Source organism: Azolla caroliniana, unplaced genomic scaffold, assembly GCF_043228905.1.
Source record: "Azolla caroliniana isolate FFs.n. ecotype wild unplaced genomic scaffold, voAzoCaro1.0.p SCAF_122, whole genome shotgun sequence".
Lineage (NCBI taxonomy): Eukaryota > Viridiplantae > Streptophyta > Polypodiopsida > Salviniales > Salviniaceae > Azolla > Azolla caroliniana.
In genome coordinates, this window is record NW_028230557.1 from 490 (window position 1) to 72,578 (window position 72,089).

Here is a 72,089-nt window from a genome sequence, read left to right on the forward strand (position 1 = left end):
GGGACATGTATAATGGCTATAAGTATACGCCTGAAATATCAAAATTAGTATGAAGCATATTTCTACTAAACTTGGTAATTTGTATTGATGGTAGTTTTTTGACATTGATTTTTTACCCGATAACAATCAGAGTGCATAAAGTGCCCACAAGAGAGAGCCTTCACAGGAGTATGTGATGTGAAAAGAAAATCATGACAAATAGGGCAATTTGATTCTAGACCCTTTTCCCGGCATTTATGACTCCTTAAAGAAGTAGACATGCATGCGTTGCAAGTCATACAATGGAAGAAATCAATCCCAAGACCTTTACCAACCCTGCACAAATTGCAAGATGGGCAATGGTAGATCTCCCTGCAAAGATTTGAGGTATTTCAACAATAAAATTACTGCAAAAAACAGAATTAAGTCAAAAATAAACTGAAATGTTTTATATGATATGAATCACCTTGAATCATCAAAGAGTTTGCATATACTGCAGTAGTACTTCCCCATGCAAAATCCGTCACACGATGGAGTAGAACAGTACTGCGCAATGGGTTGTATCTTCATGCATTTCATGCACATCATCTCCTTTGTTGCTTGTCTGGTATTAAGGGATTAGGAATAATAAGCCACTCTGTAGTAACAAGATCTTAAAACACTTTTTTTCCATTGAAATCACCTGTCCATAGTATGGTCGCTAACTTTATCGTGGCAAAGTTGGCAAGCAAAAAGGAGTCCACAGCAGGATGCACGTACTTTGCAATTGCGCTTGTAATGCTCACATCCAAAGACCTGGTTGCTTTCATCCGTATAAGAAGGACACTGATCCTCCTCAACATCCAAGGATCTTTGAATACCTTGAGAAGCCTGTTGCTGGGCCACAATCCAGCGACTGGAACACTATTGATGTTAGAAATCCAGCAATGAAAATCGGAAAGTAAAATTACAGCAACTGTAAACATTAGATGTTAGAAAGTATAGCTCTTGGAAAAAACATCAAAATACCAATAAACTTTTTTGGTATTTACCTGAATATTAAATTATCAAAAAATACCAGTATACTTAATTTACCACCACATAGGCCCATTTCGCTTATGTTTAACAACTTAGGATCCTCCAGCACATAGAGAAGAATTCAGGGCATATTTAGATGTTTTTTACCTGATGATAATTGGGAAAAAAATAAAAATAATTATAGAATTATACCTAGTCAATAAATTTTGCATGAGATAGTCTTTACGCCTTGGATCAAGAGATGTGTCCCTTGAGACCCTTCGGACAGCAGCTTCAAGCTCCTTCTCATTCATTCTGAAGATATCCTGCCAGCCTGGTTTGAACTCTGTAGAACCTGACTCAATTTTCCCTTGATCACAAACAGAACTCTCCAAATCTCTAATAGCAGAAGTCTGACAAGAAACATTTGTGTCGTCATGATGCTTAACTCGGGTATCCTGACGTGGTAGATCACAACCCTTAGTTTCCATACGACCATTTGTTCCAGATGACTGTGCTATGCATTCCTCACTATTATGTGTGCCTTTTGAGAGGTAATCTGCAACCAGCTGTAAGCTTTCAGGAGTCCCCGATTCAGGTACTTCATTATCTAAAAGAGGAGAACCAGGTGAGCCTGCAGGTGTTCCTTTCCACCATGCGCGTAACCATTTATCAAACATGGTGTTCCTAGTCACCTGTAGCCAAGTATCCATCATACTACTTTGTTCTTCCTCAGACAGGGCTGTGGTCACCCAAGGAAGCATAGCTTGCAATACTTCAGCACCTGTGGTTCCTATGATCTGGCCGACGATCTTCTCCTGTTCTTCAACAGTGAAATGTAAGGAAAACAAAGGCCATAACTCGATTTCTTCTCTTGACACGTGCTGATCTAGAGTGACATGCACAGATTTGCACATGCCCTGCAACTTTGCTGCAAGACCTTGCCTGTAAAGGATGTCCTCTTCATACAGTTTTATAATGTTTTCTTCACATCCATGGACACTGCTAGAGCCTTCTGATTTTTCTTGAATATGGGATAGCTCAGAGAGCAAGCTGTAGATTTCTTTAAACAGCTCTTCTTCATGTTTGTGATCTATGGTATAGGAGTGACTTACATTGTGAAGGGCCTCTCTTGCTTCTAGAGCAGGAAAGACAATGTCATCTTCTGCATTGCTGTGAGCAAGATACAAACCCCATAAAAGTCTGAACCTGCCATTGAACTGTCTTAAAAATTCAGCATTACAGCCAACTAGCTTCGCTGATTCATCATCGAGGTATTCAAGATCTTTCCGGATTGCTTTATGGAACTGAAAGATTGTATCAATAGGTTTCGACATTGATCCTTCTTCGGGATTTCTAAGATTGTTTCCCAAACCAAATAATCCTGAATCAAGGTAACCTCTGTGAAGGGATTTCGACCATGACGTCTTCATGGATCTTCTTCTAGATCCTGACGCAAAGACAGAACCACTAGTGCCTACTCCCAAAGCAGGTACACAACAACGAGCAGGTTGACTAGTTTCTTTTGGTTGATTACTCTTTAAAGTTGATAAGATTGCTTCAGGCATTACCTCAGTGCTACTGTACACTAGAAATTTTGTCACTACAGATTCTGGATTAGCATTGGCATTTTTTCCTTGGTTATTGGATGGTTGGGAGGACTTTTGTTCTTCCTGAGATAATTCCCCAGAAAAATAGTGTTTATTAAAGGAGAAACAACTCACACCACCAGAAACTATGGAACTATGATATCGCCCCTTACAAGCCCATCCCAAGAGCAATGTTACCAAAGCTGCATCGCTTTCCGGTGCTGCAAACCCCATTACCAACAAAAGAGATTAACAATCGTAAAAGTTCAGAAAATGCTAAAGAGAAAACAAGCACAGTTGATAGGTCATTTTACTCTTCAATCAGCAACATCCACGCTAGTTCCTACCAGCATCTTCTTTTAGAAAAAACAGTGACAGACACTAAGGACATCAATATGAGGCACTGTTGAACCTTCACACTTCTAATGTTGTTTCCTGAACCGGCCATGCATATGAACCAAGGGGATAGATTCTGACTTGATGAATGTTTTGCCATAAAAGGATTTGAGAAATGTCTCCTCAAATCATAGTTCAGTCAAGATCCTTCTCTAAAAATGAATTCCATGTGCATATGACAGATTAAACAAATAAATTCCTCCTTCCCATTTTCTATGTTGATTGCCAAGTATGCAACTTTATACTGTGATTATTGATCAATGAAATAGAGAGAAAGAGGCAGAGAAAGAACCTGCTAAACATATATTTTGAATCAGATTGTCAACTTCATCCTTATTAAGTGCATTTATAAGCCAGGGAAGGACCTTCTCCAGTTGTTTCAAAGGCATAACACGGAGACATTGATACACCAAACCTTGTTGCTCTTTGATACTTAAGTTGTTTTTTGCAAGAAGCAACACCTAACACAAATGACAATACTGTCAATGCCTGCCACTGAGAGGTCTTATTTCAGGTCAAAAAACAGCTTGCATCATAAAAAAAGAGAGGATGACAACACTATCTATCCAAAAAACAGTTTGGTCAGACCATTACTACTTTCTAGCATTTTTACAATTGATTAGAAAGTGAGAGCTCAGGGCTTTCCACACGCTTCAGTAAAAAAGCCATAGTGGTTACACTTAAGTTACAAGCCACACAGCCTTACCTCTTCTGATTCATCTATTAAACTCTGGCTGATATTCTTGCAAACCAGTTTTGTATGTTCATGGAGAGTGTTGAGCATCTCAACTGTCAGGGATACTTTTCTCATTTGCAAACTCTCAAGTAAATGGCGTATATCATCAAAATGCCGCTCTTCTTCAGCATGTTTAGAGGTGAAACACATATGATATTTTGTTTTTTGTCGTATTGTTGGGAGTAAAACCTTTTCAACAGCAACACTGTGAAAACATTCAAAATCATTAACGCATGCTTTGCTGTTGCAGGATTTGTTCTTTAAATAGGTAAATATTAAAAGGTATTAACAAGATGCATATGCTATCTTGATTATGAAATACAGCTTAACAATTATTCTCAATGGACACATCAATACTTGGACTACATACACCTCTGTAACAGCAATGAAATAATATTGAGCCACAAAGAGCAATGAATAGCTGATATCACCAAAAACCAACTAAGATTAGAGGAATAGATGTGAAAATAAATTTAGCGCATTTACCTGCGGAAAGTGCAAGCTTCCACCAAGATATGGAAGCAATCACAGAATCCCGAAAAATCTGTACCCATCGTTGATCGTAGTTTTTTGGCTTCATCTATTAGACGGGTGAGTTCTTTCTTGATAGCAGTGTGCCAATATAAAACTGTATCAACAGGAAAGTAGCTCTTCATTTGTACTTCTACTTCACCATGACTGTCGAAACCAAGGCAGTCCACTTTCCGCTTAGAAGGTAAGATATTATTCCCTTCCACAATACCAGGCTTACAATGAAAGTTGCCTTCATTTGCCTTTCTTATAACGATAGGTTTAGCAACATTTCTACATGTGTCCACGTTCATGACAGAATCTTCAGGAGCAATGTCTTGTAACATTGCATGCGGTCCTCTGAGCCATGCAAATATAACCTGGACAAACACAAACTAACATCCATAAGCTCAACAAAATAACAGCTTTCATTGCCTAAATTTTTCTAAAAGGTAAGAAAACCCGTACCTTTTGAAGTAGTTCTTCCTTTGGGATGATTTTCTGCATGCAAGCAATCATTTCTTGGTGTTCCTCCTGTGAAAGGTACGATACCAGCCAAGGAAGAAAGATCTCCATGAGATTCACAGGAATGCTGCACATAAATTGCCATACAAGTCCTGCTTGCTCCTCAAAACTGAAATGCTGTATCAACAATGGATACACCTACAACCATGAAATTCAAGAAACGCTGACATAAATCCAGAAATACTTCAACTAAAACTTGAGCAGCGACAAACACTAAATAAGCTCAAAATCCATAATAGCATAGCTGGAAACTTGAAAGAAAATCTACTTTAGTGGAGTTTCATTATAACATAAATGCTTGCATAAACACAAATAATATATATGTATATGGAAAGAACAATATATTAACATCTATTAGAAAGAAGATAAGATATAATAATGTATTTTAATAAGCTCAAATGGCCTATAGAACCAACAAAATTGCATCCAAATGAAATCGGATATCATATCTGGTAACAATGGAAAATAAAAGGAAAAAGGAAACTCTATCTACGGTAAACGGAATGCAGTTAATCAAACAGGGGTAATATGAATTGAGTGACATGTCAATAGTACGAAAACTACCCATACACAGGAAGGGAACGCATTTCACAAGATTTCGCATGGATCTCACTAGATTGACATGAATATCCTTCATAGATTATAGTGTTCAGATCTGTGCAATAGAGATCTTTGAGAACAATCAAGCCAGATGACTAGCCAACGACATTCCTCACAAGATCTCCCATGGGTCTCTCTAGATCGACATCAATATCCTACATACTTTACAGTGTGAAGATCCACGCATTAGAGGTCGTCGAGAACAATCAAGCCAGATGACTGGCCAACTAGGTTCCCTTAGAGGGATGCTTTAGAGATGCCGCCAAGGTATGGTGTTGAAAATGCCCTTGCATCTACGAAGACAGTGAAAATGCCCTTGACTCTCATAGAAGGCTGATCAGCTACAATAGATTAATGTGCATAGTGTGGTGTGAAAGACATGTGCTTGCACACTATACATTAAAGAACTTGTAGACAGAGTCATCCTGTAAACCATGTCTCTGTAGCAACAACCATCAAACTAATATCAATCCCCATCCTCCATGAAATGCCAAAGGCAATCTCTCAGAAAAATCAATCCTCTTTAATGGGATGTCTAATTATGCCTTGCCTCTACAAACGAAATGCTCCTCATTCTCTGCCTCTCCAATGAAAATCAAACATATCCTCATGTACAGGCCATAGCAGCAAGGTTGCCGAATGAACCAATCTGCTTGAATTTCATAAATTGGTCTAGATTAGGTTCTAGAGAGTATTGGTAGAAGAGAGAAACAATTTTAGAAATATTGCAGAAGCTTTTCATACATTTGAAGAACTGTGTGATATCGTTTTTTGTATGTGTTTGGCTATTTGATGTAACTTGACATATACTTGAAATCAAAGCCATCACTTGCAGAATAGACCTCAGACTTTCGAAGTAAATTATCTGTACTTAGAAATGGTAACTAAAAAAGGCGATGGATAAATGTTCATAGGCATATACATGAAAACAGATCCTGTCGACTATTTATCACCCTGTCTAAAGTAGGCACTGTGTATGCCATTAGAAAATAAATAATATTAGATACCTGGAAGCAGAAGATCTGATGCTAGAAAGACAACTTAATAAATGTCCAGACAAAGGTCTTATTTGTTTAAGTGCAATGAATCCCTGTTCTAGATGTATACGTTCAGAATATACAAAACCTTATGAGGTTATGATGGGAACTTCATTCTAGTCTATATTCTGAAATATACTGATATTGATAATATATTAAGAAACTGGTAAAATATACATTAAGAAGGGCATGGTTTACCTGCTGCTCTTCCTTTGAGAGATGTTGACAGAGAGTAGTTTGAATAGCCTCTGTGCAGCAAATAAGTTGTCGCCGCAATTTGGTTGTTATATTTGATTTCTCCTTCAGTGCAAGATTAAGTAACTCTAGCATCTGATCAAAAAGATCACTCTCCTCCTTGTGCTCTAGTGAATAAGTCTTTGCTACATTTTTCACTCGACTGTCAAGAGCTGGAAATATAACCTGTTTAACAGCACTCCATTCAATCCATGCAAAATATTAGAACATAAAAACTACACTAGTCATTTCAGTCCCATTCTGTAATTTTCTGGTAGCTTACATTATAGCAGCAGAATAGTAAATTTGAGAGAAATTGGATTAATATTAGCTCAAAAAATGCTCCAATGACTTTCTACCTGAACTCAATGGGTGTTACCATCTTTAATATCCTCTCTCATTCTCAAATTTCTCTCTTACAATCAGGGTTTGTGCTTCTTCCACATCTTAACAGTTTCAGGGTGTGCTTATTTGAAGTTTAACTTTTTTACTATTGATATTTAAAATACATTACAGACAACTTTATGTATATTGTCCTTTCTTATGCAGATACGCAAATAAGTGATCAAATCAGCATTGTCCAATATCCACAACCCACACACAACAAAAGGAGCATCAGATCCGAGGGCACAAGATACGTCTCTTACAACACTAATCAACAACAAGGTAAAAATAATACATGAGATTTTACTCAGTCTATATGGGATGGTAAGGATAGAAGATAAAGAGCTAGAGATGCAAGAGCTTAAAAATCAAGAATTACAACATTTAATGTAAATATAACACATCCAACTACCAAGCTCAAGATGTTATAATCTCCAAATTTCTTGAAACGAGACTTGCCTATAGTCTTATCTTTTTTTTTCTTGATGAGTATGAACACCCAGAAGATAATATGAATGAAACATTAATGTATGCAAAAGGTAAGTCTATAATGCATACTGCTATTAGAATGAGAATATATAGGATTGTTTGCATATAGAGAAAATGGCACCAGAGAATGAGAAGCTTGAATTTCTCTAATCTAAAATAAGACATTCTCAAAGGCTTCAAAATTTTATTCATAGGAAGCCACTGCAAGAAACAAGCGAAGCTTGCAATCCACAAGTTCATTACATATGATTTTTCAAGTTTGTGAGAGCATCCAAATTATCATGGATGGAAGAAAAAAGACAAATCAGATATGCTTGTCTCTAATTGCAACATTGGAAAAGATGAATGGTTCATGTACAACTATACATTAGACATCTTGTTTTTGGTTGCAAATGCTAACATATCAAAGCCACAAAACAATCAAAGTGTTTGCAAGAGGCTAAGATCATTCCATTGTTCCATTCTGTGACCCATGCATGATAATAACATATCCTAACAAAGGAATGATAGATAATCAACATGCGAATTTGTAGTATAATAATAGGGAAGACTTGAAATAAAGAATCTCTTGATACAAAAGAAACCGTCTATGGGAAAGATGCTCATGATTGATATGATAAAAATATCGGTTCACAACATCAGAAAACTACACATGACATACCCAAATTATACAGGGCTCACAGATCCTAAAGTAGACAAAGAATACTTGCAAACTGTGCATCTCTCAGATCTAGCAATGGCTAGCATTGAATATGGTGTCATTAGAAATTCAAAGCTTCCTTAAACTCTGAACAACCTTAAGGTCAGAGCTACCATGGTCTAAACACAGAAGATTGTATGATCTGGTTATACAAGACGCAAAATAACAATAGATGAACACCCCAACGAGTTCAGTAGAATGCATTGTAAAATATGATAGAGGAGAAGTTGCATAGATAGTGTTTGAATATTACCAACACTTCAAGCTGTTGATAGCATCAATACATGGAATCAAATGCGAGAAAAATGTGTGTTAAAAGGCTTACTTCATGTTAGCAATGAAAAAAGCATTAAAAGAGCATAAAATATATTAGAAACTCGACTGTTTTTTCCAGAATTATGAAATTCCTACACTCACCATATGAGCAATTTACATATGGCTAATTTACATATGTTGGACTAATATATAACTATTATATCTCAAAGCATAATCTAATACCAATCTCTAACCATATTATAATGCAAAGTCTAATCTGAGAACAATCTCAAATAACATTTAAAAGAAAACGACCAACATACCTCATCCTCAGCATTACTGTGTTGTGTGTACACAAACCGCAAGAATTCGTATCGATCATGAAGGACTAGGAACTCTTCTTCTCCTCCATTTTCCACAGCAAGCGCATCAGCATAGAGTCTCTCTAACTCTGCTTTGATTGCCTTGTGGAAGAAAAGGAACTCTAGGATCGGAAAATTCCTTGCAGCTTTAGATGAAGTTGATGTAGTAGTAGTCATAGATGTAGATGTTGCTTCTTGAACGAACAATGTACCCAGACGAGGATAATCCACTTCTACTGAACCTTCCATAGTGCTCGATTTCAACACAACGACCAAACCCTCTAGAGAGAGAGAAAGTTGAGAGTTTTCCTGATATATCTACAATGATGTTTGTGCATAAAAGAGATGTGGTTATCCTCTTTCACTGGTGTTTCTGATGCACATAACTGATCATATTTGCGCATAAAATACATGAAACATATCCGATTGACTAATGTTTCTGATCCTTTCGATGCTATTTGCACCTAAAAGAGAAGTAATTTCTTCCTCTATTTTACTAACGTGAATTCTTTTTCTCTTTTGGTCCCTGGCAGTGGATATGACTTTCTTTCTTTCACTATATCAACAAAGCAGCTTCGACATAGAGATCAAAACCATAGAAAAAAATAAGAGCTTTCTCCGCTGATATCTGCACATGGAAGAGAGAAAGTCAATCATGTTTTACTAATATATAATTCTCTCTCCTTTACTCTGTTTTACTCACAAGAACAAGAAGACCTTTTTCTTCTTCTTCTTCGAATGCTGCTACTTCTTCAGGTGTTGTAATATACGCTGTTCAATCCGACTGTACCTCTTTCTCTTTCTCTTTCTCCTGCGTGTGCCTATAAGCTTTTGTAATCTATCCGACTGTATTACTCTCTCTCTCTCTCTCTCTCTGTGTGTCTGTGTATGTGCGTGTGTCCGTGCGTGCGATAGAATCTGTGTCTGTATGTATAAGAAAGGGGGGGGGATGGAAAAAGCCTGTGTGTGTGTGTGTTATGTTGGGCTCACACATCTGGGCACGAGGCGACCTCAGTCTGTCGCATGGCCTGGGACAGCCTCTCTCTCTCCTCCCCTGCTCTCTCTGTCTCTGTCTCTCTCTCTCTCTCCTCCCCTGCTCTCTCTGTCTCTCTCTTTCTCTCACCTCCCCTGTTCTCTCTCTCTCTCTTCCTTTTCCTTTCTTGTTTTCGTCGTTCTTTATCCATCCCCTCGGTGCTCACTCATCCTTTCCTTTCCCCCATCTCACCCCAGCCTTCACGAATTATGAATCAAAGGAGGAGGAGGATTATCATGATCATGATGAATGGTAATGACTGATGATGATCATGATGAACGATGATGATGATGATGATGATGATGATGAATGATGATGATGATAAATGATGATAAATGATGATAAATGATCATCATCATCATGAGCTTGATGTACTTGACCATTGCGCGTTAGTGTTACCACCTGCCCAACCGTCCGTCAATTTCTAGCTCCTCACCTACATGCCAGATGCATCACTTCGCCCCGTTTCATCGTGATTCCCGCTCGAAATATGTGCACAACCTTGTTGCTTTGCTTGACATCAGGGGGGGGCACGTAATCTTCTTGACCACATATGCAGATATTGTCGCTTCGACATTGGGGCTGCATTAACCCACGTCGCCTCGCAAACCCTCACACCCACCCACATAATTTGCTCGAGATGGGTTTGACCCGAGGGTGGGAAATACACATGTGCCCCCCCCTACATTATTTTCTCGAGTACCAGAAATGTTACCCCGCTTGTTAGGGGTAATTTTGTGTACTTCTATGCAATCAATAATTGCATCAAGACCGATGTGTTGCTTGAAAGGTTGATCGATACTCCCTAATCATTTGCAAATTACACTATTCACCATTTATAATAAGTATAGTGTTAATAAATGTATTCAACTTCGTCACTAGTGTTTTTGTAATAATTACGAATTGTAATTTGTGTTCCTTAAAATTATTAAGCATTGGTGGCATTAGTGTTACTCGTGATCATTGACATCATCATTAATAATAATAATATTATTATTATGACAAGTAGCATGGGGGTAGTGTTAATCATAATATGTAACGTTGCGGTTAGTGTGCTAATTAACATTTACCTTGGTATTAATTACAAAGATAAATTTTCCTTGATCACCTATATTTCCCTTTCCCCTTATGTAATTAAGTGCAGCCTAGTAAATTTTAATTAATTAACCCCCAATTAAAGATGCATCCTACAAAAAGCGTCCTACTAATGCTTATTGCTCCTTGTGCACATCAATTGGTTGAAAATCAAGCATCATGTTATGTTCCAAGTCAAATTCACTCATGCTATTTGATTACAAGCACGATCACATTGTCAAAAAATGCATACGATGATGTGCTCTATGGTGTTAAAGTTGTTTGATAGTACACAATGGCTTGAAACATATGAACACATCGAAATTCATGTATTTACAATGTGTGTTGGGTCGACATCACTTGAGTAACATGTTAGACAACAAACATATTTATAAGATTAGAGAACTTCATCACTAATTATGTAGAACAATAAATATGACATTTCGTGACTCTATGTCAAATCACATGTTGCCTACACTTCCTATCGAATTAAAGAATATGTTGTAGAACACTGTTTGTTGTTGTTGTGTGGAAACAAGTGATCTTCATAATAGTCGCGGCGATTATGATCAAGATACTCTAATGCAAACATTCATGACCCAATATATGTGTTAGATAGTAGACCCCTCTATGCATATATGGGAGTTGAACAACTATAGTCCAACCATTTTGTTGGTTATTCAAGACAATCCTAACACCTACTAGCTTGACATTGTGATGGGTTTGTGCTTAATGCTTGCCCATTTTAACACAACTTCCACCCAATTAATGCATAAACAAGCTTGAATTGTATTTCTTCCACTGATTTCATAAGCATCATTGATCATTTTAAATTGTATTATTTTTATTACAACCTTCACTAGACAAATGTTTTTGTACAAATGATTGTTTTATGAGACATATGTATTCGTTCATATATTACTTACATTACAATGCATGCATTCGGAAGTTTTTGAAATGATACCCATGTACCCTTTTGTAAAACTATATCACAATAATGCATGCAACATTTATGTGGTGCATTGTATGCCACCTAACAAAGAAATCTATGAACATAAAGACGACAATCATTCTTCTCGTTAACAATTCCAAACTCCTTAAGAAACAAAGAGAAAGCTAGTGCTTAATAATGGAAAATGTGAGTAGATGGTGTCTCCATATATTTCAATGTATTTAAGTTATGATTCTTATAAGTACAAATTGGATCAAAGGGGAACGATTATTCCAAACCGTCGTCTAAATAGAAATAGGAAAATCGCAATAATACTTCTACAAACCTTGGTTGCTAATATGTTATCACAAGCTTTAATGGTGTGGTAATCCATAAAAGAATGTTTTTTGTTTCTTGATAATATTAAAAGAAGTTGAGGCTAATAACAAATCACTAATGTTATGCTAAATGACTATTGTCCTTACATGGAAACCACAAAAGACAAATATATTTATCAATATCAAGTGGATGAATATTGTCGCAACACAATATAATTTAATTGAACAAAACGTGGAAAGGAAGTCCAAGTAACTACATGGTCTACTTATCTGACAACATCGACAAGAGATATTGATTAGACAAATATTCTGGAATAATGGCGAGGACAAAACCAGAATTGTTGTTAACCTTCCTTGTATATGATAACTCTAAACTCTACAAAGATTAACAAGGTAGTTGTGTGTTTCTCAAATAAATAAGATCTTATTTGGCTATAACCCCAAACTCAAGTTCATAAGGTTGCAAAAAAGGTAACGCGAATACTAAATGTGAAGGAGATGTAAATAATTTGTGAATATTTGAGATTTGGGTTGTATAAATAACTTATCCATTTCACATTACTCCAAGCTACAACTATTTCTTGCTCAACAATTTTAATAGAATTACAAGACCACCACTCTTAAAAAGAAAGGAACAATCTTATACTAAAAGTTTGTAAATCTCTCTCATCTCCTAGTGCACTCGCATTTCAACGACAATTAATATATACATACATTAAATATACTTCATTGATCATTCAGTTAAAAATAAAACAATATGTTAACTCTCATTCTTGGATCCTTATTTAAAGTAAGTTTGATGATTTGTCATGAAATTTGTAGGTGATGCACTTGGAAGATAGAATAATAGGATAAAGTCATCCTTGATGGAATCAATGGCAAATCAAGATGGAAAGTATACGTTTTTCTATTCAGCTAAGATTATATAGAATTGCAAGTTCATATCTACAAGGAAGTATGAGGTGATATGTCATTATAAAAAATAGTAGACTTACGAAAATTACATATAACTCTAGAGTCCAAGTCAATGTCGACATTCGCCATGAAATCAAGAAGTTTGATAATATTACTTGTGAAGAATCATAATTTTGCAAACCAATATAGCAACAAAGCTCTGATCGTGATAACATTTGTTATTGTGCAATCTGCTAGTGACGAGAAAGTTCCACGCCATAGTACTATATTTGAGGAATTATCTATGATTGCATGAACGTCGATGTCCATCCTTACACGTGATGCGCCCACAAAACCGGAAAATATGGATCTAAGATTCATAAGTGTTTTCTCGTGACAATTCATTTATTGTATTTTCTCGTACATAGTTTCTTTGGCTTTGAATGGTATTGTTTCAAATTATTAGAGACAATGTTCAATTTCCTTATTATTTTCTTTAAATTTATTGAATTCCTTCTTCATTTTGACTATTCTACTAGTAGTTGCTCCACTACATCACTCTCTATCTCAAGTTTGTGTGTGCATTGTCTTCTTTAGAGTACAACATTATCTTCAAACTCTTCTTCTCCTTTTGAAGCATGACAAATCGAACATGTGACACCAATCCATTTATCGAGAGTAATAACCATTACGTGCCATCTATGTATGACCTTCTTAACATAATCCTACTATAGTAGAACCAATAGAAGTTAGTATGGAGTTTCTACCATATGTAGAGATTGGACAAATAGTGAGTTTAAGACACACATGTTAGTTATACAACCAAGTTACCAACCATGAGATAATAGGATAGAGCAAATGTATTACCATCCATAATAATGCCAATTTGACCTATTGGTTCAAATTAACGTATCATATTGTATGTGACTCCTTCCTAAGAAGTGGTTATTACTCTTTAATATAAAAAATCTCAATGTGAAAAAATGCATGCACATATGTGTTCATCCTTCTTGGTGGACATTTGAATATGTCATTTGCATTATCATGCCCCTCTAACAAGTCTTCATATTTTTTGCAAATTACCTTATAGGTTGAGCATGTGATAAGTAAATAATATTCACCCCCTGATAGGTTTTCGTTGCATACGTTACATATCTTTATATTTGAGAAATGATGGTATGATGGTACCTCAACACCTAAATTGCGTGATCGAGTTTGATGAAGTGTTAAGGCTCTCGGAGAGCCAAGCCTCATGGGGGTAGTGAGATGAGATTCTTGGTGGACATTCGAGTGTCATGTACATAATCATGCCCTTCTAACAAGTCATCATATTTCTCACAAATTACCTTATAGGTTGAGCACGTGATAAGCCAATGATATTCACCCTCCCCTAGGTTTTCACTACATACCTTACATTATCTTATTTGAGTGATGATGGCATGATGCTACCTCAACACCTAATTTGTACGAGTGACTTTGAAGAAGTATTAAGGCTCTCAAAGAGCCAAGGCTCGTGAGGGTAGTGAGGTGACATTGGATATATTCTAACATGTTTACATTGAATTGGGGTCAATATTGGGGGTTACCATATGCATTGTAATATTCCAAATTTGACACTTTAATTGTAACCTCAAATAATTTAACCTCGATGATCACGTACTTCATAGCATCACATGAGAGCTACAATAGATCCTTTACTCCCCATCTCTTTAATCGTTAAACAATGTGAAACACCCAACCATATGTGTTTGCTCTTATTAGTTGATTTACCTTGCATCCCATGTTCTAAGATTATTTTGGTAGTCTATGATCAAGCATTATTCATGACTTTTGTGATATATTTGTATACTCTTTGCATGGTTAGTACCTCTATGGGTTGAGTACCTGTTTCCAATAACATGATAGGATAGGATGTTGGAGATTTTAACCCCCGATTGTCTAAATAAAAATGATTTTTAGGATTTTATCTATTTAATTCCATGCACTAAGCGAGATAGTGTCACCCCACACTTCCATGCTATAAAGCAACACCACTCAAGACTACTATAACATTGAACAACATCAATTTCATTTCCCATCCTCAAGTATCACTCTGGTTGCATTCATTCTCAACCATATAATAACTATTCTATCATGTTTTAAGCCTAGACCCATAACCGACATTCCACCTATTTGTTGTTGGGACATTAATACCAAGATATTTGAAAATTTGCACCACTTGTATTCGTTCTCCCTTATATGTAAAAGTGGGCTAGTGTCTATCACCTTCATTGCTATCATTTTTGTTTTGTTAACATTAATAATTAGTCCAATACTTCAATTAAGTGTTTCATATCATTCGAATTATCGACCATAAAACAATATCATAGGCATATAAGAACATGAAAATAAGCTCATGCGTGAGTTTTGGGTCATCCAACATTTTTGCTTTTGCAACCTTGTTTACTATTTCTTCAAGTGAAAAGAGTTCCAAAGAGAGTGGGGCCCCTTGCTTGATCCCCATGTTTCTCAAAAAGGACTTTGAGAAAGCACTACCCATATATAATGTTAGGGCTTTCTCATATTTATTTTTTGTGAGCTTAAATATTTCGAGATGAGCCACGCCTTCTTCATCAAATTGACATATGAAACCAAAAACATTATATTTCACATAATACATGTGAAAGTGTAGGGACTCTTGATGTTCAATAACTTTACCAATGAATGTTCTGATTGAGAGTGCACGTTGTGATTGGGAGAGAAATTCATGCAAGGATTAGGTTTGGTTGGAGATGAAAGTGGAAAGCATAATCAAATATGATCAAAGGCAAAGCATTGTACCAAAGTGTGATACCCAAACTCCCGAACTTGTTTCAAGCAAAGTGAGTATAGTCGTCGACCACTTGTGGCCCAATGCCCCATTTCACATTGTAATGTTTATGAGCTAAGTTGCACAAAAGCAATGGTTTAGATGATAAGCATTGGGATGGGCTCTAACATGTATGGATGTGTTCGAATATGGTTTTGTAATTAGGTGCAACATCTATAGTATTCAACAACCATTTGGATGTAGTTCCATCAAAGTCTATGTGAGGGACTCTTTTGAACCTTTAGAGAGAGAGAGAGAGAGAGAAAGAAAAAGAGAACTGAGATGGACATAGCTCAGTTGGTAAGGTCGCCCAATGGAGACCAGGTGTTCATGGTTTCAACCCCTACATTCCATAGTGGCATCTAGTGAAATAAGAGATATCATGGAGTAGTAAAGAGGTGAGAAAATTGGGTTTCGAACCCAAGATGTAGTGCTAGTAGTGTAAACAACTTACCACTAGGGTAAGCTAATTACAACAAAAAAGAAAGGGTTATTGTTAGAGTTCCACAATGGAGACCACAAGTGGTCATAGGTTCAACCCCTACATTCCACAATGGCATCTAGTGAAATAAGAGATACCTATGGAATAATAGAGAGGTGAGAAAATTGTGTTTCGACCCCAAGATGTTGTGTTAGTAGTGTAATGACTTACCACTAGGGTAAGCTAGCTAATTACAATGAGATCGAGATCTATCTATATATCTATCTATCTTTGCCCAGATGGATAAATTAAGAAAAAAATATAGGTTGTGATAGAGAGGCATGGAAGTTGAGCATTGAACCCAAGGCTTGGGATTGATGCTACAATATAAACCATTGGACCAAAATGTAGAGAGAGAATGAGAGATTATATGCGAATGTGTTAATTTAATTATCAATGATTAATATGGCAATGCAAATACAAAACTCCCAAGAACATCTAGGGCCATATACCGATATTGGAACCTAAAGAAGCATACATATTCAATAAATTGAATCACAATGTAAATACCTAGCCTTCAAGCTTACATTAAACTTGGTATTACAAGTGAAAAACAAGTTATCACTAGAATTGGAAGTAAAATATGATTGGCATAGGTAGATATATGGCGGAATTACATAAAAACTAGACCACCCTTGATCTCACTATTCTTCCTTGAATTTGGAGATGACTTTTGATGGTAGACATGGAATGGAGTAAACGCATACATTAGAATGTTGAAAAGCACACTTATGCAACGTATGTGGATGCTAGCTCATGTAGGGATTGTTTCTTGTTAAGTATTCCATTTTTTTGATGGGCTTGGGAAATGTCCCTCTACCTATGTAAGGAGGGGGGCAACAATACTATATTGTTTTTACATACAAATAATTTAACTATATGATTTACTAGAGAGTGTGTTATAGCTCAATTGATAAGGTTGTTTGATGAAGAAAAGAAGATTATGCATTCTACCCCTACATTCCACAATGGCATCTAGTAAATCAATGAAAAAAATGCATGATGTAATATAGGGATGTGTAAAAATCAAACCTTAACCCTAAGGCCTTGTGTTGGTAGTATAACAATTTACCATTAGAGAAGAGAGAGAATTAATCTCTAATTATGATAGAGGGAGAAATGAGATAATGAATACATGCCGCCCAAATGATTTAGATTGCATCATAAATCCAACAAACTTCAAGTAGTTATACATATCCAAATCATTTTTAGGTTTTCGGGAGCTTGCATATATATATATATTTAAATCTATGGTACTTCAAAGTGTTTACTTTGAATCCAATTCGCTTACGAGGATTTAACTACATAAATCTAATTTATAACAATAAACTTAATAAAGAAACCTTTACTCTCGAATACAACTACAATAATTAAATGTCCATTGCAAGGACCATATCATGCAATCAGGTTAATGGCTATGAGAATAGCATCTTCACATGAATTGGAAGTGAACGCCTAATCAAATAGCAAAAAATAATGCATGTGAAATAGAAAAAAAAGCTAGGAACAATAGGATTACCGAACTTCAGGTTATTTTTAACTACATTCATCTTTATTTGTGAAGCTTATCGAAGGGTTGATAAGAAATCATCAGCTTGGTCTTTTTAAGTTCTTGAACACGCATTGCAAATTTCATAGGTTGGCACATTAAACACTCATTATACCACCATAATTTGGATTAAGTTTGTCATACCATCAATAATTCTTTGGCTTAGCATATATAGGTTTTAACACATGAAAGTAGATGAGATGTGACTACAATTATTTCCAAAACATAGGAATAAACAAAGCAACTTCAGTCATTTACTTCTAGGCTTGCACATAATGACCTAGAATGAATTGAGATGAGCCAACCACTCATTTCTGAAACATAAGAATGGACAAAGTGATACGTTAGTTTACATATAGGCTTCTCGCACATACCTCCAATGAAAAGTACTTTCCTGTCAAAGAGTATGTAAACCAAGTTCATATATTTGGAATCCATAGCTACTAATGCTATACAACTCAATCAATAAACATATACTTTATCCCTGTTGATAGTCTTTCAGTAAACATCACATCATACTTACCAGAAAATATATAATTTATTAATTTTGATACTATTTCACTAAGTATTGTATCATACTTGCGAAACCAGGAAATATATGCTTTATTAATTTTGATACTATTTCACTAAGTATTATATCATACTTACCAGGAAATATACACTTTTACATTAAGCGCTGTGTACTTGCCAACAAAATCTCCATTATATTGCATTCTTATTTGTTACAAAAAAAACAAAGGAAAAAATGCATCAAATCAATTTAGGGTTTTCCAAATTACAAACTCCCTTAGATTATTAATCCTTCTTAACAATGTTTGTAGTTTGGTTATCAAAGCACCAAACCTGATTTGTATATATAAACTCAATTTGGATATTACATAATGTAAGGAGACTACACAAAAGTCTATCGATGTACCTGGAAAAGATAATTGATCCAATGCTGTAGTAGAAAACTAAAAAAGAGTCCATCTACCACTCACTTTCATGTACACCAAACTTGAAGCTTCTACAACAAAGAATTTGAACACTCTCGATGACTTTTGAGAGAATACCAGGTAAGTTGTGTTTTAAAAATACGATTCCGTTTCTACATAATATAATCTCATGTGTGGATAGTTTCCCCCAGGATGTTTTATGAGCTACTTTGTAGTAAGAAGAGTGCTTTGCCTTTATTACGAGACAAATTCACACATTGGTCTTTTTTTCTTATCAATCTAACGTTTGGACAGGTTTGTAGTGATGAGTTAGGTGGAACAAGGGAGCACTTGAAGTCACCTCCACTTTTATCCGGAACATCCCTTCTCATTTCATAGAGAAAGTGCCAAAAATAATAATCATGTGCTTATTTTAGAAGCAGATTTGAGGATCTCTTCTCTGTAACACCTTCTTGGCCTCAACAAAAACCAGAATAAGCTCTGAATAAAAATACATGAGTAATCAAAAGAGAATCGACTTCATAATGAGTAGAAAGATCATGAAGATACAAAGGCAGATGAGAATCATCACACATAGCACCATGCCCCCTTGCTTTTGGGTTCTTTCCGCCTGTATAGACCCACACAAATTTTATACGTTAATTTATACAAAGTTTTTTTAAGTTTAGTCCTTCAATGAACTATTAATCATCTCAATATATTGGATGCAAATTACTACAAAGTCTCAGTTTCAACCCTACACAGTCTACAATATTTGGATGTAAGTTACTGCCAATGACTTTTAAGTTTGATCTATTAAATGGCCTCAATTGAGGATAGTAATTAATGAGGACTTGAAGTTTTGATGCTACATGATCTATTAGTATAATCAATTTTTTGATGTTAATTAATTTGAGGCTTTTTAGTTTAGAATCCTATATGATTGAAAATAATAGACTCTTTGTAGCTTAGAGCTTTTAAAAATGGAAAACAATTTTTTACCCTTTCCAATTGCTTCACTCCTTGTTCAACTGATGATGCAACATTTTGTATATTGTAGTCTATACGATCAACGATTGTTCCCTAGAAGTAGCACCAAAAATACAATAAGATAATTCATTTTAGAGAAATTGTATTCAGCAAAAACATAAATTTACTACCTGGTCTATCACCAACACAGATAAGTCTTTCATAATCTGTGCTAAATCATTCACTGACTCCACTATCTGTCTCACAAAATAAAAGATGCAACAAAACATCAATATTATAATTCAGTGTCATACATACCATTGGGTGTTGAAGAGAGATCACAGTTTTGAGAGGGACGTAACTTTTTAACATAAAAAAATGATATGCATGCAACATTGTCTGACTATGAGAAATAACGAACTAATAAGAGACACAGAGAGAGACTTGTACACGATGGCAAAATGTAAGGTACCTGAATGATTTCCTTTTCTCGTTCAGCTGCTTGAGTATCCAGCCTTTTCACTTGGGACAAGTGTTGCCTGCTCTCAAACCTCTGTTCCTATATCATCACAAAGATGTCAAAATACAACCCAGAAACTGAAAGATCTATCATATTGGTAAGGAAAAAATTTATGCTTATTTTTGTAAAAAGAGCATTTGAATCCTACCTGTATTCTATAGTGTATGAAAGTAAGATATTTAAAACACAAAACAGAAACTGAAGCTAAAATTTTATCGCCTATGCAATCATAAAGTAGTTCCCATCTCATGCCAACTTTTCTCTTATCAGTTGCAATGAGGATTTTAACATTATTCTGTAACAATATTGTAATTTGTAATCATTTAACATCAAACGAAAAAATTACAACAAATTAGAAATATCTCCATGAGAAGATAACAGATATTAGATAGTTCTGGGCAGTATATGATTGATGCTTCCAGTTTCCAGCAGCAATCTGTTGTTGTGTGCAAGTATTTATTATGCAATCACGATATTCTAACCAAGTTTTGTTCTCTTACACTAGAAAAGTAACACCAGGAGCTCTGAAGCATCATATGCCTTTAGGATATTCTCCTATTCCAACACGGATTGGTACCATTTTTACTATAGGCAGTTAAATTCTTGTGCAATTATTAAGCTTGTCACACTAATAAAATATGCTCTTCTAACAGTATACCTATTATATGCCAGAGAATCAAGTGGAATCATACCAAATCGTCATTGTCATCAATGAGGATAGATCTATGACCGTTCAAATCTACACCCAGGTCAGCTCCTGATGGAGTCTGCAAAGAAACCTCTGATTCAAAGATCACATACCCAACATATAAATACAACGGACTAGTAGACAACCAAAAATAGAGCAAGGATATACATCTTGTTGTTGTCGCAATCTTTCCAAGTACCCCTTCTGTTGTTTCCGAAACTCCATGGACAAAGATTGGAGATTAGTTGCTAAAGACCTCTGTTAGTAAACAAACTTGTAGATGTAAGGAATAAGAATATTTACGAAAGAAAAAGAAAAAGGCAGACAAGGGTCTGATCCTCACCTGAACATTTTTCCTTAGGTTTGCATCTTCACCAGTGTCAGACCCAACAGATAACCGCTGAAGATTTTTTTCGCACTTCTTCAACTGAGTTGTGATTTCTCGGGTCAGTGATTCTATCATCTGCTGCTCCCCCTTGTTGTCACCAAAGATGGGCCTTAATGCCTTTGCATGGGCCTTCACCAACTCGTTCATTCTCGTGCGGGCTCTTTGCATGTCATCTGATATCTCTTCTGAGATGTCCACCCATGCAGGTGGCAAACCCACTGTGACAGCTCCTGCCCTACACCGATTGTATTTTTCAAAAACATAAAATAAGATATGGTATATGATCTAACAAAACTCTTGATCATGTGCTAAAAGCTCCAGTTGCATTCCCATTAAAGCATATTGGAATGCATATTCCATGTTCAATGCATATACTGTTATCTTTTTGCCGTGTCTTGAGGATAGTGGAAACATGTGTTTGGTTTGGTATAAGAATTATGATTCACAAGCCAATGACTACTCAAAATGTTCAAATACAGCTCATCTATCAAAGAATTCAGTGTTTCCCTGTTTTTAAGCAGCGAAATTTAGAGCCACATTCCACTATAATTTATTGGATTTAAATAATTCTACTAAATCATTAGACACTCTTTAAAAAAAATCATGTCTCCACAAGTCTTGATGTTGAGATGCCAGCTGTGAAACTTGCTTACCCTAGGGCCTTAACACACAAATGTTTACCGTAATGCAGATCTCTAAGGAATCACTTGGAAACAGTTGTAACTGCTTCCTTTGTCGTTCAAATCTTGCAGCTCCTGATGACTCCATAGGTCTTCAACAATTTAGCTTCTTTCACTGCACCTCGACCACCTGGACAAGCCAGACAGGACTATTTTATCCTTTTCTAACTGTCAATTGTCCTCACTTCGTCCACCTTCCAGTAGAGAAAACTGAACCTTATTGCAATCACAGCGACTTTGAGTGCATTTCTGTTAAATAGACACTCCCCTTTTCCTCCTTTTATGTGTCAATAATCCAAACACTACACATTTTGTTTCTTTTAAATGTTGATCATCTGAACTCCAAACAGAACACCTAACCTGTTTTGAGCTTCTTTGAGTGCATTTCTGTCGAGTAGATAGCTCCCTTTTCCTCCTTTTACATGTCAATAATCCAAACACTACACATTTTGTTTCTTTTAAATTTTGATCATCTGAACTCCAAACAGAACACCTAACCTGAACTTTTATACACGTGCCTCAGTGCTTTGGTGTTGAACCATTATTTATATCTCCCCTTCAATCAATCCAATGGGTTAACTCATTGTGTGAGTCTGAGTCAGCTTGTGTTGGAGTCCTCCCTTACAGATTGCCAAGTCTCACTCAGCCATCTACAAGACATGCTAATCCTAAGGAGCATTTTCAAAGTCAGATGTGACATCATCTCTCTTCAATCAGATCTGGCTTTCATTCTATTGAGCCATGAAAAGCCAAAACTTATTGAGTCTCCAGCTCCCAATGAACTCATCAAAGTAGGGCCAAAAACTTGCATTCATAATCAATGGACTCTTCTCGAAATTGACTCATAGGCTGTAGATGTCCCTGCTTTGGGCTTGTTTTAATAATTGACTCATAGGCTGTAGATGTCCTTGCTTCAGGCTTGTTTTAGAAATTGGCTAGCTGGCTATTGTAACAACTAACTCCTGCGAGCGTAAATTCTCTAGTACTCATATACCAAACATGTGTATGAAGAGAAGGATCCCAAAGCAATCAAGCCTAGGTTGTTTATCATATGTTGATACCTACATTGTTGCTTTCAAGGTGCTCCCCTTGTGAGCATTCAGAAGTATGGGTTTTTCAGAAAAAAGAGAACTGTGTCTGAGTTTTCATCACTGTGACAACTCCTATTAAATTGCAACCCAATTCCTATCAGCCTCAAACACACTAATGTGACAAGCTATATTTAAAGAGAAATTCCCTAGATGAGGAAATTACAATCTTCTAGCATAGACAAATGTATAATTGACCATTATAGTGTTTACAATATTGACATTTTTAAAATGTTACGGGACTTGGTACAGGCAACCTCAATTTGACTCACTGACCACAGAAGATCAAATCATCTATGAAGCATCATGATCCTCTCAGATAAAAATATAGACCTTTTGAGTCTTATACCAATTCCTCTACATCAATCACAGCACTCCTTGTGTGACAAACTTGTGAGAGCAGAATTCTGTTGATGAGAAAATTAAAATATTCTAATGAACACAGATATGGACAGTTAATGTATATGCAACATTGAACATTCAAATGTTGGCAGTTCAGTAAAACTGGTTGAATCTTGATTTGGATCTCAATGATCATAAAGGACATATAATGCATGAAGATCCTCTAAACATAGAGAGTGATGGAGAGTATAGATCTACTGCATCTCAACACAATTCAAACATACAGAGAGAGAGAGAGAGAGAGTATACATTGATTGAATCTTCTCGATTCCTAGCCTCCAAACATTACGTGAGTGTAGTCACAGTGTTTATCAACAATTAACATATTTGCAAGATCGAAAAATTCTACCATTCTTAGATTGGTGATCACATATTATCTAAAAGGCATGAAAATCATCAAATTGAGTAAGGAAGAGGGAAAGACTATAAAATTACAGAGAAATAGCAAAATAAACAATAGTGGTGAAGAGAGAGAGGGGGGGGAGAAAAAGGTATAGAACTCATACTGAGGATTGTCCATGTCCACCCCACTAACAATGCTATAGCCCGTCTTCTGGTTCATGAAAGGAGCAGTGGCAAGTTCAATGACGGGTCCTGATGAAGAAGGCATAACTGATGATGATAATGATGGTGGATCAGATGAGAGTCGAACTTGGCGTAATGCATCTCTATACTTTCTGAAAACTGCAGTTCGATTCCTAGACGCCATTCTTTTCTTAGAGCAAAAGAATCTCTTTATTTATTTGAAATTGAGCAACGATCAAGGACCTGATTTATCTTCCTTGTTTGAGCATAAAAAATAACAGTAACCCTAATCCTAACCCTATTTCTGCTTCAGCATCAGTTCCTTTATTGTTATAAAAAAACCAACCCTTTTCCTTTCTTGTTATTAAAATACTAGCTCTAATTCTTCTTCAGGATCAATTCCTGAGATCAATTCAAAAAACCAAATCCGAACTCTAACCAAGCTCTGCCTCGGTAACAATTGCCTAAAATCCACCCAAAATCCTAACCCTCAGTCTGCTTCAGCATGAGTCCTGCGATCGATCCGAAACCCTAACCCTACTTCTACCTCAGAATCTATTCCTATGATCGAGCTTTAATTCCTTTGCGGATCTGATTGTTTTTTTCTGCTTCAGCAACACTAGTCCAGAACCTCTTACCCTATTTCTGCTTCTGTTTCTGCGTCTACGTAAAAAATTAGAGTCTTAATTTCGCTCCATGAGATCCAAACCGATCACTAAACTTAATCCTGCTCCTTCATTTATTTCTGAGATCGATCCCCCCCAAAACAAAGGAAAAGAAGAAGAAGAAAAAACTAAAACTAACCCTAATTCTGCAGCGGCATCAATCGCCTGAGATCCGGCTATGGTGCCAGATCTCGTATTAAAGTCTGTCGAGAAGCAGGGGACTTGGGGGGAGGGACTGGCTTTGGAGCTTATGTGTTCCATTTGTCCGGTTTCACACTGGCCAGGACAAATTCATCCCGCCTAGGGAGGGCTTCTCCCGACAAAACAAAAATTTACTCTCACGATTCGACCCGACAAACGGTCGTGGGTATTCATCCGAGAATGATGACGATTTCCGGATGTACAGTGAGAGCCGAGTGAGGTTTTCGTCTTTGCTCCCTCGCAGAGCTTTTTCTTCCCCGTGAAGAAAAACCCAAAGGATTATGAAATTTTGCATGCCATAGTTGTTGTTTTTACCCTGATTGTAGTTTAGTGTTTGGGATTTCTGAGAAAAGGAACCATATGGTTCTATGTTTAACACACGGATAATAATAACTGGCTATGTTGGAGAGGTTCATGTTTCTGGTCAAGTTCACATGACCATGATTGAAGTTTTTTGAACTACAAACTAGCAAGTGGATTCCCATCAAACTTGCGGACTAGTCACGAAGAAGCCAACATTAATCCTACCGCTTGATGTGAAAAAAGTTTCATCCCACGAGGAAACTATCGAGGCATCATGAAGTGAATGTAATGTACCCCATCTTCCAAGCCATCTCTTCAACATTTGAACTTTTTTACTTGCTTCACTTGCAATTCTATGGGGTCAATGTGGGGGTTAAATTCTAATCCCAATCATGTACTCGACATCCCTCTATCTTCGTGATCTCAATGGTAAATTATGTGGCTTGCATGAGTACAACCATGCATATATTATGTTTGTATCTTGCTGAGAGAGAGAGTGTGTGTGTGTGTGTGTGTGTGTGTGTGTGTGTGTGTGTGTAAGATTTGTTTATGTATGTATAGATTATTGTCCATTCTTCCAATCATAAACACTCTCATATGAACTTTGATTTGGAAAAAAACTATAGACAAATTTGAAGTTTGTAATGACAACAAAGACATACGTAAATGTGTAGATTATTGTCAATTGTTCCATCTTCCGATCATAAACGCTCTCATATGAATTTTGATTTGGAAAAAAAAAGTTAGAATTGAAGTTTGCAATGGCAACACATACATACTTAAAAACTAACTTTACAAGTTGTTGTGATAATTGACATGAGTTCATTGTCTTCATACAATATACAACTATCAATATAGTTCGTTGTTTCTTTGTGGTATCCACTTTTCAAACTATTGTGATAGTCATGACAAGTTCTTCATCTCCATTGGTGTCATGGTCGATAAGAGAGTTTTGAAGAAAATGTAGATGTATCATGTTAAAGGAACGAGTAACAAACTAAGTTGATAATGCCCAGTGAGTTGAAGGGGAACACTCAAAATAAATTAGAAACTTTTATGAAGAGTGATGCTTCTAATATTGAAAAGTGACTAGTAATTGAATATAGAGCTAAAAATAAGAAAGTCAAAGTTATAAAGTTGTTGAGAAGTGTTTTTACCCTAATTTTTATGTAAGTGGTGGTGCAAGTGTCCTAATTTTTATGTAGCAATATTCGAGAGAATCATTTCATAAAATGAAACAGGCACAAAGAGTTCGATCTTGACCACCAAGTGATCACCTGCAATAATAGGAAAATCACCTTCGTGGGGGTGCTTGTCACCTTGACATTGACATTGACCGCAAACTTGACAACAACAAAACCTAATGAAAGGTCAAAAAATATATTTAAAGTTTATTGTCGACTTCTTTCGATTAAAATTACGATTCTACAAGTGAAGCCAATTATACAAAGATTAATGTGTGAGACCTAAAGGACCATATGCACGAATTGTAACATAAAGCAACTACGAGTTGGTTGCAAAGTAATGGAGCATACTTCATGAAACTTCATGAACCATGCCTTGAAGGACGTTTTAGCTATAAAAACTTTATGCTATGATGGATGTGAGGAAAATAAATATTGTAGACTTGGAGTACAATTGAGGTATTGTATGTTTATTTACATGAAGAATATTGTTGTTCTTGGTTCATTTTATGGTGGGGCAAAATAGTGTGGACAAAGAATGCAAATGCTAGGTTGAATGATTTAATTAAAAGATTGTCAAAGCAAACAAACAAAAGGATAAATTTGTCAAACCTTCTTGCCTTTTTCAATAACAAGTCATGTTGTCCTACACACACAATCAATGAAGTTCCAAAACATTTTGATGCAAGAGTGCTCAATCTTGGTTGAGGTGGAACCGAAGTTTTCATCCACATGTTTTGTTATATGACAAATCATAGAGTAGTCAAGCAAATTAATAATAGCCCCAAATGTAAGAGCATGATCAATATTGACAAATTACAATACATGATATAGAAATCTTGTAAATAATGTGAGGATCGTGACCAGCCACAACCGGTTACTCGTACATATATTTGGGTGCAAAGAATCGACAATGACAATGCACAGACAGAGAACAAAAAATACTAGAAAAAGAGAACACAGAGACACCAGATGTTTAACGTGGAAAACCCGAAAGGGAAAAACCACGTGGAGTTCACAAACTCCAAAACAGAATCACTATGAGGGAGGAGTACAACGAGAAGCTCGAGGCAACAACCTCAAGCTCTCCTTCATCTGAAAGACGACTGTAGAGTTGCTCACTCGTTAACTCACACACACACTCCCTCTCTCTTACTCTCAGTTGCTGAGACAACTACATTGTAACTATACAAGAATAATGATTCACTGTAACTACCAAAAAAGTTGCCCTAGTTGTATTTATACATATACAACTTTCTGGCTATTTACATACATAGCCCACAAGGGGCACATTTAGACTATTTACATATATAGTCTCCCGTTTTTTATTTCGACCAAGGTCGAAATACTTATTGACTCCATCCAATTTGGTTCATTCTCTTCCCATCCAGAGGGACATGTTTCCCAACAAATAAGACCATTACAAAATGATTTTCAAACATAAGAGACAATGTTGGTATGGTGCCAATTGAATTGTGGCTCTTTTGACAGTCAAAGCTTCAAATGTGGTAACTTTGGCCCCTTTTGTGGCAAAATGCCAATGCAGACTAGTAGTTGAGGTCCTTAATACTCCTCCAAATGATATTACATTGCCAAATAATGTAGTTCAAAAAAGACTACATTAGAAAAATAACTATGAATTAATATTATGGCAAGGTGAAACATGTATTGGTTAAAAGGAGAAAAATGTAATCAAGGAATGAATACCTACCTTTGAGCCTCGAGGGAAACCTACTCATTTGCCAAACCTTCAAAATAGTTTCAACATGAGGATATCACGTGTTGCACTGAGGTAAGTGGAGGATTTTATATTGTCATGCTCCTTGTAGTGAGGGATACGTTGGAACTCGTGGTGATCTCAAAATAGGCATTTAGAAATTATTGATGTTCAAATTCATCAAGTATGATGCATGAAGTTGAGTAATGGAACACGTTCTAGTTATTGTTAGGTATTGTGTCCCTCTTGATGGGAGAAGTCGATGACCAAATTCTGGTCGGTCGGTTGATTTGGGGGTCGACTAGTCGGATTGACCAGATGGTTGACCTATATATATGTATGTATGTATGTTTGTATATGTTTATTGGTCAACCGACTGGTTGGTTTGACCATCTGACCCATAGGTCAACCATTTGAAACCAGATCTGAAAGTGAGCACGCAAGCAATATAGAGTTGAGATAGTGTGAACTGTGTGAGAGACAACATGTAGAGACATAGTGAAGGAAGTGTCGAGATAGCGTGAGTGAAGAAGACGAAGTGAAGATAGAGTAGTAGCGAGAATGTTGAGTGTTTAACAGAAATTGTGTGAGCAAGACAGAGAGAAGAGAGAGAGAGAGAGAGAGAGAGAGAGAGAGAGAGAGAGAGAGAAAGGGGCAGACATTGTTTTGTGGAACTTGCCCAAACAATAGAAGTGATATTAGACAACAATTTGTGGTACCATATACCTGCGCAGGCTCTGTCGTCCTATGCACCATTGTTCTATTGTTAGCTTTGTCTCCTCTCTAGTGTTTGATATAATATTTCTTTGAGTTTTTCCCTTAGCAAGCTAGGGAGTCTTGTAATCTTGAGTTCTATATTGTTGACTAATAGTGGAAATTTTACTGCTTCGTGGTTTTCCTTGGTTTTAGGGTTTCCACGTAAATCGTGTGTATCTGATTTGTGTCTTAGATTAATTTTATGATTATGTTTAATTGTAAACATAACAAATTCGTATCACAACATTAGGTTCTAGATGGAAGGAAGTGTGACTGGTTTTCCAGGAATGATACTCCTAAACTCTCACAACTATTCTGACTCGACGATCAAGATGGAGGATCTTCTGATAGTTAGGGATTTATATGAGCCCATAGATAGGAAGGATATACCAACGGAGGTAAATAGAATATGAGTGGAAAACCCTAAATAGAATGGTTGTGGAAACCATCAAACAATGTGTAGACGTGAACATCCTTCAACATGTAGCAAACAATACAAATGCCCACGACTTGTGGCATAAGCTCTCTAACTTGTATGAAAGGAAAAAGGCTCTTAATAAAGCTTCCTTGATGAGAAAGTTGGTGAGGCTAAAGTACACAAATGGTGATAGCGTTGTGGTGCACATCAGTACTTTCATGAGGTTAGTAAACCAGTTAGCATAATTGAAGTTCCCATTAGATGATGCGATGCAAGCCTTGTTACTATTGTGTACCCTACTGGACAGTTGGGAGAACCTAGTAGTGTCACTTAGTGCTTCTTGCCAAGAAGAGAACTTGTCTTTACAAGTAGTAAAGACAAGCATTTTGAACGAAGAGACAAGAAGAAAAGGTCAGAGTGTCTTGTCTCAATCGGAAGCAAATGTGGCAAAAAACATTGGTAGAGGAAGAAGTAAACATAGGAGGAGTCTACAAAATCGAGACAAGTCTCATGCCAGGTCAAAGTCTAGAGGAAGACTCACATGTTGCTATTGTGGGAAAACTGGTCATTTCCAAAAGAATTGTCGACGCCTTAAGAAGGACAAAGGCATTGTTGATGATGTTGAACCCAAAAAAAATTATGATGAGAAAAACACCTCAGCCATCACAGCCAGTGAGGAGGAACTACTATTCATTTCCAAACAAGCTAGGGTCAATCTTGTAAATGATGAGTGCTCTTGGGTAGTTGATTCTGGCGCATCGTTTCACCTAACTGTGACAAGAGAATGTTTCTCATCTTACTCATTTGGTGACTATGGCTATGTAAAGATGGGAAATGATGGAGCATGCGAGATAGTTGGTATTGGAAGTGTGTGCTTGCTAACATCAATTGGTTGTAGCCTTGTAGGTTAATATTGAAGGATGTGCGACATGTGTCGGATGTCACACTGAACCTAATATCAACCAGAAGACTTGACAACGAAGGCTATAGTGGTAGTTTTTAGAATGGTATTTGGAAGGTTTTCAAGAGAATTTTGATAGTGGCCCGAGCACAAAAATTGGGTACATTATATGTAATGCATGCAAAGTTGTGTAGATATGAGGCCAATGTGGTAGCTGACTCAGATGGTGAGTTATGGCATAAAAAGCTTGGCCACAACAGGGTTGCTTTTCACTCTAGGCTACTGAAAAGAAGAGAATGTGCACTAGAGTTGGTCCACACAGATGTATGCTTCATAGATGCTCAATCACATAGGGGTGGACAATATTTTGTGACATTTATTGATGACTATAGCAGAAAGTTGTGGGCTTTCGTGCTGAAGTCTAAAGACCATGTGTTGTTAGTCTTTAAAGCGTTTCATGCAAGGGCTGAAAGAGAATCTGGACAGAAGTTGAAAGATGTCCAAACAGATAACGATGGTGAGTCTAAAGGACAATTTTAGTTGTACCATAAGACTCACGACATAAAACTTGAGTATACATTGTCGAAGACTCGCGAGTTGAATGGTCTCGTAGAGAGGATGAATCAAACTATAATGGAAAGGGTAAGAAGCATGTTGTCACATGAAAAACTTCTAAGATCGTATTGGGCTGAGGCTATGTTGACAAACGGTTTATCTTATAAACAGGTGGACAGGTAGAATGTGTCTTACCAGCACTTGAGGGTTTTTAGATGCTTGGTGTATATGCATGTTACAAAGGACCAGAGTTCAAAGATGGACAACAAGTCTAAATTGTGCATATTTCTGGGGCTGACATACAACAACCAATCGATGAGGTTGAGTTTGAGTCGGTCGTCTCACATCAACATGCTGATGCACATTAATCTGAACTGGATGAAGAATCAACAAACACAATTGGACATGATCCGGTTGTTGGAGGAAGAAGATACTCACTTAGACAAAGGAAAACATCCTCTCGGTACCCAACTAGCCAATATGTCATATTGACCGATGAGTATAAACTCGAATGCTATGAAGAAACTATGGCAGATGAATACAAGGAGAAGTGGTATAGTGCCATGCAAGATGAGATGGACTCCTTGCACGAAAATTACACCTACGATCTAGTGGAGCTACCGAATGGAAAGCAAGCTCTAAGAAACAAGTGGCTTTTCAAACTGAAGATTGGAGAAGATGGCAACTCACCTAGATATAAGGCATGAATTGTGGTGAAGGGATTTCAACATAAAAAAGGTGTTGATTTTGATGAAATATTTGCACCAGTCGTAAAAATGACATCCATCCGGACTATATTGAGTATAATTGCCAGCTGCTAGTATGAATCTGGAAATAGAACAGTTGGATGTAAAAACAACATTCTTGCATGGGGATTTAGAAGAAGAAATTTATATGAAGAAACCAAAGGGTTTTGTGATGAAAGGAAAAGAGAAACTGGTATGTAGACTAAGAAATAGAACAATTGGATGTAAAAACAACATTCTTGCATGGGGATTTAGAAGAAGAAATTTATATGAAGAAACCAAAGGGTTTTGTGATGAAAGGAAAAGAGAAACTGGTATGTAGACTAAGAAAGAGCTTGTATGGTCTGAAACAAGCTCCACCTTCATGTTGGAACATGGATTCCATAAAACACAAGCTAATCATTGTGTTTTTGTCAAGAGGTATGGTGAAGGTGATTTTCTGATTCTCTTACTTTATGTATATGACATGTTGGTTGTCAAACAAGATGCTAAAAAGATTACGAGCCTAAAGAAAGCTCCAAGTAAATCGTTTTCTATGAAGGATTTAGGTCCAGCTAAACAAATATTGGGGATGCACATAGTTCAGGACAGGACTAAAAATATGATATGGTTGTTGTCGAATACAAGTGTATAATGGACGTATTCACACTATCCTTTTGTATAGCTCAAGTTTGGGCCATTTGTGTAATTAGCATAAAGGGTAGTTGCCCTAAGTTTGTCACTATATAAAGTGACCTTGTAACCTTTTTGTAAGGTTGGTTGTATTATTGTTTCTATTGAATAGAAAGTCTTTTGTGCCTCTCTCTCTCTCTCTCTCTCTCTCTCTCTCTCTCTCTGTGCACGATCTTGGAAACTGCCATATGCAGGTACTCAACTCGAATCGAATGCTATTTGATCTTCCGCATCGACACGGCCTTGTCTTCAACATTTGGTATCAGAGCCTGCACAGTATTCGGTTCCTCAACCCGCTGTCGGCCGTCGTCTCAGCCTGCACAGCATTCGGTTTCCTGCGTCATTCGAAGAAGAGAGAAGAAGAAGAAAAACGAGGCTTGCATCTCATCGCGTTAGATCATCTTCGCTTGGAGTAAGCCAGCCGGTTGTACTCTGTTTCTTGTGATCGTAACCGCTCGAGGTGAAATCCCCTTGTGCAAGTTCCCCACCACGGTTGAGCAAAGACTCCAAGACATTGTATCAATGCTCTTGGATATCCCATTGCACAACCTTGTCACATCACACCAATGGGAGGAAAAACTCCAACATTGGAAAAATGAAACTTTTGCTAAATTTAATAGCCACCTAGAGCAAGCCACCTTAGAATTTAGCATACAGATTTCCTTAGAAGCTAAAACTAAAGTGGCTAATAAATCAGCCCAGGACGCCATCGTCTCGAAATCCATGACGATGGGCAAAGAAAAAACAATAAATACTCTAATAGATGATGGGCTAAAAAAGATCAAGAATCAAGTAGACAATTACCTTAAACCGTTCCTAGAGAAAATTAATAAGGAAAACCCCAACACACATCCAAAAAACACGGCTATGCCCCCGACAAAAAACGGGGGCACAAGGACACACAAATTATCAAATTCATCCCCCACTGCCCCCACCTCCTTCTTAAGGACCCAGTCCTTTATCCCAAGTTATGGACAAAGCTATGCTTATCCCGTACCACCCACACATCCCATACCCCCCACGTACCCTATATTTGTCCCGATGAATGTACCACCACCTACCTCCCTACCCCCACCCATGAAACAATCAATGTCTCACTTCGAGACCTTCAAACCCACCACACGGTCCTATCCTCGACCCTCAGTTCCTCGACCCCCAGTCCTTCAACCCCCAGTCCCTCGACCCCCAATTTCACGACCCACGCCTTACCCCCGGCCCACAGTCAAACGACCTACTCCTCATCCCCGGCCCCCAGTCCCGCAAGGCGCACCCAACACACGCACCACGGGACCGAAACTAAATCCTCTACCAAGAAAATACGTAGGGGTAGACTTAGAAAATTACATTGGCTCCCGCTTCTTCAACCGTTAACCTACCTCCACATTTTACTGGGAAGGCAAACACCCTCCCAGCTCGAGAATAGGATCACTAATCACTCATTGCACAACCTTTCCTCTTTCCACCTTCCTCCACCCCAACTCAAACTTCTAAGCTTAGGTCTAGACTTTATTCCCCCACCCCAACCTATTAGAAAACAACAATTGATAGATGCCGTTGTATCCTTGGATAGAACTTACCGCCTCAAATATTTCTTTAGAAACTCTACTAACATTATCTCTCCATTTAGAATACCGAACCCCAGTTGGAATCTCCCAGCCGTGCCAGAAATCACACAAACCATCACATCTATCACCTCTGCCCTCCCCTCCCCACCCACCATCCAACCTCGCCCTCATAGGAACTTTAGAACTGCACTACACAATCTCAAAAAAAATCAAGACATAGTTATTAAACCCGCGGATAAAAATCTAGGCACGTGCATTCTCTCTAAGGATTGGTACCTTAACGAATGCCTTAGACAGCTCAACGACAAAAACACTTACACCCCCGTCAAAGACGTCCCCCTAGAAACTCTCCACAGTCGACTTGAACACCTATGTCTGAAAGCTTCCCCCCACCTCTCCAATGAGGAAATTAGATTCCTCCTTCAGAAACCCAAACATGGTTTCAGGATATGTCGTTTCTACATCATCCCCAAAATCCACAAGCCCATTGTTGTAGGACGCCCTATTTGCGCCTACAACAATTATGTTTTCGAAAGAGCCTCTAAATGGCTACACCATCTACTACATCCTGTCTTATTGTCTAAAAAACAACACCTCAAAGACTCCTTAACACTTGTTAAGGACCTAGCACACCACACCTTCCCCAAAACTTGCACGTTGTTTTCTTTTGACGTAGTGTCACTATATCCCAGTATACCTACCACGGAAGGTCTATTGGTTTTTAAAAAATCTATTTCACATCATTTCCCACCACACAAAACCAAAATCATTATGAGTGTTGCCGAACTAATACTTAGAAACAATTTTCTCTCCTTTAATAATGCTTTTTGGTTACAAATTAAAGGCACCGCGATGGGTAGTAATTTTGCGGTTGTTTACGCTTGCTTGTTTCTTTCGCAGCTAGAGGACGACAACCTAGCTTTCCAAACACCGCAACTACTCTACTACAAACGCTACATTGATGATGCCATAGGAGTTTGGGAAGGTTCCCCCGATACACTTCACACCTTCTTACACCAATACGGCGTGCCTCTACAACAACACATCCGTATTGAATCAACAACCTCCCCTAAAGAGATCACCATCTTGGACGTCGTCTTCTTCAAAGGCCCATACTTTAAAGAATTCGGCATCCTCGACACCACATGCCACCAAAAACCTCTCAATGCCTACATGTACCTCCCGTGGAAATCCTCGCACCCCATAGCACACAAAAAGGGCTTCATCACGGGCGAACTAAAACGGTATGCTATTCGGGAGAGCTCGGAAAATGGCTACATGGAACTACGCAAAAAGTTCTACGACCGCCTAAGAGCTAGGGGCTACCCATCGAAGTTCCTACTCAAGTGTTTTTCGACCGTCCCCTACTCCATACGAAACCAACTACTCTCTAACCAACCCAACAACAAAAAACCTCCACCCATTGTTTTAAAGCTTCGATACTCCCCTTGTATCAAAAAACTCCAAATCGGAGCGCTCGTGAGAAACAAACTTAAACCCCTTCTAGGACAACCACAATACAGTTCCCTTACACCCCCTCTCACGTGTTGGCTAAATGGTAAAAAACTAAGAAACCACCTAGTACACGCATCCTTTCCCCCCACCTAATGTTTTATGTACTCTCACCCCTCTTAACCCCCACCTAAAGTCTTGTGTACACTCTTTTACCTTCCCTTTGTACACACTTTTGTATGTCCCACATACAAAGGACTCTCCTCCCTCTCCCTATAAAAAGAGCAACCTAGTAGGCTTAGTTTTCATCATTTGTACATCGGGCACTGAAGAGCCTCCATCGAGGCGAAATGCATTTGCCGATCGTTGCCTTATGATAGTAAAACTTTCTTTCCTTCTATGTGTTGCTCTTATCTAATTTTTTGTCTTAAGTTCTTAAGTACTTATTTAATAAATTTTTATTAAGTACTTGTTTAATCACTTTTTTATCAAATTTTTTTTTTGTCTTAAGTTTTTAAGCATTTATTTAATCATTTTCTATTAAGTACTTGTTTAATAAACATTTTTATTACGTACTTGTTTAACCCCTTTTTTTTAAGTACTTGTTCAATCATTTTTAGGTTTAACTTTTTGTTTAAACATTTGTTTAAGTACTCTCCTCTCTTAATCATAATCATTCTCTTCTCAACCATGACCCCTTTTCTTTAACCATAATCCCTCCCTTCTCTTTTAATCCTAACCTTGCGTTAAGTGTCTGCCCAAGTGTTTTCTTATCTAAATATTTGTTTAAACATTCGTTTAAGTACTTTGTTTAGCAACCCCTTCCCCCTTAATCATAATCCCTTCTTAACCATAATCATTTTTTAATCTCAATCTCTCTTTTCTATTTTTATTTTTATTCTTATTTTTTATAATAATCTTTCTTTTAAGTGTTTGCTTAAGCGTGTGTTTAAACAACTCTCGTTCATCTAAGCGTGTGGTTCCGTTTTAATAATACTCTATATTGGTGTTTTAATAGTACGTTATTGTTGTCTAATAACTTAAGTTATCCCAATGATCTTTAATATATTCTAAAAACTTTGATTAGGTTTAAATACTTTTGATAATTTCAACAAGCTACACTCCCCTAACCCCCACCCACGCCCTCACTTTTCTATTCTTCTAAAACTATATCACTACTTATGTTTAGACATACAAATAAGATCTAAACTTGAGTCCACCCCAAACAACCCTCGATGAAGTGCCGCACACTTTAAGCAATCTTATAAAATCGCCAAAGACTCAACAGACGACGCTTATGTAGTACAAGGTTCGACAGACCGATCGAACATACGAGGAAGAGATTCCTCACGGCAGCCGAACAATCAGCGAAGACGGAGCCAGTCACGGGATAATCGAATGTGCAACTATTGCAAGAAACCCGGACACATCAAAGCCGACTGCCGCGCACTCAAGAACAAGAACGACAAGTCTCAGAAATCAGACAAGAAGAGTGGCCGGCATGAGGAGATCAATTACGTCAGCTTCTCAGCTGATGTGCTACCAAACGACCCGAATATACTATCAATCGAAAATCCAATCGGATCAGAAGTTCTGCTCACGACTGAAGAATCGAGCACATGGCTCTTAGATTCGGGCGCGTCATTTCACGTGACTCCTCATCGATCCCAATTTCGGCAATATACGATCCGTCACTCCGACTCAGTTCGAGTCGGCAACTCGCAACACTGTGACATCATTGGAATCGGCACAGTAGAGCTCAACCTTGCAGGTGGCTCTACACTTGTACTTCAGAATGTCCGACATGTACCCGAGCTCTCAAGGCCATTGATCTCAGTCGGACAACTAGATGAAGACGGCATTCGTGCCGGTTTTTCTTCGGGAGGGTGGACACTCCACAGTGGGAACCTCCTGCTTGCTAGAGGACCCAAGATACACTCACTGTATCCCTTACATGTTACGCTCAGAGAGGGTAACCTGTTTTTGGTGGATATTCCTGTGTCATCACTATGGCACAGAAGATTAGGACACCTCAGCAAGGCCGGCATTACGCATCTATCTAGAGCCGGATACATCCCTAAACTCTCCTTCTCCGACCATCAATTCTGCGAACATTGCCAGTATGGCAAACAAGCAGCCGCATCACACCCGACATCAGCACCAAGAGAAACGAGACCTCTCGATTTGGTCCACTCGGACGTCTGTGGCCCAATGCCGCATCAGTCTCTCGGCGGTGCCTCTTACTTCGTCAGTTTTATTGACGATTCGACTCGAAAGGTGTGGGCTTATCCAATTCGTACCAAAGATCGTGTCTTCTCGATCTTCTCCGATTGGCTCGCTATGGTAGAAAATCAAACCGACCGAAAACTGAAATGCTTTCGGACCGACAATGGGGGAGAGTTCAAATCAGAAGAATTCGTCAAATTCTGCCGACAACGCGGCATCCGACGTGAATTTACGGCACCACACAGTCCGGAGCAAAACGGGATTGCAGAACGAATGAATCGGACAATCCAAGAACGGATAGTTTCCATGCTCCAACACTCCGGACTGTCGGATGGCTTCTGGGCAGAGGCTCTACTCACGGCAGTACACATAATCAATATGTCGCCAAGCAGACCTCTAGGACTTCAAATTCCTCAGGAACTATGGATCGGCAGTAAGCCGAATTACGACAAGCTGAGGATCTTCGGATGCGAGGCGTACGCCCTTATTCCGAAAGATGATCGCCGAAAACTTGCACCTCGGTTCAGGAAATGCATTTTCCTTGGATATGGATCAGACGGCGAAATGGGATACCGACTCTGGGACCCCGAACGCAGACAAATCGTTCGAAGTTCGGACGTTGTGTTCAACGAGTCGGCTATGAATCCATCAGTCAAAACACCGATCGAAGTCCGAAGGGTAACATTTTCCGATGTGCCGACCCTTCAAGAAGGCCCCGCTCTTAACACACGGTCAGCTTCACGGGTAGCTGAACCTTACACTACCGACTCGGACAACTCCGACTCGGCACAGCAGGATAATTCGCTTTCGGACCATCCGACCTCGATACCCGATACGACCAGTCCAATCATACCTCGACGATCCGAGAGACTGTCGCAACCTCCGGAGAGGTATTCTCCTGGAATTTTCTTCACCGACGCCGGCGAACCGACGTCTTACGAAGAAGCATCGACATCTGTCGATTCAGCCACCTGGCATCTGGCGATGGAGTCGGAAATGCACTCCATTCGGGCAAACAAGACTTGGGATCTGGTCGAATTACCTAAGAATCGACGTGCTCTTCCTTGCAAGTGGGTTTATCGACTAAAAGAGACGTCTGATTCGACCACCCCAAAGTACAAGGCCAGATTAGTTGCGAAGGGCTTCCGACAAGAATATGGCGTCGACTTCGACGAGATTTTTTCACCAGTGGTGAAAATGACAACCCTTCGTTTTCTACTCGGCGTAGTGGCAGCCGACAACTTGGAGCTGATTCAGCTAGATGTCAAAACAGCCTTCCTCCATGGTGATCTTGAAGAGGAAATTTATATGGAGCAGCCAAAAGGCTTCGTGGCAACTGGCCAAGAACATCTAGTCTGCCGACTCAGGAAGAGTCTATACGGCCTCAAACAGGCACCGCGACAATGGTACAAGAAGTTCGACGACTTCATCCAATCGATCGGCTTCTCAAAAAGCGATGAGGACCATTGCCTTTTTACCAACACAACTCAAGATGGATCACCCATCTTCCTCATCATTTACGTGGACGACATGCTAATTTCTGGACGCCACGCGGGCGAACTTGCCGATCTCATTCGGCAACTGCGGTTGAAGTTTGCCATGAAGGACCTCGGTCCGGCACGACACATACTCGGCATGAAGATTAGTCGGCATCGCGACAAACGACATCTTTTTTTGTCTCAGACCGACTATATCGGACGTGTCTTGGAACGCTTCAACATGCAATCAGCCAAATCTGCTTCAACCCCGCTCCCCATGAATCTTCGGCTCTCTCAGCGAGACTGCCCGACATCCGGTCCGGAGGGGGAAGATATGAAGTCGGTACCGTATGCACCGGCAGTCGGCTCCCTTATGTACCTGATGGTCGCGACACGGCCTGATATCTCTCATGCCGTAGGAGTCGTTAGCAGATTTATGCACAATCCTGGCCGATCGCATTGGAACGCAGTCAAGCATGTGTTCAAATATCTGGCTGGCACAAAAGACCACGGCATTCTTTTCGGACCGAACTCAACCTCAGGCGTAGTCGGTTACACCGACTCGGACTTCGCCGGCTGTATAGACAGTCGGAAATCAACAACCGGATACTGCTTCAAATTCGGCAATGGAGCAATTTCGTGGAAGTCGAAACTTCAGGAGTGCACAACGACCTCAACGACCGAAGCAGAATATGTAGCTGCGTCCGACGCTGCAAAAGAAGCTTTGTGGCTCGGCCGGCTGGCGCACACGTTTCGGCAAGTCGACCATGACTCGGCTCCAGTTGTCTATAGCGACAGTCAAGGTGCTGTTGCCTTGTCGAGAAATCCGGTTCACCACAACGCCTCCAAACATATCGACGTTCGATATCACTTCGTTCGGGACTGCGTCATTTCAGGGAAAATCGGTCTAGAGAAAATATCCACAACCGACAATGTCGCAGATGGAATGACCAAGTGTCTTTCGGCAGACCGCTTTCGGTCTCTTCGGCATCAGATGGGCGTAACGACAAACCAGTCCGGTTAGAGCCGGACACAGCGCAGGATGGTTTCGGACAACCGACATCAGTTCCTTAATGATCGGCTTCAACTCTTCCGACCCGACCAGTCCGGTCTTCTGCCTTCGGACACTGCCGACTCGAACAAAACTGATATGTCCGAGAACCTAGGTTTATACCTGTAATCTTAGACAACCCATGTATACGCCCATTACGGGGGAGTGTCGAATACAAGTGTATAATGGACGTATTCACACTATCCTTTTGTATAGCTCAAGTTTGGGCCATTTGTGTAATTAGCATAAAGGGTAGTTGCCCTAAGTTTGTCACTATATAAAGTGACCTTGTAACCTTTTTGTAAGGTTGGTTGTATTATTGTTTCTATTGAATAGAAAGTCTTTTGTGCCTCTCTCTCTCTCTCTCTCTCTCTCTCTCTCTCTCTCTCTCTCTCTCTCTCTCTCTCTCTCTCTCTCTCTGTGCACGATCTTGGAAACTGCCATATGCAGGTACTCAACTCGAATCGAATGCTATTTGATCTTCCGCATCGACACGGCCTTGTCTTCAACAGTTGTCACAAGAGAAATATGTGACAAAAGTATTGCAAAGATTTAATACGTTGGATGCAAAACCTGTTGGATTTGCATTGTTGACAAATTGTAAGCTAAATGCTAGTCAAAGTCCGAAAAGTGAGAAGGATAAGGCTAAGATGAGAAGGGTGTCGTATGCCTCGGTCGTTGGAAGCCTAATGTATGGTATGGTATGTACTAGGCCGGACATTGTGTTAGTTGTTGGAACAGTAAGTCGTTACATGAGTAACCCTAGAAGGGAGCATTAGACAGTTGTAAAGTGGATACTCAGATATTTGAAAGGCACTTCAAGTGTATGCCTTAGGTATGGCTCTGGGAAACCTATGCTCGAAGGTTTCACATATTCTAACATGTCGAGGGATGTAGATTCCAACCGATCCACATCAGGATATGTGATAACTTATGCAGGGGGAACTGTATCATGGCAATCAAGATTGCAAAAGGTTGTGGGCCTGTCAACCACAGAGGCCGAGTATATGGCTACAATGGAGGCCAGGAAAGAATTAAATTGGATGAAGAATTTTCTCAGTGAACTAGGAATGAAGCAAGAAAGATTCCTACTTCACCGTGATAACCAAAGTGCCATACATTTAGCCAAGAATGTTGCCTACCACTCTCGTACCAAGCACATACAGAGGAGGTACCATTGGTTGCGAGAGAAAGTGGATGAAAATGGCTTTACTCTAGTGAAGATCCATACTGAGGAAAATGGATTAGATATGCGTACGAAGGTTTTACCTATGGAAAAACTCAATGCTTGCTTACTGAAGACAAGTCTGGCCAACTCTACCTTACATGAGTGAAGGGGGAGTTTGTAAAGAATTAGATACAATTTTGTGTAACAGAAGGGTTGTGTGTGTGTGTGTGTGAGAGAGAGAGAGAGAGAGAGAGAGAGAGAGAGAAACACAGAAAATTGTATTAACAAGGGAATACAATAACCAACAGTTACAAAGAGAAGGAGAAGGTGGTTATGTAGTCACCTTCTCTCTATGTTCTCTCACTAAAACCACCATTTGGAAAGAGATGGAGACTTAACTACCTACTAAATATGTTTCATAGGACAAGTAACTTCTATGACACTTAGTTTATAATACAAGGGGGTGGGGTGTTCACACACTTGGGCATTCCTAAGGTGTGTTCCCACACTAGGAAAGTTGAGTTTGATTCTCAACAGGGATCGATTGAATTGAGGATCAACCAAATTGAAGGTCATTGAGGGTCGATTGGTAGGATTGACCAGATGGTTGACCTATGGGTTTGACGGCCAAACCAACCAATAAACATATATATATGTGTGTGTGTGTGTGTGTGTGTGTGAGAGTATGTATGTATGTATGTATATGTATATGTCTATGTATATATGTATATGTATAGGGCAATAGGATTATCACCTTATGTATGTGAGAGCAAAGCTGAAAGTGAGCATGCAAGCGATAGAGAGCTGGGATAGCTCAAGTGAAGAAGACAAAGTGAAGAGAGAGCAACAGTGAGACAGAGAGAAGAGAGAAAGAAAGAAAGGGGCAGCCATTGTTTTGTGGAATTTGCCCAAACCCTATAAGTGGTTTCAGACAACAATCTGTGGTACCATATACGTGAGCAGGCATTGTCATCCTATGCACCATTGTTCTATAGTAAGCTTTGTTTCCTCTCTAGTGTTTGATATGTTATTTCTTTGAGTCTTTCCCTTAGCAAGCAAGGGATTGGAGCTCCTAATTATATTGCAAATCTCTCTGAATTATTACCCTTTGGGCCATAATTAAGCATGCCAATTGATTTGTGTAATTAAACTTAATTAATGGATTAATTAACGCAAAGTAATTAGTAGTAAATCGTAATCACTAAAGAGAAAGAGAATATAAAAAAAGCTCTCTCTCAAACTGATCTCTGTCTGTCTACCTGTCTCTCTGTCTCTGTCTCTGTCTCTGTCTCTGTCTGTCGCTCAATTCTGCTCTTCTTCTTCGATCGATCGATCGATCGATCGAATCGTCGAGCGGTCGTGACGTCGCCTGTTCGATCCTCCGAAGCTTTCCTTCTGAGAATCGGATGTTTTCCTGCAGGAAACTAGAAGTAGCTGGACGCTTTTACCCCCTCAGTAACTGAAAGCTTCTATGCAGAAAGCTCGAAGCTTTTATTCAGGAGATTTGCAGCGTTTCTTACAGAAAATTCGAATCTTTTCTTCAGGAAATTGCAATATTTCCTCATTAGGTTCCAAGTATTGATCCTTCCCTCCTTCTGTTTCTTTCTTCCTTTCTTTCTCTGTCTTCAATCTGCCTTTCTGATTCCGTTCCTCTTAAAGCTCTTCTAGTCTAAGGAATCGTCTCAGCTTCGATATCCATCCTCCTACAGTCGTTGTCTCTTGCTGAAAAATCCAGACTTTTTGTCAGAAATTGCAGGTATATTTGATCTATCCCTTCCCCTTTTCAAGAGATTGATATAATCTGATTTGTTTTGACTGGTCTATAACAGTTAACTTCTCCACTTGTTTCCTTTGTATTTCTTCTATATCTCAGTTTCCCTTCTTGATTCCATTCCCTTAAAAACTCTGACCACTTTCATCCGTTTCTATACCGCTTTGGTGCGTTTATCAGCTTCGATCTTTCATTCGGCTTCAAGCATTGTTTCTTTCCTGTCTGGAAGTCAACCTTTTAGCCAGAAACTTCAGTTATTGATCTTATTGATTCTCTTTAACTTTTTCTGTTCAGTTTCTCACTATGTATCCATATATTTCCTTTTGTTTCTCTCCCACGATTCTCCTTTCCTGGCGTTCGTTCCCATTATTAAACTTTGTCTCTGTTTCGTCTATTTCAGACAATTTTTTTCCGAGTCTTTCTTTCTTTACCTTTCCCTCAACGTTTCACTTCTGTGCTGTTTCTCGTTTTCCTTCCACAATCTTTTCTTCACTTCTTTCTCCTTTCATCCTTCCGCTAAAATATTACTCAAATTTATCTGTTTCCCCCCCCTTCAGACCGTTTCCAGAAGATTGAAGGCGTGTTAAGACGATGACAGATCTTCTGGAAGATGGATCAACTGGTGGTGAATCATGGCAGGGTAAAGCTTTCGAGGAACCCGAACACTCTTGCTGTGAATGGTACTTCGCAAGAGAATACATCGAAAGCTCATCGCCTTCTCGTCAGGATGGCATTGATGCCGCGAAGGAGGCATACCTTCGCAAGTCATATTGTACCTTTCTCCAAGACCTGGGAATGCGCCTCAAAGTGTATGCCTCTTTCTTGTTGAAACTTTTATACAGTACAGTTGTGGAAAGGAGCTTTCTGTTTTCTTTCTTTTTGAATCTTTATATATTATTGTGGTGTAGAGAACTTTCTCCTTTCTTGTCTTGTTTAATCGTTATATAGTTCTGGAATGACCTTTGTATGGTCTATATAGATGGATTATGGTTTAGAATTGAGATGATTCTATGTACTGGCCTACTGAGTTAGCACATCCTTTCTAGTGCTCCCAAAACTGTATATACCCAGGTAAATCTGGCCTCGGCAGTATCCCTCATAGAAAATTTGAGCCCAATAAAAACTAATCCAAGGTAGGTCAAAGACTAATATACTCCACTATGGCCTGTCATATGTGAAAACGGGTGCGGGTGCTGATTTCTGATATATTGTGATGTAGTTAAACACCATACCCAAGGTTAACTGATTGGTCACTCTCACATGCATAAGCATGCAATGCATCGAGATGTCTTTGCGTGCCATTGGCAGAAGAGGATGCAATGAAAATAAATATCATTATGTACATTTCAGCTGCTAAACGTATGGAGAATGGAGGGGAATTTAAAATAGAGATTCCTCAGCTGAGATAAAGAATTTAGGAGTTTCCTAGAGATGGAAATATCATTCTTATTGGTGGCTATTGATGCATTGACTTCTCAAATATCAGACTTCACACATATTATAGAGTATTTTTTTGCTCTCCACATTTGCATGCAAATAATTCAACTAGAATGATGTCTCTTGTGCTTGCAGACTAAAAAATGTCATCGTAAAGTGGTACTAGGGTGATTTCCCATCAAGTGCTAACCTTGAGTATGCAGATGTAAAGCAGCAAACTATGAGATATATGTGTGCGGGTGCGCATGTGAGGCCCTGCCTGCATATTCATATCCACTTATAGTGTGCATTCACAGCTTTATATACTACCTAAAATTTCTTTTGCAATTTTCTCTATACAATGTAGCTATTCCACTCGATCTTCTAGTGGCATTTGCAATGTATGGATGAGGTCGTCAAGACATAAGACTCCCAATACCATTTGAAGTCTGTTGCCTATACATTCGGAAGTCTCAGTTTACGTGTCAATGCCCCATGCCCTTATTTCTGAAGGTATCCTCAAAGTAAAGGCTCATAGGCCATGGCCTGTCATGGAAGCCTTCTCTCTGTTATAATCAGTTTTTTGTCTCGATAGATTGCCTGCCTTTCCTCATTCCTTACATCAAGCATGTAAGGCATCTGCTCTTTACCTTGAGCCCCTTCTGCTGGTGTAAGATCCTCATCATACCATGTTTTTTCTTCTTTTAGGGCCTTTCTCTTAGAAAAGCTCATTTTTACATGTCCTCCAAACTGTAAGATGACATCTTTCTCAACTCTCTATACTGACATAATGGGAATTTCTGAGGCCCTTAATTCTGATCCCAATGTCTTTGCATCCTTGTGGGGTCACATTTTTCTGCCACCCACTACCTCTCAAACGAAGGCACCTGGTTTCCTTTTTACTCTTCTTCTAATAATGCATCCATCTCTTACTCGTTTGTGCTCTACAGCTACTTCTAACCAAGGTGCAGTTGGTTTATTCTTTTGTACAATCTCGCATGACATTCATTGTAGTTATTTCAACACAATTTGATTGTATTTAAGCTTGTGAGACTTCAACCGTATCCTATTGATCTTCACTATAGATTGATTGATTTTAGCTCTTAAGGTTTCTTGTACTTCTCTCTTGGGGAGGCTGCACACATTAGTTCTTTTCTTTTCTGATCCCCTTTCCATTGCCTTTCTTCTTTCAAGTCATGCTATATATCAAAGCCCATGCAATCAATTTTTCTATCAATAATTTCTCTTAGTGCATATCTTTACTTTGTTTGAATCTAATTCTAAATGCATTTTTGATACCTTTTGTGCTCTTTGAGCAAGCGTAGGGATATTAGGCTATCAGAGATTAATGCCACAAAGATCATGGCCATGGAGATTAATGCATAGGAAAGAAGTTTGTTCGTAGATATGAGAGTGTTGTGCTTTTCCAGAAAGAACTACAGTGTAGGATCAAAGCAACCTTAAAAAGATTCAAACCCTTGGTATGTTTCTTTGTATGCAATTCAACCGCAAAGAGTAGCCCATCTTACTGTATACATCTTTCGACTATGTGGAGTTAGATATACTGTAGATGCATGGGAGATAGGACAAAATGCTGGGCAGGCTTCTCTTGAATCACCATGAGAGGATATCATACTTTATTCTACATTAGTCTGCATTCTTCTTAGGGGAGGTATCAATGATGAAACCTTTATTGTGACATGCGACATGGAGCACTCCAAGTTATCAACAGAAGGTCTCTAGAGATTCAGGGACAGATAAGGCATGATATCAATCTCATCTCTTTGAACTTGCTAGCCGACATCACCATTCTTGGTGTCTACTATCTATAAAGGAATGGCTCCATAACTTGACTTGGGAGGCTTGATTTACTTCAAGTCAGTTGGAAAAGTTAATATATGTTGGACAACCAATGCAATCAAAGTGATAATCATGGATGAGAAGTGAAACTAATATTACCTAATGCCACAGTAACTCAAGCCTTGCATTATAGAGTAGAAGTGTAGGGAGGTATTGTCCCCCTTAATGCATGCAACGAGATTGAAAAGATTGAAAAGATGTTTTTAAGGAGACAATTGCGAATTAATTCCACCACCTCTTACTAGGGTATGTTCTTTGAAACATGTGTTCGATTAATAGAGATATTGGCATTATTATGAGTAACAATATATATATTCAAAAGTTAAGAATATGCCAAATCATAGATTACCACTTGTTGCTTGGAATGCTGGATGTAAACTATGAAAGAATCACTTGTTGCCAAATCATCTCGTTGGGTAGGTGACATAAAAAAGTGGTTCAAAAGATGGGGTGTGGAAGATCTCTTAGAGCTTGTAAGTGGTGTTATGCAATTTATAGTTATCAAGAAAAGGTTAATGAAACCGATAAGGAAGAAGTGGGAAGATGCTGAAAGGACAAAATTAGAATATCACACTGCAAACATCAGTCCTGAATGTTGGGTTCATATATAAGGTAGGAACGCCTTACTAACATGAGTATAAACTCTCATAGAGCCCTCACACTCCTTAGCATTCAATCCCACAAGCTAAATTGCGTTATAACATCAAAATGCGTGAAATATAAAGCATGTAAGATATGCAAGGAAAGGCTAGTAGAGGATAAATATCACTTGCTTTTAACATGCTCAACATATAGAGTAATTTGTAAAAACTATGACAATATATTAGGAGGTGGTGATGAATTGAGTGGCACACCAAAGAGAAGACCTAAAAGGTTGAGCTCATATATGGATGCCTTATTTACACATTGAGACTTAATGCTTTGAAGTATGAATATCAAGGGAACTTGTATACTCAGATCCCATGGGTTAATATTGGCCTCTCTATTGACACCAAAAGATATCCATCTATCTCAAATGCAAAATAAGCTTTTATTCCTGCTTCCAAGTGGGAAGTTGCGCATTTATTCCATCTACAATTGGCGTGATAGAAAGGACGATATATTAACATCCACTAGAGGCCAAAACTGGTAGAAGGATTATTATCTTAATGCATGATGTGCAATGATTATTGTTATATATACATATATATATGTATACGATTGGAGTGAAAGAAAGGAAGATATATTAACATCTACTAGAAACCAAAATTGGTAGAATTATTATTATCTTAATGCATGATGTGCAATGATTATTGCTATATATACATATGGAGAGAGAGAGAGAGAGAGAGAGAGAGAGAGAGAGAGAGAGAGAGAGAGAGTTAGATCGAGATCAAATTCAGGCCACAAGTGACAATAGCTACAGCGATAATGTTTTGTCATCGGTTTTTTCTACGGAAATCACATGCCAAGAATGACAGATATGTAAGTTCATGTTCCTAAAGCTTTAATCTTCATTTTTTTGTTTTTTATAATTAAAGATGTCATGACAATATGATTTCTCTATGTAATAAATATGCATCTTGAATGGCTCTTTTATAGTTAAAAGTGTGTTTGAAGCATTCTTTTTACTAGACAGGGGATTTAGTAGATTTATTGGGAAATGGAACAGATTGATGGATTTGTTCATTCCCATTTTCAGTAAGTCATGGTATTCATAATTACCATTGAAGAAAGTCATAACTCAAAATGTATGCTTTTTATCAATCAAAACAGTGGGTTATTGAGGACACCATTGATTCAGATTTTTTAACATCGAAATGTCCATGATAATATTTACACAGATGGAATTTATAATAATGGGAAAATTCTGGTGCCATTCAGTTATTAGGTATAAGTTATAATGGTTTGAAATAAATAGGAATGCACACTATTCAATTTTCATTATTGCCACTGCATGACCAAGGTGATTTTAGTTGGTAGGAAACACAAAATGAATATGAGTAGGGAAACTAAAGTAATGAACTATTGCTAATTGAAATACTGATACCACTATTACTGTGATGAAAACTAAAACTCTAAATTGCATTTGGACATCACTTTCTTCACGTTGTTTTATTCTCATCAAGACTGTAGATTGTAGGAGTACAATTAACTTATAACTCAGCATCATTCAAATTTTGAATTTTACAAATATCTGAACAAAGTATTTTGTCATTCATGTTCTGAGCTGGCTACATTGAGGAGATAAGTAAGGCATGTTAGCCTTTTTTTCTATGGATGACTATTCTTCTCATTCTTTGATTGCAATGTCCTTAGGTCTCAACACAACCCATTCTGGTACCTAAAGCTGGTGCTCTTCTATTTTGCAAACCATATTTTTTACCAATATTATATATTAACAACTTAACAAACTTGACTCCATTTAGAAAGTGTCTTCGTGGGATGCCAACAATGACCATCATGAGAATGGCCGTTGGACAGAAGTCATTATTTTCATATACTGGGCTCAGGGACTACCCTTGTATTGGGGTTTAATAAGTTGAAATGTATGAAACGTTAATGGAACATGATATTTAGAGATTCGTAAACTATTGGTGTTAGAAAAAACTCATCGATCACTATTGCATTGGGTCTCAAGTGGAAGTAGTTGCCTGCAGGTGATTGCAACTGTTTGTATGTTCTTGGCTGGAAAAGTTGAAGAGACTCCAAAACTGCTTCAAAATGTAATCTGTGTTGCATATGAAATAAGACACAGAAAAGACCCAGCAGCAGTTCAACGAATTAAGATGAAGGTGAGTAGAGAAAGCAATTTTGTTCTTTTTTGGCCATCATGAAGACATCTATTATCTTTTACCAGGAAGTTCTGGAGCAAGAGAAAGAGCTTGCACTTTTAGCAGAATATCATGTTCTTTCCACTTTGGAGTTTGATCTAAATATCCATCATCCGTATAAACCTCTTGTTGCTGCTATTAAGAAGTTCAAAGTTGCCCAACATGCCCTTGCTCAAGTTGCTTGGAATTTTATTAATGATGGGTATGGTTTAATATTGTACAGTCAACATTTCAACGCTTTTATTTGCTAGGACAGCAGTCAACTCAGCTATGAATATTTCAGGTTGCGCACGTCACTTTGCTTACAATTTAAAGCTCATCAGATTGCTGCGGGGGCGATCTTTCTTGCTGCGAAGTTTTTAAAAGTGAAACTACCTTCCATTGGTAAAAAACCTTGGTGGCAAGAGTTTGATGTTACTCCTAGACAGCTAGAAGGTGAAGACAATGGTTTACATGATATATTCCAGTATTATGCGTTCTGTGTAAGGCTTTTTAGAAAATGTTGGGTTTCCTTTATTTCTTACAGATGTAAGCAACCAAATGCTTGAATTATATGAACAAAATAGGGAGATTCCTGCTACTCGCCCTGCTGGCTCTATGAATCATGATAAAAAGGCTGTAAATGCTCTACCACCTGGTACACCACAGGTTGTGGAGAAGAGATCAACTGTTGATGTGAAGCCAAAAACAGCGGTAGAGTCAAGCCAGCGGCCATATAACCAGGGAGAAGCTAAGGCATCTTCTGCTGAGTTGGAGCAAGTAAATATAGAAAAGCTCAAAACTGCAGTAGAGAAGAGAAGAAAGCTAAAAGCAGAAGGTGGAGGAGTGACCAAGTCCAAACTAGAGCTGACTGATGAAGAGGAACTGCTTGAAAGGGAGATGGAAAATGGGCGCAAAGATGGTTATCCAGAGAATGCTTCTCATGGACATGTACATAAGAATACAGATCACTATGCTCATTTTTCTAACACAGAAGGTGGTGGATCGTTAAATGTCGTTTCTTATACAGACATGGATGAAGATTTAGAAATTGATCATGTTGAAAGCTCTTCAGAGAATAAGTCACGACATTCACATGTGAAGGATTATCATCACACATCTCGAACTCAACGAATGGATAAACTTGATTATCACCATCGGCGCCCAAAATGCAGAGACATGCAGGAAAGAGAACATAAAAGGTCTCGTCATGAGCAAGTCAATTAATTGTGTTGTTGCATTATAATACAAATCGAGGTATGCTGGATTTCATAGCATATGCAACATACTACACTGCAAAGCCACAAATGAGGACGATAGAATTTCTTATGCAATCACCAGGGGAACAGTTTTTGGGGATAGTATATATGATAATATTGGGTCTCTCTATTAGCTATCAGACAGTGCTGTAATAAGGTTTTGGGGGGTATAAGTAGGTGAACCTAATCTTGTATCATGAGTTATTTTGGAGAGATCTGTTCAAAAGCCACTGAAAGTGCGTTAATAACTTGTCCTTTATGGTCTCATGCCTCAAGGGTGGAACTGCATGGATCATATTCGTATAGAATAGTGAGGACACTCCAATCGAAATATTGGATGAGTACATGTGGTAATGGTGATGATGAGTCTTATTTTTCATACCAAGTATTCTGAGCCTATAAAAGATTTCTTCTGACCTTTGTGCTGTTACAATTCTGGCAATCACTTACACACATTGGTTGAATGGGAATGAGAAATTTCCAAGTAGCTTTGTGTAACATGTAAGTTCAACAATTATGTAAAAAACATTTTGAAACTGTAAAGATGCTCGTTGGATAGAAATATATTTTCATTTGTTTGTCTTTGGTATTTTGGGTTTATGGATGGTTGATTTGCTAAGAAATGATAAAATATGCCTGCTCTTGTTCTAGCCCTATATTTAAGGCTGGCTGGTTCCCCCATGCCTTTCATATGATCTTGGAAAATGGAGATGTAAGCATTATTGAAAATTGGCTTTGATATATCTGTTGCATTGCAAATGTGAGATATGCCAAATTGAACGAAATGTTGATGTGCCCTTTTAAACGCTTGCTACAACTTTTCTTTCTAGTTTTTGTGCACAACAAGACACTCTTCACACATGTATATAGAGATCCATATAGACATTGAAGCTTTGATTAATTACAATATAGCTCAAATTCACATAATGTCATTTCAAGAACACAAGTTCACACAAGGTGACAAAGTGCATCTTAGTTTGTGGGTACTTAATGTGCATATTGTTAAGTATTATAGTTATAAATGTGCGTCTTATTTTTTGTGCTTGCTCTACATCCTAATCATGGTATGTGACCATTTAGTTTGACATCACAATACCATCTTTCTCTCTTTCTCAAGATCATAGAGACTATAAGCCGTTAACTTGATGTTGTATCTTACAAGGATGCCCTTCTTGGTATTCGCGTCTAATTGTTTCCTATGCTTATTAAGTACATGCACACAATGATATGTAAAATTGGACCTTCACAAATGAGTTTGCATGAGTAAGTAATAATGAAGACAATAGTGAGCAAGATCAATAAAGAGATGTTTGCTTCCAAAAGTTGTGCCTTCTTTATAAGACAATGCACCCAATAATATGTACAACTGAACCTTCATAGATGAGTTTGCATGACTAATTAATAATGAAGACAATAGAAAACAAGATCAATATAGAGAATTTGTTCCCTTCCAAAAGTTGTGCCTTCTTTTCTATAGTGCGAATCATTAGTGCACTTCATTTTGAAAAAAATTGGTTCAAAAGGTCTTGATGTTACAAGCATGACCATAACTTATCCCATGGTAAGTTGTACCATTGGATTCTAAACATGAGAATAACATGTTAGGGTTAATCGAGAGGGTAAACAAGGGAGGATTACTTTTAATCTTAGGAATTGAGACAACCCATAAGGGCCAAATGTAAACTTGCCTGTGGGCCTTAGGTTTAGCTATAAATACAAGGCCTAGCTACCCTCGTTTGGGAGATAATCCGACTACGTCGAGATTGTGATCTTATGGTGAAAAGATACTAGTAGCAAGCGCACCAAAACCAACTATGACTCAATGTTATGGCACTAATATGGGACATGGATCAAGGCTCGAGTCCGTCTCAATCCATTCGCTAAAGGGTGGCCGGGTAGATTGACACCCTTCTTTCTTTCTATTTTTCTTTACTATCAATCATTTATTCCTTATTTCATGCTTACATTAGAAATAATCTCTAACACTTCAAGAAGTTAATAAGAATGCCTTGTCAATGTTGAAATTACCAAAGCGTCATTTAGAATGTAAAGAAAAGAAAATTTACAACATGTATTGCATCGCACCTCAATAAAACATTGTATCCTATTTAGACATGCATCATCCCACGTTCATAGAGAAAAGAAAGTGAATAGCTCAAAAACTTCACAGTTTATAGGGAAGCATTCTTGAGGGATATCGATGGTGATTGAAAGTGAGACCAAACGGCAGTTTAAAAATATATACATATATATAAAAGAACGTCATACATCTGCAATGAAAGCAACCCATGGATATTATATTCATTCTGGGTAAAATCATGGATGACGATTTCCAAAGAAAGACTTAGACACATTGTATGGCATTGCAAAAGAATACAACACTTAAAAGGCTGAATGGAAAGCCATATGTTGATTAACTGCAGCACCCCATAGACAAAGGGGTTCTATGTTACAAATGGATATACTGCAAATCAAGCATGTCTCAAATTGACAATACGATCCCCAATCTCAAATTTGTAATGCATAAAATTCATTACTAGCTTATTTACTACTTTCGGTAAATTGACCTTCCTTTCTCTTTCTAGAAAATAGAAAAATATTTGCATGTTCTAGTTATTCCTGCATAGAGCTCTCCATAACAAAACATACTCTCATTCCATCTTTCACTGTCTTGAAAATAGAAATATGTTTACATGTTCTAGTTACTCCTGCACTGTTCTTTTCTCCATACACAAATTCTACTCAAATTCTTCATTACTACTTACTCAAATTCTATCTTCAACTCTCTCTAGAAAATAGTTCACACATTCTAGTTTTCTTGCATAGTGGTCTCTGTATACAAATTCAACATTAACTTCTTCACTAATTATTCTAATTCCATCTTGCATTCTCTCTAGTAGGCGTTAATATCTTTAGAGCCATGATTCATGAATCATATTTCATAGGTAGTGCATCACATCTGGTTTGTAATACAAATATGGTGGTACTCATGGGTTACTTATTCAGATTAATTATAATACATATACCTTACATCTTAAACAAAGGAAAAAAACTTGTAACCTCAAGAATGCAGGAAATTTCTGTAATTTGAATGATTTATATTTCAGATTATTTATAAAGATTGCATAAATACCTACAGCTTGGAGAAGCTAGGCTTCCTTTTCTGCATTGATGCATCCATGGCTTTCTTCAAGTCATTTGAGTCAAGCATGGCTGAGTTCCAAGTAGCAACATAGTCAAGTCCATCATGAATACTTAAATCCCGTGATTTAATTAGTACTTTCTTGATTCCAACAACAGTTAAAGGCGACTTGGATGCAATGTTTTCTGCGAGGGAAATCACGTATTCTTCCATGGCTTCTTTTGAGGTGAAGACATTGTTAACAAGACCTATACTCTTCGCCTCTATCGCTGAAACTTTGCGCCCTGTGAGAGCTAATTCCATGGTGTTTCCATAGCCAACAATGAAAGGCAACCTTTGAAGTGTTCCAAGGTCAGCAACTATGGCTAGGTCTACTTCCTTCACAGAAAAATATGCGTCCATGCTACAGTACCTGACGTCAACAAGCATATATAAAGAAGATAAAGGTCCCATTTCTAACTTTTTACTTTACGAGAAATAATAGACCAGCTTGTTGAAGGGAATATTTTCCCTCATAAAACCATTGAGGTTTTCGTCAAGCCAAACAAGTTATGACCCCAGTTTTGACTTAAAAACAGGATATCTTCTTCAACAGAAAGGTCTAGTTTTTCTTCACCAATGAGGAACATTTAGTTTTCCCTTCGAGATTAGAAATAATTAGCATTTATTCAACATAGAGATTTAGTTTTTTCTGCAACACGATAATTAGGGTTTCTTTGACGGAAAGAAGAAATGATTCCATAAATATCTCACCTGAGGTCACAAGCAGCGATCAAATCAACACCAGCTCCAATACAAGCTCCATGAATGGCTGCAATCACAGGTTTTCTGCAAGACTCTATGGAAGAAAAAGATTCCTGCAAATTCTTAATGAAACGCAGATTTTTCTCTCTATACGTCGCACCACCCCTAAGATCAACTTGATATTTTCCTTTTTCTTTTTCTCCATAGCCAGGGTTTTTCTGGGAAAGGAGGAGGGACAGGTCGATTCCTGCGCAGAAGTTCTTACCCGAAGCACTGAGAATGATAACACGGACATCTGTGCAAGAGTCGAGGTAAGAGATGGCGAGAGGTAGTTCTGAGAAGAGGGATGGATCGAATGCGTTGGAGCGAAGGGGACGATGGAGAGATAGCTTGGCGACGCCTTGGTCTGGTCCTTCGAGCTTCAAGCTGCGCCATTGCTGCTGCTCCATCGCCTTCGTCCTCTTCGTTTCTTCGCTTTCTTTCTTTCTTCTTCATTGGCAATAGAAGAAAATCTCAGAGTTTTGCTTTTTTGTTATTTCTCAGAATGCCCTTTGGTTTTCATTATTTCCCTCAGATGCCCTTCTCCTACTCCACACACACAAATACATGCAAATATATATATATCTATATATATATATATATATATATAATGACACACATGAGAGGGGGATGAAAACACACACAAATACAAGAAAATTTCAAATAGATATATAATGACACACATGATAGGGGGATGAAAAATGCACTTTGTCCACCCTTCATTTCTCTCGAGGCAATGGGGCTCATGGCATGTTTGGAGGATGTGTTGAATGAATGCCTTTACATCTCATGCATAAGCACGAGCGCAACACCATATTACGTGATCGAAATGTAGTTTTGCTTTCATAGTTCTCGATTATGGAAATGTTGGGTGGTTGTCGTACGAGGACATCTCTATACATGTTTTTGATTTGGCACTATATTCAAATCACGTGAAACCCTTTTGCCAACCAGTTTCTTAATATGAACTTAAGTGGTTGGTATGAACTTCCATAACATCAAAAAACTCACCTATGTGACTCGTATATCTGTCTCGAGGAGGAGTGTATGTTTACTTCCTCTTAAGACGATGATACATGTCCTGTGTGTGGCCCCGCTTCTTCCAATGCGCACAGAAGAGGTTTGGTTTCTTTGAGTCGTTGTCAAGAGCCTCGTTGGATTGCTTATGTTTCACAATGAGCATGACATTCAACCTTTTGGCAAACTTGGGTTTATTGTGGGCTTTCTTAGTTGCATTGAAATAAAATATGATATTTTAGATCACCTTTGAGGGAAATACCTTGATGGCAATTATTTCTCAAAATACTAGATGAAAGCCGGAACTGGTTTAGAGCTATTACTAGCATCCTACCCTCGAAAATGACTTTCACATTGCAAACGATTTGCTCTACCATAGTGGAAAGGTTTGTGTTCAAGATTTACCAAACGTTAAATATAAAATTCTTCATGAATGTCATGATGCATTGTCTTCTAGTCATCCTCTGGAATGCAATGCATAGTCATTCTCATCTCGACTACCTTTTTTTGGCCTACGATGTATTTGACAATCTATTCACCTTTCTTTTACTTTAATCCGGTCTACTAATTAGTAATAGACTCTCTAACATGAGTGGTTTGCATGTATGCAAAAACTCGCATTGAAAACTCTCCATTTGAGATAGACCATTTTCTAGGCACCGATGGTTCTCTTTAATGAAGAGTATGTCTTCTTTAACCTCAACCTCTTCCGTTATTTGCGCACATGTGTAGAGTGTTTCATTGTAGTTCCAATTTGCAATGTATAATTGTGAATGTGTTGCTTCAAAGCAACACATTTGATAGCGTTGTTATTGATAAAGACGAGACATTGTTGTAAAGAACCTTTTTGCCTTGCCTTTTATTGTTTTTGTAGTTGACCCGCACCTTTGTCAAGCTGTATTAGAGAGAGAGAGAGAGAGAGAATTAGAATTAGAATTAGAATTTTTATCGTCCATAAAGAGGCCAATTTTGACGAGAGAGAGAGAGAGAGAGAGAGAGAGAGAGAGAAAGAGAGAGAGAGAGAGAGAGAGAGAGAGAGAGAGAGAGAGAGAGAGAAAGAAAGAAGAAAGAAAGATATATTAACGTCTTCTAAGGCCAAAATTGGCCCATGAGACAAAAGGTGTACAACAAAAATGGGATATTTGCCCATTCATCGAAAGTAAAAATAAAAATAAGATAAAATAGAGTTTAAGCTAAATAGTTCTAAGAAAACAACAAACATGTTCTATATAAAAAACATGTTCTACAATGAGAATGATTCTATACTAGGCCTAATTTCATTTCCATCCAAGTCTCTCGAAGAGAAGCGGGGGGTCAAAGGGTTGCCATGATGTGGATGTGGCCCGTGGTCCCCATGTAAGAGGTACCCCAACCATAGCTTCGAGTCGACGTAGCTCACGTTCCCTTATCTTCTTAATCTTTTCTACTCCACGTTGACTTGTGTTGAAGCCCAACATCCGAGGACGTTTGGTTGCTCTTTGTATTTCTGCTTCCTCAAGGGAGAGGCCGAGCGGCATAAGTGTATCCACATTCATCGTCTCCCCATGTTCCTGAAAAATTACACTAGGTACATGTTGATGAGTAGTAAAAGGGTTATGATTAACACTTTGTAGTTTATCCTCCCTATGTTGTTTTAGCTCTAAGATATACCTACCTAGTCTCTTTACACTCGGGGTATCTAATAGTTTGGAGAGGGTGGGAGAGGGTCCTAGTATGTCTTGGTATTCCGCCCGTATCTCGGCATAAGTTGGGCACTTGCATGTGAAGTGATACTCATCCTCTATCTCTATGTGGCATAACCTACATAGCCTTTCCTCTCTAGGGACTCTATTAGCTCGACCATTCTCAATCTCAAGTTGGTGAGATGATATCCTAAGTTGTCCAATGGCCACCCTTAGTGCATTTGATAAGAAAGTATCTAGGTATCTTGGTCGTGTAATAAACCCTAACTTAGAGAAGTGCAAGAAGTGTTCCTTATAGTACACCATTTTAGATGGGAGTGGCTCTCGTGGGGTGATCCATTTGTATCGAGTGTAGATTTGCCATATTTCTTGGCGTATCACTTTATTACGATCTTCACGAGAGATTAAAGTTTGATCAGTCCCATGGTTGTACTTAAGGGGAGGTAGGTTATTAATGTCTATGCCATTTGCAAATAACCAACTCACCACAATGCTATACCAAGAGTTGGTGTCTCCAGACACATGTAAGGATCGGGATGCCTCAAAGGCTCGACGGGATATCCTATCTTGTGGTTGACTATGTATCCGATGAATAAAAGCTACCACTTGAAAGAGTGCTTCTACTAACATCGGGGGTAGGCTAAACTCCGCTCTAATAATGTCATGTGGTACTGTCGATTTGCTTCGGAGTTGACGTGATAACATCACCACTAAAGGTCTCTCCAATTGCGTCCACATGAAAGATGGTAGACCTGGAGCCCATACTACTGATGCATACATGAGGGACGGGGTCACTAATGAGTCGAAAAGCCATCCCTTAGTCCGTGGCTCTTGAAAGTATGCTTGGTGGCATTGTCTCTCTAAGAGTGAGAGGGATGCATATCCTCTCGTTAGCCTATCTTTGGCTGCCTGGGTCATCGAGAATTTACCTGAGCGAGCACTAAAAGTGACTCCCAAGTATACATAAGATCCCACCACCTCAACTAGTTTATGAGAGAGGATGAGGTGACATTTACTCCTAACTCTGGACGATGTATGAAAGATAAGGACTTTAGTTTTCGCTAGATTCACTACCAGTCCTCGTTGTGTACAAAAGTCATCTAGGGCATTAAGATGCTTTTGTAGGTCGTGTTCCGACTCCGAGAGCAAGACAATGTCATCTGCGTAGAGTAAGAGACTAACTTGCGTATCCCCAATAGCCACTCCTTTGCCTCCCTTACGAGCAATAAAATCAGTGATCTCATCAATGTAGATCCCAAAAAGAGTCGGTGATAGGGGGCAACCCTGTTTTACACCAATGGTGCTAGTGAAACAATCGGATAGGCCACCTGGGCATCTTACACGCCCATAGACTTGCTCATATAGGGCATAAATGGCCCAAATCATGTCATTTGGTATCTCCAAGCTCTTAAGTCTATCAAACAACCTCTCCCTAGGAACTGTATCAAAGGCTTTGCGAAAGTCCACAAAGCAACAATATAGTTTCTTCTTACGAGCCTTTGTTTGGTCAATTAAGCACCTAAGTGTGAAGATGTGGTCAATAGTGGAGAAGGCTCGTCTAAAGCCAGCTTGCTCAGGTGCTCGAAGACTTAATGTTTCCATATAATCACTGAGCTCCGCTTCCATTACTGCACCATATAGTTTAGCAAGCGTATGACCTATCATAATGGTCCTATATGTATTTGGGTCCATTGGGTCCCCTCCTTTATGTATAGGGGCCACAGTGTTCATGGCCCATTGTGGTGGAAAACCCTCGGCGAGGGCGCGGTTGAAGATTAGAGTGAGAAGGGGAGCTAGGCACTCTCGAGCATATATGATGTGCTCGGCTCGCAATCCTGTGTGGTCCATGGATTTCCTATGTTGTAATTTTTTTATGACCTTCGTGACCCTAGAGGTCGTGAAAAGTGTCCCCATGGTAGGTCGAGGTGTGGAGGGCATTGGAATGGGTGGTTGGTTCGGGACATGGTAGAGTCTCTCGGTATATGTGTGCCAAATATTGGGATCCTCGATTACATATATTAGAGTGACTTCAAATGTTGGACATAAGATGATAATCTCATATTCTATCCCACGTGGAAGTGCTTATTGAAAGGGCGATGGGTTATACCTTGGTAAAGACGTTATCTAGACATTGACACATTTCAGATGGGGGGACATGCTTTTCTTATGGTGGCGAGGATACAAGGCACATATTCCCTGTATGCTCAAAAGCCGCGAAACTTGATTGGGTTGTTAAACATCACCCAATTATGGGCATCACCTATCTAGGAAAGCCTTGTCAAGCTAATCATGGGTTTCTGATCGGGGTGGTAAGAGATAGGCGAGGGGGGGGGGGGAATCCTTTGTGACGAAGGATTAAACGAATCGATATTGGCGGGGATGGGAGCCATTATGGACACTCATTGGGTTTGGGGCAGTTTTGGCGGTGGAGCCCATGTGATGCAATCTAGGGCCCCATTCTCCCTTCTCCAATGTGTGTTTTGTTAGTGTTGTCATTATTGCTATTATTTATGACAGTGATATATGTATCATAATGTATGTATATGTATGTATGCATATGTATCATGTATGTATGTATATGTATCGTGTATGTATGTATGTATGTATGCATATGTATCATGCATGTATGTATATGTATCGTGTATGTATGTATGTATGCATATGTATCAAGTATGTATGTATATGTATCATGTATGTATGTATGTATGTATGAATGAAGCTCTCTCCTAGGATCCATCATCACACTTTTTTATTTCTCTCCTTTTTTTCTTTTTGCCTTCTATGTTCTCTCTCTTTCATTCTTCTTCGGTCTCGTTGCGTTTTCTGCTCTGCTCTGCCCTGCCCTGCCCTACTGCCATTCCACCTGTCGAAAAATCAAAGGGAAGAAAGAAGAAGTTTTAGAAAAGAGAATAGAGATCCATTCTGCAGCAGAAGATTTTGGGGAAGGACGAGGCGAGGAAGACGGAAACGGAGGGATTTTTCTGAAGAAAAAGAGGAAGATAGGTCCTTTTTCTACAAGATCAAAGGAAATCCTTTGTGACGAAGGATTAAACGAATCGAATATCCGTTCTGCAGAAGAGAAAGGCGAAATCTTTTCTGAAGAATAAGAAAGAGGACAGATACTTTCTGCTGAAGAAGGGGAAAAAAACATCGACAAACAGTTTTAACTTTGAAAGAGAGATATCTGAAAAAGGAAAAAGTAAATAAAGGAACACGAAGAAGAAAAAGATCTATCTTAAGGGATGAAGATCACTTCCATTTTGGTCTTGAAATGCTCAGGTATCGATGCAGGATCTGAGCCAAAAATCCTTGCAAACGCGTCTGATGTCAGTCATTTTGGTTACTTCCAACGTTCAAGCGCAAAGGAATTCATAGTTTTTGTTGCTCGCACCATAGCCAAACGAACCCCGCCGGGCCAACGCCAATCTGTACAACAAGAAGGTGTTTTTTCCTACTTCTTCTCTTTTGCATATCATGTGTTACTTTATTTCGATTCCTGGGGAGAGATCCTATGTTATGTCAATTAGAGGTAAATTGTATATGCTAGATTACTAGGGTTTGGGGGTGACCAATGTGGTGTACACGACTATATTTAATATCCTAATATAGCCATGAGCTTAGAAGAAGCTAGAGCTATGTCACCACTAATTACCAATCTAGGGTAAGAAAAGGTCCATAAAAAACCAGGATGATCATGTTTTGAATAACACTTTAGCTAATAAAGAAAAAGTCTATAAAAAACCAGGATGATCATGTTGTGAATAGCACTTTAGCTAATAAAGAAAAAGTCCATAAAAAACCAGGGTGATCATGTTATAAATAGCACTTTAGCTAATGAAGAAAAGGACCATAAAAAACTAGGGTTCCTATTATTTCTGTAGACGATTATGATGGGGTTATTGGCCGAGGATTGCCTTATTATTCGGAGTTGATTCTTCTAGTGTAAGTACTTGATAATACCCAAATTACAGCCAGGAGCTCATGGTCCTAATCCATTGTTGAATGGCATATACTTTTTTGGTGGTTCTTATAGAAGATTCATGTGAAATGACATATTCTTAGTCACTGAGTTGATGGCATGATTAAGCTCATGCATAATTTTTTCTTGCACAAAAATTTTCACATTCAATTTGTGTGGAAATGGATCTCACCACACTGTGTAAGAAAGTTGTTGACCTTTGTAAGTACCTTATCCAGGCATTAATGAGACTTGATTTCCTAGAACATTCTAGTTATGGTTAATCTACTTTTATCTTAATTTTAATACTTCATCTACTTAAAAGATGCTTATGAAATAAGTTATACATTCTTCTCTTTAGTGTGTATGGGATTGGCTCTTTTTGTGAACATTTTGTTGCCCATCATTCTCTCGCATTGCATTTTTAAGCTGTGCACAGTTGCTGGGACAGTAATGTCAATTCTTGTTTCTCTGTTTTGTTTCTCAACTTCATTAGGACATGTGCATTTGATTGCGGTTACTTGACATTGTAATGTTTGTTTAGTCAAATATGGCTGTCAATTTTAATTGTTATGAATAATGATATTATGCACATTTAATCACATGCATAATGATGAACCGAGTTTCTGTAACTTCTGCGGAGAGTGATGGGCATGCTTAACCACATTTCCAGCAGTAAGTAAGAGAAAGGCTGTCCACAAAATTATCTACACATCAATGAATATTTATATTGAGAAACTTTGTTTATAATTCTCTTTCCATCTATTAATTTGTAACTTGTAATATTTTCGAAGTCATACATAAATTATTCTTCCATAATTTCAATTCCAGTTATGACATCTAATGAATAAATGATTGGTGCTTTGTTCCCTTTCTTACAGAGTATATGGTGCATGCTTACAATCGGAATGGACTTTGTGGCATTACATTTGTAGATGCACAATATCCTATGAGGAGTGCCTTTTCAGTAGTGAGCAAGGTATTATATATTTGAAGATGATGATAATAGGAAGGTAGAAGATGATGTTTAATGCTATATGACTTTGTACATTTAATTTAAAACTCATCAATGCTACATAGAAAGCAGCAAGAGTTAACTTATTGTAATCATGGGAGTGATAAGATTGGTCCTATGAGAAAAGAACTGAACTAAGCATTGGCTCAATTATTGGAATGCTGTTAACATCATGTTTCAGTTCTTTGATGGACAACAATTACAAGTTAAGGAGAGAATAGTAAGTTGTCTTAACGATGTCATCGAATGGCAGTGAGAGATCGACTTCTTGCAGGTTCTTGATGAATATGAGCGAGTATTTGGAAATTCATGGCAAAGTATACAGTCTGATAATACTGATGTATGGCCATACCTTGATGAAGCCTTGGCAAAATTTCAGGTTTGTCGTGTTTAAACCTTATGATTGCCATGTAAGGTGGTGAACTTTCTTTGGTATCCTCTAATTTCAATTTTTTTGGGCTCCTGCAGGACCCTAGTGAAGCTGACAAACTGTTTAAGATACAGAAGGAATTGGATGAAACAAAGCATATCTTGGTAAAATTTATTGTGAAGAAACTTTGGGAGGAGAGAGAGAAGCAGTAATCTTGTTTATTGAAAATTATGTTTTGTGTTTTGCAGCACAAAACTATTGACAGTGTTCTTGAAAGAGGAGAGAAATTAGATTCTCTTGTAGAAAAGAGCTCTGACCTTAGTATGGCATCACAGGTGTGGATTATGTTTTTTTATTCTTTTAATTATCTAATGAACACTTCTAGTATGTATTTAATATAATGTGTTTTTTCTTCTTTCTAATTTTCTTCAATCTAATAAGAGGTTTTTTGTGGACCTGCAGCTGTTCTATAAACAAGCCAAGAAAGCCAACCAGTGTTGCAGCATACTCTGAAAATGGAAATGCGCTTCTAAATGCTATTTTTTAATGAAAATGGAAAGGTCGAATGACAGGCTACTTTGAAACTATGTATTGTAACCTGCAATGTAAGTTTCTCCTCTTTTAATATTGCTTCAACTTACTATGTGTGTGTCGGATGGAAATTTTGGCAAATAACATGCATTATAAGTCTGAAATTAAATAAATCAACTGACCTATGCACAAAGTAATGTTGATTTATTGTGCTTGTGTTTGCACCTTTATTAGTGAATTTATCCAATTTTGATGGATTTTAAAACTTGCATCTCATTTCAAGTTATAGGTCGTAAAATGAAAAGTACTTGTTTGCTAGATTGTACTTGTGGTTGATGAGGAACACTTCTTGGAAAAGATGCGTATCTTGGAAATAATAGTACGATACGGATACTTCTACGTGAAACAAGATTAGAATATAACATTGTTTGTTATGCCTTGTTCTTGATGTTATCAGATTGAATTGTGGGCTGTTTTTAGTGAATAACTTCTGGCATATTAAGCAAATATCACAAGAAGAGGTGATGGTATTTACTTGCGTGATGTTGTCTATCTAGATCAATGTGGAGCTGGCTGAATAGAAAGTGTGTAATGCATGATGAAACATGCTTGCATGAAATGTTGATAATGAAGGTGTCAGAAATATGAATTACTTGACCATTTTTTAGTTATCTTGGAATGCACACATCGAGCAATGGATGATTTCTGATCCTTACCGTGACTGCAGTCGCTTATATTGAATCCTTTCATTGACATGATAAATCTTGCATATTTCATGGAAAGTTGGGTCTCATTATTAAGTTTCTATTGAATGTTGCCTTTCCCATGTCTTTGGGCTATGGAGAACGACGTCATTAATAGTTGGGATATCATTAATAGTTGAACAGCTTGTATTTTGCCAAAGGAATAACAAATTTGACTTCAACACATGTCAGTCTATTGTCCACCCTTTGCAGAACGACAATAAAAAATGTTAGGATTCAATCACAAATGATAATTTTAAGCCTTTTATTGAGCAATGTGAAGGTGATTTTTTGATATTATTTCAAGAGTTGTTGAGCTCTTGTAAGATGCCTAATTCATGTATTATGCTAAGGAATCAGAGCAAGAAGTTGTGGGTGGGTATATGATTTGTAAGTTCCTCATTTATTGCTCAACTTATGTCTTGTATGGATTTTGGTGCATGTTGGGGTTAGATGTGGCGCAACATGTCTTGCTAAATGGTGGCACGACCAAGGAGGGATAGTCTGAAAAGGATATCCATTGAGCCCCTTATTGTTTGCAATTGTTATTCACTTGTTTTAGTTACAGAATATCAGGAAATTGTTGGACTGTTGCTCATGTTAGTGAACAAGTGATAGTTCTATTTCTGACAGATTATTAGTTCTTCATTTCTGAAATCTTTAGCTAATAGATATATAGTTAAAGCCCTGGAAACATGTATAGTTGAAATACACCTAGTCAAGATTGGATGACATGACAATGTTTGTTCCATGTAGCTTACCCTATTGATGTTGATCTCATTATCTCAAAATGATATACTAGAAGTTGCATGCATGGCCATTTGTTATTTATTTGAAGTGGTTCACGTAATAATGATCCCTCCGCTTCATTATTTTTTCCTTTGTTACCATGGACAAAGAGATCACTTGATTGATTAGGTTGTCCATTAAAATGCATATTATGGAAGAAAGAATCAAGATTAGACATGAATGGATTTCATGGAGGAATATATGTACACAAAAGTAGCTAGTTGCAACAACCATATAGAATTTGAAAGGTCTTTGGTTGCTTAGAGCTTAAACTTCTTATAAGGTATGTGCATATGAACTCAACTACATGTACTTGCAAACACACTACTTGGGACATATATGTGTTAGATCCTACCACTTACTAAATGTATAGGAGATGCGATTACATTCAATGAAGTGGATGCCCTAGATATCCCATTGTATACCATTGCAAGTAATTTTCTACAAACAATTCCTTGTTCGTGTGAGCTAACTCTCATGATATTGTGTTCATCCTCTAAAATGTTGATGAGCTAACACCTAATCGCTATTATAAAATTGATGTCTCTATTATCTACAAAGTTATAAATGAAGGATATGGATGAACTTCACAACCTCCTTGCCATCAAGATTATTAGCACACCTCATAAAATCTTGTTCTCTCGAAGACATGTTCAACTTATTGTTCAAATTTGGGAAAGCAGATTATATGTAGATCACAACCTCATTTGATCACAACTTTAAGATGCAAGAAAACTTTTGTTTCATTATTTCATAAATTGGCATAGTATATGAAGTTGTCCATCTCCAATATACATGAGGACATTTTGATTCTCCAAAGTTGTTAGAATCTCCATTACATTGGAAGTCTAGTTTGATAAAGACGACAAGAGGATGATTTGATGCTCTCTAATCATCGTAGCCATGGTTCAAAGCTGATTGTATTTTAGTCAAGACCCAAAGTGGATAAGTTCGGATGGAGCATTTATATGGTGTGTTGGTGTTGGGAGGGCATTGCACATATACCTTGTGCCTTAGGAAGGAACAAAATAGAACCACTAGGTGGTAGTAGTAACTTGGATGCTTTGGTGGTAGTACATCATGACAAATGACAAGAAAATGACACACTCATATTGGACAAAAGTAGTAATTGCAATGATTTACGTCATGAATCAGGGTTAATGTAGATGTGACTCCCCACGAGTGCTTTTATGGATGGAAGCCATACCTCTCACATTGACTTTTTTTTGGGTGCATTGGATATGCACATGTCTTAAACGAAGTATGATCCAAGGTTGATCCCTAATTTCAAAGAGGTTATTTTTTAGGGCTACTCACTTCAACAATTGAGGTACAAGTGCTACACACCTTCTACGTGGTAAAGTTTTTGTAAGTTGCAATATCTGATTTGATGAATTGACATCATAATATGCCATGAAGTTGTCTAATTTGTGGTGACCTAGTACACATAGTGTTGACTATAGAATGTTGGAGGTGATATTGAAAACTTTACAGTTGATCACCACAACCATCATGATGATCATGCTAGGTTTGGAGGTAGAAAAGGAGATAGTAGTAGAAACAAGTGAGTATCATCATCAAAGACTAAATAATAATAATATTAATGAGATTTGTAGTGATTAGAATGTTACATAGATAGATTTCATTATTGTCACAAAAGGAGACCAAAAATAACATTTTCACAAAAGAAATGGATCTTGTCCAAGGTGCAATTTGTTTTTCATTGAGGGGGCTTCATCAAATAGCATATAGCACCCTAAATCTGAAGCAAAAGTCAACATTGACAAATTAAATGTACTATCAAATTCATTATCAAAATGTAGTCATTTCAAAACCAATTGAGCGAGGGAGATGTCCTTGTCAATGTCGATTAGGAAAACACCACCAATTACAATTGTTATGAATGGGAAGCTGATTGCTCAAGCTTAATCCATATTCTCCATAGAGCTCAATGTGAAACCCAGGCAAACAAGAATAAGAAATGACCTAAGGCAGCATGATAGAACTCAAAGAACTAAAAGAGTTTTTCAATTGAAGCTACTAGATTAGGAACCATTTACTTAGAATACAATGTCTATGTTTACAACAAGGGACAAGTCCACATATCACATGAAGATGGAATTGCATAAGCTTGTCCATACCACAACATAGAAGCTAGAGTGGAAGACAAATGTGCAAGAACCAAGGTATATATCACGAAACCAATGCCTTAAAAAGAGGGGGAAAAAAATTGCACCCCATTTGACCTTGTTGTTTCTACAAAACCATGCAAGTCTAGTTACACAATATGTAAAGCCCAATTATAGGAAGAAGTCATGAGAACTCATGAAAAATTAACATGTCGACAATATTCTTTGTGGGCTTTAACACCTCTTTAGCCTAGTCTAATATTGCATTTTAGGTTTTCCCTCCAACGAATCTCTTTATGTTTGTTACATGTCATGTGAAATTGACAAGCTCAAACATGCCCTATTCTTTGAATGTGTGTTTAATATGACATGTTTGTTAAGATTTCTTAGTGGGTTTAAAATATGAATTTTTTTGTAGAGCGTGTAACATATGATCGATGTCCATCCATGAAGTCTTGAACCTCTTTTTGTGTAGCAAGGAACATCTAGTTGGTGTCTGCCTATCCACCGTGAAGTCTTGAACTACTACTCAAAGGCCAAGTATTATTTAAAAGAAAGAGAGATGTAATTATTTCATGTGCACCCATTCAAAGCAAGTTGTGGTGTGTGTTTAATTTTTAAGATGGAGAGTTTCTAAGGTTGGGAATGCTAGGGAAGACCCATCAATTTTGCTTCTTTTTACTTAAACCCACTTTATTTTGCTTGTTGTGTATAAAAGGAACAAATGGGAGGAGAGTAATTGTGTGTGTGTGTGTGTGTGAGAGAGAGAGAGAGAGAGAGAGAGAGCGCTAAATCATGAGCATAAGAAGTGTAGTACTAGAGGGTGCAAGGAGGAGGAGGAGACGACATTCAAGCTCCCATGGCACTCGATCTCCTTCCATTCGAGTACATGAGAATGCACCCTATCATCATAAGGTGATGAATATGCATGTTTTCTTATCAATGTTTCCCCTCCATTCATTCAAATCATATATGTACCTGAATTCAATCGTTTCAATACACATGCCGGAAATTAATCTTTCTCATTTACGCCGAAAAAACATGTGGTAATTACCACTAAATTCATGGATAATTATAATTGTCATGTCATTCCCATACATAGTGTTACTATTATCTAGATATATGTTTATAATGGTAGTATAGTTGGGGACAAATAACAAGGTATATATTGGATGTGAATGGCTCTTAAGAAAGACATATGTTGCAATAAACAAAGGAGGGCTAACTAGCTTTTTGGATCAACAATATGGAGATACACCAGGAATATACAGGTATGGTGATTCCTGTTGATGATAGCTTGCGACAACGAGTTATGGCGGCAAGGCATCGTTTGGACGAGAAATTGCTTGGATTATCATCATCAGTTAGAAGGCCAAGGCATGGATTCAATATAATTTCACAACTGTTTTTCATTTAGCCTCCATAGGCCTATGGCTCTTCATCACTCCAAGCTAGTGGCTACTATACTATTATAGCTTATACATAGTAGCTATTTGGTGTTAATGAAGTGTGACCATTGGCTACAACGGGCCATCTCCAAACCACTTAAGCACATTTACTAGTTAACTAATTAGTCAATCTCTCCTCCACGATATATTATTATGCAACTTCAATAGTAACAACAATGTTAACTTGAGTTTTCATGAAAATGGGGCAAACATTGATGAAATTTTGGAATCAAGTATTTTTAAGGGAACACAACTCCATGTAACTATGTATGTTTTAGTTTCGAATTCAAATGATGTTTCCTATAAATCAACATAATTATGCATATTTTCTTATAATATCTTATTATTTCATATATGAAAAGGAGACTCGACCAATTAATAAAGAAACATTTCTCGAACACCCGTATCAATAGTGCACCAAGATAGCATACTCCTCTTCATCACAAACAAGAAGCAAATGAGCATGGGTTCGCAAACATGACAATGAGCATGGTTATGAGGAAAGAGTCCTTGTGGTTGGTGTTTCCAACGATGAGTGCCCTGTTTGCTTGGACGGCTTCTTGTCTGGAGAAATTGTGATGTATCTTCCATGTGATCACTATTTCCACAAGGCTTGCCTCATCCCTTCGCTCGAATTAGGCCATGGTCATTGCCCTTTCTGTAGGGGAAACTTCACACATGCTCGATAAAAGGGATAATAAAGATATTGTGCATAGTACTTATAGAAAATCGTGATTGTACCATGTGGATACATGAATTTTTCATTTGGCCACTTCCATATTAATATCTCATGGGTCAACTTGTAATCATATATAAGTGTTGGTCAAGTACACTAAGAAATCAATCATGGAGACCTGTTTATGGCAACGATGTACTACATGTTCTTACATTAAGCATGACACAACTCTTTACACATTCTTTCTACTTTAGCAATATTAAACTAAAGAATGTTGTGCTCAAGAGTTTGGCATTCTAATTTCTCATCAAATATTGAGACAAGTGTACGCCCTATTAGAGGACATTTAGTAAATATCCTCACAAAAGTCTCAACTACTCTCTCTCTCTCTCTCTCTCTCTCTCTCTCTCTCTCTCTCTCTCTTTGAATGCTACCATCGTCACACATTTTTCATTTTGTACACATTTCTATCGACAATGATATACTCCTATCAATGTACTTTGTCCACATGATGCACAAACACATGAATCTCAACCATGACATATATATTGATAACATGCCCTAGTAAGAGCAAAGACATATCCCTTTACAATCAATACACCTTTATTTTAAGTTTGTGACTTGTTGATGCCTTAATGTAAAAAAACAAATACATGTAAGTATCATGTGGGTAGGTACATTTTCATGTTGTTGTAAGTGCATGCAGATTGTATTCACGAGGCACTAGTGTTAATGGAAGATCATAAGAAAAAGAGTTTGCATGATGGTAGCTAGATGAAATTTCATATTTAATTATTATTTGTGGAAATGTTTTCCATAAACTTGCATTCCCTCATTTTCCTTTACTTCAAATTCTTTTCACATCTTTATCTTGAAAGAAATAACACATGGAATTGTAGATCATTTTTAATTTGAATGGAAGCAACGAAACCTACACTTTGTCGACATCAAATAATAGTTCAATATTCATAGTACATACTGATTGTAACCCCCTCCCCCTCCCCCCCCCCACCCAAAAAACAATGGATCTAAAGCCTTTTCTTCAAGAAGTTCATGGATCTCTTGATCCCAAAAGCTTCATTCCAACAAGTAGTGTAGGAGATTATACAAAAATATAATGATACTTAGGGATGCAAACCTTGCACTATCAGTGTTCCACGAATAATCAAAACCTCTTTTGATATGATATGATATGATATGATAATAATAGACATCGCTTACGAGTTGGACTAAGCCACAATAATTCATACTTTTTTAAAATCCCGTTTTTGTAAAATCTTTGATCAAGAGGATGATGTAAACATTAAACTATTGTTTTTTTGTTATTATATATTGATCTCCAATGTTTATCTTGAACAAAGTATGTTTTATTGCTAATTATTCTTGTCGTCACAAGATAAAAATCATACACATATTATCATGCGCATTTAAGACAAAAACTTGTAGCTTTGAAAACTACATACAATTTCATGTGTGTAGGAACAAAAATAAGCAATTTGAGATCAAAGGAACTTGGGCTTGCATTAGTGGATGAAGATCATAAATTGCCCTATCCTTGAAATGTTTTTTTCGCAGCTAGGCACATATGTTGTGCATTTGTAACCTACATACAATTTTATGCCAACTAGTGCAAAAGCAAACTAATTCAAAAACAAGATCCTTGGGCTTAACATTACTTTCTAGAGTTGTGTTTTTGAAGAGCCACTATGCAGATCGCAACATTCTAAGAATACTTGTTTATCTAACGAAGGTATAAGGATTATTGTAGATCAAGAATGGGGCCCTCCACCCACCCAACAAGGTGGGTGAGAAAGAAAGAGTAAGAAGAGATGTATAGATAAGTAGATTTCCTCTTAACATTCATAGAAATTGATTGTGGTGTGTGTGTGTGTGTGGGCATGAGAGAGAGAGAGAGAGAGAGAGAGAGAGAGAGAGAGAGAGAGTGCATGCATAAGTTACACAAAATGGTTATGGAGGAAGATTTGCTTGGACTAATAAGGTTGTTATCAAGGAAGCCATGATTTTCAAGGTCTCGTCAATGACCATATCGTGTTTTTGGCACCTAATCGGGAAAATATTAGTAAGACACGAGATGTGGGGGAATTGTTTTCAAATGCTTCAAGATTGCGAATTAATATGCATAAATCTATCCTCATTACATGTATAGAATTAGAATTTTTATCATCCATAAAGACGACAAATTTGACCTATGGGACGAGAGTATACATGTGTTCTTAATATGTGTCTCCTTCCTAAGAAGGGGTATTCATACATTGAAGCACAATGTCTCTATGTGTGAGTAAAGCATACACATATTAGCTCAACCTTCTAGGTATGTCACTTAAGTTATCACTCCCTCTTAGTATGTTAGCATATCTTGAACAAATTGCACTATATGTGGAGCATGTGAAGAGCAAGTGACATTCACCCTCTACTATGCCTTCATTGCATACTTTACATGACTTGAAATTCGTTACATTTTGATACCATGATGCAACTTCAATACCTAACTTGTGTGATCGAGTGTGAAGTAGTGTAAGGGCTCTACGAGCATTACTACTCATATTGCTAATGAGTTAAGGTTGGATACGATCAATAAGCATTCTTGCTTTATATAGAGACCAACATTCACGGTTGACATTTGCAATGTAGTATTCTAGCTTCATCCTTTTAGCATCTTCCCACTTCATCCTTAACGATTCCACCAACCTTTCCTCAATCGTTACATATTGCATAACATTGCACAAAAGCTCTAAAAGATCATCCAAACGAGAGAGAGAGAGAGAGAGAGAGAGAGAGAGAGAGAGAGAGAGAGAGAGAGAGAGAGAGAGAGAGAGAAATATTAATGTCTTCTAAGACCAAGTTTGTCCCATGAGACAATTGGTTACAACAAATGGGATGTGTACCCAATTTTCGAAAATAAAAGAAGTTAAACATAGATAAAAGAGTTTTAGTATGGTACAAAAGATGATATGGTGTAACATATTCTATAAAGGAAATGACCATGTGCTAGGACTAGTTTCATTTCCATCCTTAATGATTCCACCAACCTTTCCTCAATCATTACACAATGCATAACATTGCCCGAAAGCTCTAAAAGATCATCCACACCCCATCTTCTAAACCATTTCCTTATGTCAAAAATCCAACCATATGAGAGAATCTTACTTTTATGATTCTTTTGTAGCTTACATCCAACATTTCAAGCAATATGTGGTAATCGATGATTTGGCATATTCTTGACTTTTGTAATGTATTTATATACTCTTTGGAGTGCCAATATTTCTATGGGTCAAACACCTGTTTCCAAGAGCATAACTTGGTAAGAGGTAGTGTCGAATACAAGTGTATAATGGACGTATTCACACTATCCCTTTAGGCCATTTGTGTAATTAGCATAAAGGGTAGTTGCCCTAAGTCGGTCACTATATATAGTGACCTTGTAACCTTTTTGTAAGGTTGGGTGTTGTATTATTGTCTCATGCAATAAGAAAGTCTTTTGTGTCTCTCTCTCTCTCTCTCTCTCTCTCTCTCTC

The 72,089-nt window shown here is 37.9% G+C and overlaps 5 protein-coding genes and 1 long non-coding RNA gene across 10 annotated transcripts in view; 3 read left to right on the plus strand and 3 right to left on the minus strand.

The window, feature by feature from the left end:
* The window catches only part of LOC147849124 (zinc finger protein BRUTUS-like), a 9,969-nt gene extending 483 nt beyond the window's left edge, over positions 1-9,486 (minus strand). The window contains exons 1-11 of the mRNA XM_087337772.1: positions 8,754-9,486; positions 6,567-6,788; positions 4,675-4,869; positions 4,183-4,586; positions 3,667-3,901; positions 3,253-3,421; positions 1,189-2,785; positions 662-874; positions 446-583; positions 117-351; positions 1-30 (exon numbers count right to left, since the gene is read on the minus strand). The exon at positions 1-30 is cut by the window's left edge and continues 30 nt beyond it. Of these exons, the coding sequence (XP_087193898.1) occupies positions 1-30; positions 117-351; positions 446-583; positions 662-874; positions 1,189-2,785; positions 3,253-3,421; positions 3,667-3,901; positions 4,183-4,586; positions 4,675-4,869; positions 6,567-6,788; positions 8,754-9,041 (3,726 nt within the window). The 5' untranslated portion in view covers positions 9,042-9,486. The remainder of the gene's footprint in view (positions 31-116; positions 352-445; positions 584-661; positions 875-1,188; positions 2,786-3,252; positions 3,422-3,666; positions 3,902-4,182; positions 4,587-4,674; positions 4,870-6,566; positions 6,789-8,753) is intronic.
* Positions 9,487-18,679: 9,193 nt separating this feature from the next.
* LOC147849125 (tlg2p-like protein a) lies at positions 18,680-24,986 on the minus strand. 2 transcript variants are annotated; one of them, XM_087337770.1, is made up of 8 exons: positions 24,096-24,986; positions 21,375-21,654; positions 21,200-21,289; positions 21,036-21,110; positions 20,296-20,376; positions 20,015-20,080; positions 19,857-19,937; positions 18,680-19,485 (listed from the first exon to the last, which is right to left on the minus strand). In XM_087337770.1, the coding sequence occupies exons 1-8, from the start codon at positions 24,296-24,298 to the stop codon at positions 19,378-19,380; spliced, it is 984 nt and encodes a 327-aa protein (XP_087193896.1). In that variant the 5' UTR covers positions 24,299-24,986; the 3' UTR covers positions 18,680-19,377. The 2 variants fall into 2 exon arrangements, with proteins under 2 accessions (XP_087193896.1, XP_087193895.1); XM_087337769.1 differs by having other exon boundaries at positions 20,296-20,382; positions 24,096-24,985.
* Positions 24,987-42,439: 17,453 nt separating this feature from the next.
* Positions 42,440-50,849, plus strand: LOC147849126 (cyclin-T1-3-like). 4 transcript variants are annotated; one of them, XM_087337763.1, is made up of 8 exons: positions 42,440-42,747; positions 42,832-42,928; positions 43,501-43,752; positions 47,602-47,683; positions 48,859-48,993; positions 49,059-49,234; positions 49,316-49,467; positions 49,559-50,849. In XM_087337763.1, the coding sequence occupies exons 3-8, from the start codon at positions 43,535-43,537 to the stop codon at positions 50,236-50,238; spliced, it is 1,443 nt and encodes a 480-aa protein (XP_087193889.1). In that variant the 5' UTR covers positions 42,440-42,747; positions 42,832-42,928; positions 43,501-43,534; the 3' UTR covers positions 50,239-50,849. The 4 variants fall into 4 exon arrangements, with proteins under 4 accessions (XP_087193889.1, XP_087193892.1, XP_087193891.1 ...); XM_087337766.1 differs by having other exon boundaries at positions 43,512-43,752; XM_087337765.1 differs by lacking the exon at positions 42,832-42,928.
* A 2,498-nt stretch (positions 50,850-53,347) lies between these two features.
* LOC147849127 (delta(3,5)-Delta(2,4)-dienoyl-CoA isomerase, peroxisomal-like) lies at positions 53,348-54,646 on the minus strand. The gene is made up of 2 exons (XM_087337768.1): positions 54,166-54,646; positions 53,348-53,824 (listed from the first exon to the last, which is right to left on the minus strand). Exons 1-2 carry the CDS (start codon positions 54,603-54,605, stop codon positions 53,404-53,406), a joined length of 861 nt encoding a protein of 286 aa, XP_087193894.1. The 5' UTR covers positions 54,606-54,646; the 3' UTR covers positions 53,348-53,403.
* A 5,241-nt stretch (positions 54,647-59,887) lies between these two features.
* Positions 59,888-62,937, plus strand: LOC147849128 (VAMP-like protein YKT61). The gene is made up of 6 exons (XM_087337771.1): positions 59,888-60,335; positions 61,734-61,831; positions 62,142-62,246; positions 62,336-62,401; positions 62,486-62,572; positions 62,700-62,937. Exons 1-6 carry the CDS (start codon positions 60,137-60,139, stop codon positions 62,748-62,750), a joined length of 606 nt encoding a protein of 201 aa, XP_087193897.1. The 5' UTR covers positions 59,888-60,136; the 3' UTR covers positions 62,751-62,937.
* Positions 62,938-67,190: 4,253 nt separating this feature from the next.
* LOC147849129 (uncharacterized) lies at positions 67,191-67,946 on the plus strand. The gene is made up of 2 exons (XR_015531819.1): positions 67,191-67,344; positions 67,691-67,946. It is a non-coding gene; the product is annotated as an uncharacterized LOC147849129 (long non-coding RNA).
* The last annotated feature ends 4,143 nt before the right edge of the window (positions 67,947-72,089 follow it).

Coding starts and splice junctions, on each gene's coding strand:
- LOC147849126 (XM_087337763.1), top strand. CDS start 43,535: ATGACAGATCTTCTGGAAGATGGATCAACTGGTGGTGAATCATGGCAG. Junction 48,994..49,058: donor TTCAACGAATTAAGATGAAG/GTGAGTAGAGAA, acceptor ATCTTTTACCAG/GAAGTTCTGGAGCAAGAGAA. Junction 49,235..49,315: donor TGGAATTTTATTAATGATGG/GTATGGTTTAAT, acceptor TGAATATTTCAG/GTTGCGCACGTCACTTTGCT.
- LOC147849127 (XM_087337768.1), bottom strand. CDS start 54,605: ATGGAGCAGCAGCAATGGCGCAGCTTGAAGCTCGAAGGACCAGACCAA. Junction 53,825..54,165: donor ATCGCTGCTTGTGACCTCAG/GTGAGATATTTA, acceptor TGTTGACGTCAG/GTACTGTAGCATGGACGCAT.
- LOC147849125 (XM_087337769.1), bottom strand. CDS start 24,298: ATGGCGTCTAGGAATCGAACTGCAGTTTTCAGAAAGTATAGAGATGCA. Junction 20,383..21,035: donor TTGATGACAATGACGATTTG/GTATGATTCCAC, acceptor GTGATGATATAG/GAACAGAGGTTTGAGAGCAG. Junction 19,486..19,856: donor GAGTGAAGCAATTGGAAAGG/GTAAAAAATTGT, acceptor GGGTCTATACAG/GCGGAAAGAACCCAAAAGCA.
- LOC147849128 (XM_087337771.1), top strand. CDS start 60,137: ATGAAGATCACTTCCATTTTGGTCTTGAAATGCTCAGGTATCGATGCA. Junction 61,832..62,141: donor CCTTTTCAGTAGTGAGCAAG/GTATTATATATT, acceptor GACTTCTTGCAG/GTTCTTGATGAATATGAGCG. Junction 62,573..62,699: donor ACCTTAGTATGGCATCACAG/GTGTGGATTATG, acceptor GTGGACCTGCAG/CTGTTCTATAAACAAGCCAA.